The 72,089-nt window shown below is 47.2% G+C and overlaps 1 protein-coding gene across 2 annotated transcripts; it reads right to left on the reverse strand.

Annotated features, from left to right (window-relative positions):
• Positions 1 to 14,244: 14,244 nt before the first annotated feature.
• Positions 14,245 to 53,066, reverse strand: rrp9 (ribosomal RNA processing 9, U3 small nucleolar RNA binding protein). Of its 2 annotated transcripts, none has more exons than XM_041192530.1 (15): positions 52,914 to 53,066; positions 51,638 to 51,720; positions 45,035 to 45,141; positions 44,404 to 44,471; positions 40,430 to 40,471; positions 37,498 to 37,624; positions 37,212 to 37,336; positions 34,883 to 34,975; positions 32,214 to 32,314; positions 30,523 to 30,657; positions 23,423 to 23,485; positions 23,148 to 23,293; positions 22,257 to 22,336; positions 16,705 to 16,741; positions 14,245 to 14,442 (listed from the first exon to the last, which is right to left on the reverse strand). In XM_041192530.1, exons 1-15 carry the CDS (start codon positions 53,001 to 53,003, stop codon positions 14,438 to 14,440), a joined length of 1,302 nt encoding a protein of 433 aa, XP_041048464.1. In that variant the 5' UTR covers positions 53,004 to 53,066; the 3' UTR covers positions 14,245 to 14,437. The 2 variants fall into 2 exon arrangements, with proteins under 2 accessions (XP_041048464.1, XP_041048463.1); XM_041192529.1 differs by having other exon boundaries at positions 16,668 to 16,741; positions 52,914 to 53,065.
• Between the last annotated feature and the right edge of the window lie 19,023 nt (positions 53,067 to 72,089).

Below are 72,089 nucleotides of genomic sequence, written 5' to 3' on the forward strand. Positions count from 1 at the left end.
TGTTCCCACCTATCTGCTGCTCTTGTCCTTTAAGATGGTGGTGGTCATGAGTTTGGTAGGTGCTGTCTGAGGAGCCTTGATGAATTCTTGCAGTGCATCTTGCAGATGGTACACACTGCTACTACTGTTCAGCAGTGTTGGAGGGAGTGAATGTTGTGGATGTGGTGCCAATCAAGCGGGCTGCTTTGGCCAGGATGGTGTTGAGCATCTTGAGTATTTTTGGAGCTGCACTCATCCAGGCAAGTGGAGAGCATTCCATCACACTCCTGACTTGTGCCTTGAAGATGGTGGACAGGCTTTGGGGAGTCAGGAAGTGAGCTACTCGTCGAGGATTCCTAGCCTCTGACTTGCTTGTAGCCACAGTATTTATATGGCTAGTCCAGTTCACTTTCTGGTCAATGGTAACCCCCCCCAGGATGTTAATAGTGGGGGATTCAGTGATGGTAATGCCATTAAATATCAAGGGGTGATGGTTAGATTCTCTCTTGTTGGAGATGGTCATTGACTGGCACTTGGGTGGTGAGAATGTTACTTGCCACTTGTCAGCCCAAGCGCTAATATTGTCCAGGTCTTGTTGCATTTTTACATGGACTGCTTCCATATCTGAGGAGTAGTGAGTGGTGCTGAACATTGTGCAATCATCAGTGAATATCCCCACTTCTGAACTTATGATGGAAGGAAGATCATTAGTGAGGCAGCTGAAGATATTTGGGCTGAGGACACTACCTTGAAGAACTCCTGCAGTGATGTCCTGGAACTGTTGATCCTCTAGAGAGTGACAGTGTGGAGTTAATAGTAGATAATAAGGGAATAGTGGATAAAATGAACAAATATTTTGCTTCTGTCTTCTCTATAGTGGATACAAAAAATATTCCAGTAATAGCTGTAAATCAGGAAATGGAAGGGAGAATGGAACATGATGAAACTACAGTCAGTAGGGAAGCAGTACTGAGCAAACTGATGGAGCTGCAGCTGACAAGTCTCTGGGTCCTAATGGACTTCACCTTAGAGTTTTAAAAGAGGTGGCTAATGAGGTAGTAGATAGTGCTAATTTTCCAAATTTCCCTAGATTCTGGAAAGGTTCCATCAGGCTGGAAAGTAGCAAATGTAACCCCTATATTCAAAAAGGAAGGGAGGCAGAAAACAGGAAACTGTAGGCCAGTTAGCTTGATGTCTTTTGAGGTGTTAAAATTGATCATTAAGAGGCTGGGCACTTAGAGAAACTCAAGGTAATCAGGAAGAGTCAGCATGATTTTATGAAAGAAAAATCATGTTTAACCAATTTATTAGAGTTCTTTGAATGAGTAACATGTGCTGTGTATAAAGGGGAGCCTGTAGACGTACTGTACTTGGATTTCCAGAGGGCATTTGATAAGGGGCCACATCAGAGGACAGAGAAAGGATGTTTCCTCTTGCAGGTGAATCCAGAACTAGTGGGCACTGTTCTAAAATTAAGGGTCACCCTCTTAGGACAGGGATGAGGAGAATTTTTTTTCTCCCAGAGGGCTGTGTGACTTTGCAACTCTCTGCCTCAGAAGGTGGTGGAATATTTTTAAGGCAGAGATAGATTCTTGTTAGGCAAGAGAATCTAAGGCTATCAGAGACAGATGGGAATGTGGAATTCAAAACACAAGAAGATCGGCCATGACCTTATTGAATGGCAGATCAGGCTTGAGGGGCCGAATGTCCTACTTCTGTTCCTTTTTCATATGTTCGTATGTATGTTTATATGAGTCCTGTGGTTGGGGTGGAAGGTTGTCAGGGGTGGGGGGGGGGTGGAGTCCCATGGGGGGATAGTCAGTGGAGGGACAGTGAGTCCTGAGGGCTTGGGGTGTGGGGTAGGAGTCCCGGAGGAGGGGCGGGTGGTTGCCAGGTGTTGTGGGTGAGCCCTGTGATGGGAGGGGCTAGCCAGTGGCGGGGATAGGGGTAATCCTGCAAGGGTGTGGAGTCGCAGGGTGGTATTGGGGGTTCTGTGGGGTTGGGTGGAGTCCCCTGGGTGTTTAGGGTGTGGCGGCTGTCCCATGTTGGGCCGGTGTTGGTCTGTACCATAGCTATCCAGAAGCTAGAAGTGACTATAATTCTTCTAGCTTTTTCTAGGTAACTATTGATACAACACAGTCAGAACCATCTTAAGATTGCGATTTAAATTGCATTTTCAAATGGTTCCCAATGCAGGGGAATCGCCCAATGGAAGTTTACACCACCGGTCAATTAATTGCCATCCTTACCTGGGATTTTCCAGTGGTGGGGGAAGCAGGGAGCTGGGGAGAACGAGGTGGGTGGGCAGCAACGGCTTTGCAGTGCAACATTGGTTTACCCTCACAGTTACACTGTCCCAAACCCTCTATGTCATGCAATGAGTCAAGACACAGCAGTGAAGGAACTTAGACTCATATGGCAACTTTCACAATCTCAAAATTTCTCAAAGCGCTTTGCAGCCAATGAAGTATTTTTGAAATGTAGCTATTGTCATTATGTAGGAAATGTGGCAGTCAAATTGTACTCAGCAAATCCAGCATTGTACTAATTTTTAAAAAAATCATTCATGGGATGTGGGCTTCGCTGGCTGGGACAGCATTTATTGCCCCATTCCTAATTGTCCTTGAGAAGGTGGTGGTGAGCTGCCTTCTTGAACCACTGCAGTCCATGTGGTGTCAATATACCCACAGTGCTGTTAGGAAGGGAGTTCCAGGATTTTGACCCAGTGACAGTAAAGCGATGGTGATATATTTCCAAGTCAGGATGATGATTGGCTTGGAAGGGAACTTCCAAGGGTGATGTTCCCATGTGTCTGCTGCCCTTGTCCTTCCAGACGTTAGTGGTCGTGGGTTTGGAAGGTGCTTTCTGAGAAGCCTTGGTGAATTCCTGCAGTGCATCTTGTAGATAGTACACACTGCTGCTACTGTGCGTCAGTGGTGGAGGGAGTGAATGTTTGTGGGTGTGGTGCCAATCATGCCAGCTGTTTTGTCCAGGATGGTATCCAGCTTCTTGAGTGTTGTGGGAGCTGCATTCATCCAGACAAGTAGAGAGTATTCCACCACACTCCTGATTTGTGCCTTGTAGATGGTGGACAGGCTTTGGAGAGTCAGGAGGTGAGTTACTCATCACATAATTCCTAGCCTCTGACCTGCTCTTGTAACCGCAGTAGTTATATGGCTAGTCCAGTTCAGTTTCTGGTCAATGGTAACCCCCAGGATGTTGATAATGGGGGATTCGGTGGTGGTAACGCCATTGAACATCAAGGGGGGATGGTTAGATTCTCTCTTGTTGGAAATGGTCATTGCCTGGGTGGTGCAAATGTTACTTGCCACTTGTCAGCCCAAGCATAAATATTGTCCGGGTCTTGCTGCATTTGGACGTGGACTGCTTCAGTATCTGAGGAGTCACGAATGGTGTTGAACATTGTGCAATCATCAGTGAACATCTCCATTTCTGACCTTATGATGGAAGGAAGGTCATTGATGAAGCAGCTGAAGATGGTTGGGCCTAGGACACTACCCAGAGGAACTCCTGCAGTAATGTCCTGGAACTGAGATGACTGACCTCCAACAACCACAACCACCTTCCTTTGTGCTAAGTACGATTCCAATCAGTGGAGAGTTTTCCTCCTGATTCCCATTGACTCTAGTTTTGCTGGGCTCCTTGATGCTACATTCAGTCAAATGCTGCCTTGATCTCAAGGACAGTCACTCTCACCTCACCTCGGGAATTCAGCTCTTTTGTCCATGTTTGAACCGAGGCTGTACTGGACATCAGGTTTACAAGGCAAACTGGACATCAGTGAGCAGGCTATTGTTAAGCAAGTGCCGCTTGATAGCACTGTTGATGGCCCCTTCCATTACTTTACTGATGATGGAGAGTAGACTGATGGGGCAGTAATTGTCCGGGTTGGATTTGCCCTGCTTTTTGTGTACAGGACATACCTGGGCAATTTTCCACATAGCCAGATAGATGCCAGTGTTGTAGCTGTACCGGAACAGCTTGGCTAGGGGCACGGCAAATTCTGAGCACAAATCTTCAGTACTATTGCCGGAATATTGTCAGGCCCCATAGCCTTTGCCCTATCCAGTGCCTTCAGCTTTTTATTGATATTACGTTGAATCAAAATGGCTGAATACTGGCATCTGTGATGCTGGGGACCTCTGGAAGAGGCTGAGATGGATCATCCGCTTGGCACTTCTGGCTGAAGATTGTTGCAAATGCTTTGGCCTTATCTTTTGCACTGCTGTGCTGGGCTCATCCATCATTGAGGATGGGGATATTCGTGGAGCCTCCTCCTCCAGTGAGTTGTTTAATTGTCCACCACCATTCACAACTGGATGTGGCAGGACTGCAGATCTTAGATCTGATCTGTTGGTTGTGGGATCGCTTAGCTCTGTCTATCTCTTGCAGCTTATGCTGTTTGGCACGCAAGTAGTCCTGTGTTATAGCTCACCAGGTAGACACTTCAGTTTTAGGTATGCCTGGTGCTGCTCCTGGCATGTCCTTCTGCACTCTTCATTGAATCAGGGTTGATTATCTGGCTTGACGGTAGTGGTAGATTGGGGGATATGCCAGGCCATGAGGTTACAGATTGTGTTCGAGTACAATTCTGCTGCTGCTGATGGCCCACAGATAACCAGATAATCTGCTTTACTGATGGTCAAGGAATAAACACATGTATAGGTCGACGTAGAAATGCCATGCAACTCAAATACACAGTGGCACATCCGCCAATGGTAATCAGCCTTGTTTTGCTCAATAGATTAACCACAAGCAACATTGGGCCTCTAAGCAGAGATTAGTACAGTGAGACTCTGTCCACATGATTGGGACAGCAGGTGAACAATCCAGGAATTAACTGCAGTGTTGGCACAGTATGTTCAATGGCAGGACTGCACTCCCCTCTCATGACTTGCCTGGCTGACTGAGTCCCAGGATTGACTTTCTGTCTTTCTCACTCTGAAATGTCTTTTAGGAGATAGTTTGGTCACAATTTCTTCCTCACAGTTCAGGCTGGTGTTTTCTGTTCTGCCCATTAATGTTAGGCAAGTTAACAATTCAACAACTCAAAATCTAGTAAGCATTTGAAGAAGCTACCTCACCATTAGGATGCCTCTTAAAGAGGGTAGTTACCTCTAGTCATAACTCTGCTCATAACCTTGATAAACACAGGAATAATCCAGCTTAATTTCACAGAGCGGGGTTGGTGGCATGGGGGTGGGGCAGAGGGGATCAATTCGCATTCAACCCCAGAAACAAAGGTACAAAGACAAATACTCTTTCATGCCAAATAGGTTCAATTCTTTTCAACAACTCTTCAATCTGGTTTGCCTTGTTTCCCTTTACTTGTGTTGACTTCTGGCTTGATGAGCCATTTATTTTATGAGTGACTTGAAGGTCGTCAGTATTTTTTTTCTGGAAACTATTTATTTAGAATAACTTACATCCAAGATCCCAAGTTAAGTACATTATTCTCTGGGCACAAACTGTTCTGCATCTTGATCCCTTGGAGCTGCTTGGTCATTTGACCCTGATGTCATGTGTACATCATCATTATCTAATTAACATAACTATTAGCCCTTTACTCTACACACTCTTTATAAAGCCCAAGTTGATCAAGGAGTTAATACTGCTCCCAGATCATGCACTCTTGCACTTCTGAGGAGAACCCAGGAAGGACCTTCTTTTCTAGCAAATGATCAAGGCTTCACTACTCTAAGCTCTAAAACACTCTTTCTTGTTTCTCTGTTTTATTATTATTACTCCTCAGAACTTTACTCCTACATTTCTCCTAAGTTTCAAATGTTTAGTCCAACATGCTTTCTCTCCTCTTTCACCTCCACTGTCCTCAAACTTAAAAGATTTACCATAACTGGCCATTTAAACTTTGAAATCCCATACTGTGGCACTTAAGGGTCAAACAGATTCCTGTGGATTTACCTGTCACAAAATACAACTCAAGAGTTTCCAGCTCCATTAGATTGGCACAACATACCATGTGAAGGTGTAGGTACAAACCCTACACGGAAACTTACGGGTAATGAATGCAAACATTACTTCCTACAACTGGAGAACTTCTGCAGTCTCGATATTCGTTTGAGGAAGACAGTCGTGCACTTGTGGGCATGAAGCAAAGTTAGCATCATTATCACAACATGCATGCTAAACATTTCAAGCAATACACCCTGATGATACTGTGCAGATGAAATTCCCTGGTCAGTGTACTTGGAGCACTGACACGTTAATAAGTGTGGTGGATCTGAGAAACTACGCTAAACAAGTCAGACTCCTCAAACCGCAGGAATTGCTGTCAATTGATTTATGCTGACAAGCCATTTGTAAACAACATGCCTGGGGTTGAGGGCATTTCTGAAACTCAGGTTCCATGGTAACCCTTTGAATGCTCCACATTCTCCAAATCAAGAGGCAACATCAGAAACTCCAAGTTATCAATTGGAGATCTGGAAAACAGTGCGAGGCTCCAGCTCAATTAAAGATTGATGCATTTTTATATTTGTGGTTGTGTTTTGTTTTCAGATAAATTTTAGAGTCTCACTACGGATGCTTTACTTGAACCCTGAAATGGTTAGATAGCAAACCTTTTTCTGTGAAAGTTGTGATGTAGGCCACTTGTTTTCTGCATGGGTGTGTTGTCTGTGTTATGGTCATGTGTCATGTGGCTCTCTCCTGTAGGGTGCATGTACATATGGCATACGGCTCAGCACTAGCTCTTGCAATTCATGTATGTTTAACATGTTTAGCTAATTAATAAAATTGATACATTTTCTAACAACACATGGCTTTGACTACACTCTAAGGAGGGATCAACGGCTACCTTATGTAACCTCTAGCAGAAAATGCAGGATTTGTCATGGGGGATGAGGTGATGGGTGATGAGTAAATAAACAGGGAATTCAGAGCTAGATACTCAATTTGACATTGATAAATATAGCTGGATATGGGTTATGACAGTGAACAACAGCATCCTCAGGCAGCATTGCACGCTTAACATCAGCAATACTTTTAATAGTTGCCCCTGGAGATTGCTTCTGCAGCTGATGCTAAAGACTGGACTAGCTTTGAGAAAAATAACAATCACCATCCCTCAAGCTTCACTTCCTTCATATAGGATGATGAAAATCATTTCCTACATGCATTGTACAATGATTCCACCAAGCTGTCAACACCAATAAGATGGTAAGATTGATATTTATGATCAATGACAATTCCAGTTCCAGGCTCAACGCCCACTCCAGGGCTTAAGCACAAAAATCAAGACTGACACTCAATTGTAGTATTGGAGGTGCATTGCAGAGTTTGAAGTGCTGCCTTTCAGATGAGACATTAAGCCTTGGCCCTGTCTGCCTGCTTAGGTAGATGGACATATGAACATATGAACAAAAATAAAAATACCTGGAAAAACTCAGCAGGTCTGACAGCATCTGCGGAGAGGAACACAGTTAACGTTTCGAGTCCAAATGACTCTTCATCAGAACTAAGGAAAAATATAAAAGAGGTGGAATATAAGCAGGTTTAAGGGAGGAGTGGGACAGCTAGAGCTGGAGAGAGGGCCAGTGGAGGTTGCCAAAAGATGTCATAGACAAAAGGACAAAGAGGTATTGACGGTGGTGATATTAACGAAGAAATGTGCTAATGCGGACATTAAGGGTAGAAAGTAGGATGAGCAAGGGACAGATAGCCCTAGTGGGGGTGGGGTGGGGGATATTGAAAGGGGGTGGGGATGGAGGAGAGAGTTCATGATCTAAAGTTGTTGAACTCAACATTCAGTCCAGAAGGCTGTAAAGTACCGAGTCGGAAGATGAGGTGCTGCTCCTCCAGTTTGCACAGAGCTTCACTGGAACATTGCAGCAGGCCAAGGACGGATATATGGGCATGAGAGCAGGGTAGAGTGTTGAAATGGCAAGTGACAGGGAGGTCTCTCTCCAATGTAGAGGAAACTGCATTGGGAGCAGCGAATGCAATAGACTAAATTGAGGGAAGTGCAAGTGAAATAAGTGCAAGTGAAATGCTGCTTCACCTGAAAGGAGTGTTTGGGCCCTTGGATGGTGAGGAGGGGGGAAGTAAAGAGGCAGGTATTGTACCTTCTACGGTTGCATGGGAAGGTGCCAAGGGAGGGGGTTGAGCTGTAGAGGATGATGGAGGAGTGGACCAGGGTGTCCTGGAGGGAATGATCCCTGCAAAATGCCGCCAGGGGGATGAAAGAAAAACGTGTTTGGTGGTGGCATTATGCTAGAGTTGGCGGAGGATGATCCTTTGAATGCGGAGAATGGTGGGGTGATAAGTGAGGTCAAGGGGGACCCTATCATAGTTCTGGGCGGGAGAGGAACGTGTGAGGGCGGATGCGCAGATGGGCTGGACATGATTGAGGGCCCTGTCAACCACCGTGGGTGGAAAACTCGGTTAAGGAAGAAGGAAGCCATGCCAGAGGAACTGTTTTTGAAAGTGGCACCATCAGAACAGATGCAACGTAGGCGAAAGAACTGACAGAATGGGATGGAGTCCTTACAGGAAGCGGCGTGTGAGGAGCTGTAGTCAAGGTGGTGTGGGAGTTGATAGGCTTGTAATGGATATTGATGGACAGTCTATCACCAGAAATTGTGATAGAGAGGTCAAGGAAGGGAAGGGAAGTGTCAGTGATGGACCACGTGAAAATGATGGAAGTTGGAAACAAAATTAATAATTTTTTCCAGATCCAGCTGAGAGCACAAAGTGGAACCGAAGCAGTCATCGATGTACCAGAGAAAGAGTTGTGGGAGGAGGCCTGAGTAAGACTGGAACAAGGAATGTTCCACATACCCCATAAAGAGACAGGCATAACTGGGGCCCATGCAGGTACCCATAGCCACACCTTTTATTTGGAGGAAGTGAGATGACTTTAAGGAGAAATTGTTCAGTGAGAGAACAAGTTCAGCCAGACGGAGGAGAGTAGTAGTGGATGGGGATTGTTCGGGCCTCTGTTCAAGGAAGAAGCTGAGAGCCCTCAGACCATCCCGGAGGAGAGTGGAGATATAGAGGGATTGGATGTCCATGGTGAAGAGGAGGCGATTGGGGCCAGGGAACTGGAAATTGTTGATATGATGTAGGGCGTGAGAGGAATCACAGATGTAGGTGGGAAGAGACTGGACAAGGGGAGAGAGAATGGAGTCAAAATAGCGAGAAATGAGTTCCATAGGGCAGGAACAGGCTGACACAATCGGTCTGCCGAGACAGTCCTGTTTGTGGATTTTGGATAGGAGGTAGAAGCTGGCTGTCCGAGGTTGGGAGACTATCAGGTTGGAAGCTGTGGAGGGAAGATCTCCAGAGGAGATGAGGTCAGAGGCAGTGTTGGAAACAATGGCTTGATGTTCAGTGGTGGGGTCATGGTCCAGGGGGAGATAGGAGGAAGTATCTGCGAGTTGATGCTCAGCTTCTGCGAGGTAGAGGCCAGACAACAGCATCACCCTTTTCAGCAGATTTGATGACAAAGTCAGGGTTGGACCTGAGAAAACGGGGTGCGGGAAGTTCAGAAAGAAACAGGTTAGAGTGGGTGAGAGGAGCAGAGAAATTGAGACGACTGATGTCACGCCAACAGCTTTCAATGAAAAAATCCAAGAGCAGGTAAAAATCCAGAGGGAGGGGTGCAGGTGGAGGGAGAATATTGTAGGCAGGTAAAAGGATCTGTTGAACGGGGGGAGGACTCTTGCCCAAAGAAGTGAGCACGGAAACAAAAGCGATGGAGGAAGAGTTCAGCATTGTGCTGAGCCCGGAACTCATTGAGGTGAGGTAAATGTATGAAACTGAGTCCTTTGCTGAGCACTGAACGTTCAGCAGCAGAGAGGGGAAGGCCAGAGGGTATGGTGAATACACGGCCGGGGCAAGGATTGGAAGATGGAATGGGGACAGAGGGATGGGCAGGGGTGGAGTGTCCTGGATGGGCATTGGCGTCGATGAGTTGTTGGAGCTTGCCTTCCTTTGCATTTGAAAGACACAAAGTTTCTTGTTGAGGCGTCGGATGAGACAAAGAATAAAATGAAACTGGGGGGCAAGGACAGCTTAGAAATAGGGTGCGTCGGCGCTGCTGGAGGGAGAGGTCGAGTGTGTTTATATGGCGGCGCATGGCACTGAGTGTGGATCTCAGGATGCGACGAGAACAGCAGTCCAAAGGGTGTTGTATGTCCCAGAGATACATGTAATCCTAGGTGGTTTCGAAACATGAGGTGTGGAACTTCAGTTGGAATCCACGTGGAGTAAGTCGGAGACGGAGACAGTCACTGAGGAATGAAATATGGCTGTGAAAGCGAGTTTTAGTAAACACCTTGTCAAACACCAGGCGAGAAATGGAAAGCAATGAAGGTGAACAGGGTAAAAGAGATAGTCGGAAATCCTGTCGAAGAGAAAAGCAATACTTCTTCAAGGTAGGCATTCCTTGAAGAGAGGTGGCAGTCAAATTAAAAATAAGATAAAAGCAAAATACTGCAGATGCTGGAAATCTAGAACAAAAACAAAAATACCTGTAAAACTCAGCAGGTCTGACAGCATCTGCGTAGAGGGATACAGTTAACGTTTCGAGTCCGACTGACCCTACATCAGAACTAAGGAAAAATAGAAGAGGTGAAATATAAGCTGATTTAAGGAGGGTGGGGTGGGGGGGGGGAATGCAAGGGTGGGACAGGTAGAGTTGAATAGAGGGCCAGTGACAGGTGGAGATTGCCAAAAGATGTCATAGACAAAAGGACAAAGAGGTGTTGACGGTGGTGATATTAGCTAAGAAAAGTGCTAACGGGGACATTAAGGGTAGAAAGCAGAACGAGCAAGGGACAGATAGCCCTACTGGGGGTGGGGTGGGGGGGAATCCAAATAGGCTAAAAGATAGAGATATGAACATATGAGTTAGGAGCAAGAGTAGGCCAGTCAGCCTCTCAAGCCTGCTCTGCCATTCAATAAGATCATGGCCGATGTGATTGTAGCCTTAACTTCACCTTCCACTTACCCCCGATAACATTTGAGTCCCTTGTTAGTGAAGAATCTGTCTACCTCTGCTTTAAAAATATTCATTGACCCTGCCACCACCACTCCAAAGAAATACCCTCAAACAAAAAAAAATCTCATCTCCATCTTAAAGGGAAGACCCGTTATTTTTAAACTGTGTCCCCTAGTTCAAGTCTCTCTCACAAGGGTAAAACATCTTTTCAGCATCCACCCTGTCAAGTCTCCTCAGGATCTTATATTTTTCAATAAGGTCACCTCGTCTCAATCTTCTAAACTCCAATGTCCAACCTTCCCTCATAAGATAACCACACCCCCCCACCCCCCCCCCCCCCCCCCCGCCCCACCAAGCCCAGCTATCAGTCGAGTGAACCTTCTCTCAACTGCATTTATATCCTTCCTTAAGACCAAAACCGTATGCAGTACTCTAGCTGTGATCTCACCAAAGGAGCACTATTTTGAAGCACTATGCCTAGTGTCTGACAATATTTATCCCTCAATCAACATCACAAAACAGGTTTTCTGATAATTATCACCATTGTTTGTGGGGGGCTTGCTGTGCTGCCAAAGTTCCTGAAACAGTGACTACACTTCAAAACTAGGTTGACTGTAAAGCACTTTGAAAGGCACTACATAAACGCAAGTCTTACTTTTAATTCATAGATATTTTGTCTCAATTAAAGCTTGGAGTTCCACTACATTTCCTTTTCAACTCATATGGTAAGTATCTTGTTCTGAGGGGAAAGATGTACTGCAGGGCACACTCTCCTCTTGTGCATGTGTTGGGCTGCAGACAGGTAATTCAGTACTAGGATATTGCTGTGATATTGATAAAAATGGCTGGATATGGGTTGCTACAAGTAACAGCAGCATCCTCCGTCAGCGAATCACACTTAAAAATAAGCAACACTTTTTTTAAAAAACTGTGCCTGGAGATTGTTTTCTCAGCTAATGCTAGAGATTGGACTAACTTTGAAAAAAATAAGACTATCCCTTGGGCTTCACTTCCTTCAGCTTCATATCAGATGAAAATCATCTCCTACTTGTATTTTACAATGACACTGCCAAGTTGTCAATGCCGATAAGATGGCAGGATTGACATTTATAAGCCAACAATCTGCAGATGACAAACACTCAAGTACATAAGCTCAGCTTCTCCTGTGGCATTAGGTTAGGGTTAAAGCCTGCTTGTGCAACCAGTCAGTGACACGATGGGATGGCAATCGTCAGAAAGAATTAACAGCTTCAGGAGGATGAATCTCTGGCAGAGCAGAGTGGAAACCTGTGGAGGAAATGTCATCAAAAGCTGCTCGAGTCAATCCTTGAAACACTGAATGGTGTCCATGTCCTACAAACCACGAGACAGCTGCAGTACAGCAGGTAAATTAAACAATTGCATAGAGATCAAAATTAAAACACCAGTGTTCAGGACCCTCCCTTAAAGAGGTGTGGAGGGCTCACAAAGGTAATCCAACCATAGTTTGCCAATGAGGATGATCCTTTCCCTGAGGGGCATGTTGGCAAATGCATACCCCAGCATAGTGCCAAGACAACACCAACAGGATTCCTCAGGGTAGTAGCCTAGGCCAAACCATCTTCAGCTACCGTCCAACATAAGGGCAGAAGTTGGGCTGTTCACTAATGATTGCAGTGTTCAGTTCCATTCATAGCCCCTCAAATAATGAAGCAGTCCCATTCATGCATGCAAGACCTGAGCAACATTTGTTCAGCTGATCATTGGAAAGTAACAAATTGAGAAAATTGTGATAAATCTCTCAAATCCTTGCAAAAGGGTGAGCAACCCGCTCCCAGTAATGGCACTCTGGATCAAAACACACACTAAAATGGGACACTGTATCATTGTCCCCGTAGTGCAAGTCTCTAGTGCAAAGTGTAAAGGTAGGTGAAAAATTGACAAGATGGGTTGAATCTTCTGTGCAGTGGCATACACCGTTGGATTTCCACTCCACTCGTACCTTCTTACCTTAGCCCAAAGCTCCACATTTCTCACCTGGAGTTCCGACCCAGGCCTGCTGAGAAACGTAGAGTGTAGCTGCTCCTGGAGTCCTCCCCTTGTGGTGTAGGAGCATTGGGGGAAATGAAGCCATGTCCTTCCCCTCCCCCCAACCTTTACCAGAATATGACAGCTAGTACCTCAAGTTCAGATGGCTCAGCCACCTTAAGGAGAGAAGTGTGTAAGGTTAGTGGGTGAGGTGGTAGGTTGGGTTGGAGCAAGTCAGGTGGTCCAGTGGGGAGTCAGGAGTCAGTAGTGTATTTACCCAGATGTTAGAACTGCTTTTAATCCTTCAAACCTTTCCTTCTGCTAAATACGTCAGAACTATCCAAAGTCTCCAACTTTAACTCAGAGTATCGGAGGGTTGCAGACTCTGGGTAATTGCCCAATGAAACCTCCCGGGCAATTGCCATGCAGTCCTTGCTGAGAAGTCCTTGGGGATTTCTGAAGGGTTTTCCCCACCCTGACGCACCCTCTGGGGTACAACCCTTCACGAAAGGGAAGATCTGGGCTGCTATCTATAAAGTTGTGTACTCCAGCAAGCTAATTACAGATTACGCTCCGAATGTAGGCTGTTTCTGGAAGAAGCATTTGACTGTTCCACAGTAGATTGCAATAATGCTGGTTACAGATCACCGCTCCTTTGACACTGTGAACTCAAACACAAGTGAAGAATGGCAGATTCTCCAGTGGAACAGGTTTAACACTGGGTATAATTAGAAGTGATGAGCAAGTCAAGCTGAATTGAGAGCACCACACAAGGTGCATATCACACTTTAGAGAGCACTGCCTTTGCCAACACATTACATAAAGCCTTACTGCAGATTCGCCTGGTTTCAATATGCTGACCTGCACCTATCCACGCCAAGACTGGTGCTCACTTGTTGATGAACCAAAGTTTGATTTTTTTTTAAAGTTTCTCCATTTCAAAATGCCTTTGTTTAAATAAGGTATTCTCAAGATGCAGAATCTAGAAAAAAAACAAATCAAATATCAAAACATCAATACCAAAATAAGAATTCAGAAAGAATAGTTATCTTTGCCTGAAGTCCAAACTGCTCCTGCAGTCTCTTGCATTCTGGATTGCTCATCGAGTCCCAATTCCATGGGTGATCAGAACAATCTCTGATGAAAATGGTCGAGGCAAGTATAAAAAGCTGAGCCTGGACAAAGGTTTGTAGACAGTGTCAGGAGGAGAGAAAGCCACAATCTTTTCTGGAAGAGGATTAAATGTAGCAGCATGTACATCATGGCAAGTCAAGAAATTTCACCACAATTTTATTCACAAAGTATAGACTTTCAAAGTCACCAAGGTGGAGTGTGGAAGATCCAGCATAAACATAAGTTAATCACACCACAGCTATTTGCTGTCCCCGGATTGTTCTTTGGTCTGTGTCTTCTTCAGTGGGATAATACAGATTCCATTCTTAGCTGTTTTTAGTCTCCACCAGCGGCCTAACCTGCAATGAAAAGTAGAAATTTTATTCAATTGTACAGAATTTATTCCATTGTACAGAATTTAGGAACAGTTCAGATACAGCCAAAAAACATGAAAGCAAAGCTCCCAAGAATTGTCGACTTCATCTGAGAACTAAATTTAAACTCATGCCTATTTCTATATGTGGTTCCATAGTCACTGCTATTCCTCTGATACTTTACCAATTGGTTCACTCTTCACATGAGCCTGCATTGCTAGTGTCAGCAGATACGTTAGCCCCAGGAGCCAATCATACACAATCATTTGTCAGCAGGTCACCAGCTAGAATACTGGTTGACCAGTACTCCCAGAAACACTGGTGACACCTTCACAGTCCCAACTGCCAATCAGTCCAGAATGAGTTCATTGGATGAGGTTGTGAGAAGTGCCATAGAAATGCAAGTTCTTTCTTTATCCTTGACTAACAAATTAAGGAGCCAAGTACATCCCTTACTTATAGCATTCATTAAAATCAAGGTGCTTTATAAATGCAAGTTAACACAGAAAAATGCCCTAATGCACAGGTCTCAACACACCCTCTGGTAATGATGGCTGCAAGTAATCACATTCAGGCCAGAGAGAAATAATTATATTGACGGTGTAGAACAAACACTCCAAAAGATCAAAACCAAAGATTGTAACCAACAACATCCAGTAATAAAAGCTCAAAGAGGCAGCATCCTTATACCGAGGAGTCAGACAATCGTGTCAGCTTCGGAACATAATCTACTGCCATCTTATCAATGATTAGTCTCGGGGGATTTTTTTAAAAAGTATATTTACAGCTTATGTTGGAAGATCGCACAGGTGAAACTCTGCTGTGAACAAGTCACTTTGTATTACTGCACAGTAGTAAAGTTACACGAACTGACAAATAATTTAAAGCTCCTCTTTCTCTAAAGCCTTTTTTTAATGAAAGTCCCTTTTCCTTGTGCAAACACTTGTTTGCTGGCATACAGCTGTTAGGTAAAGCTATCACGATTTATGAAGAGAAGGAGTTGAGGTACAGATCAGCCCTGATCGAATAGAATGATGGTGCAGACTTGAGGGGAGGAAAGGTCTCATCCCTTGTGGGCAGCAGCTGCTTTTGACCAGCTCACCCAAATGACTGCTTCATACACACACCCAAGCCTGTGGAAAGGTGGCAGGCTATTCAACAGTGCAGCATCACAACCCAGCCGAGCCACCCGCCATGTACAAGCGCACTGGATAAAGATTAACAGTGGGAGCCCTGTCCAGCTCCTCCCTCCCTTATCATACGGCACTACAACCAACTCTCCCATCCTAAGCACACGAGTTTGAGGAATATACACACAGCAGTTGTGATGCTGGGTTTGGTTGGTTAGAAACACTGCAAGCCCATCAAATGCTCACCCTACTCAGTAGATGCCACGCCCTTGTGCGCCACTCTCATCTACAGCTAATAACGCTGGGGTAGGAAGAACATTGGGGTGGTGAGGTGGGTGCTGGAGGGGTGGCAGGTCCCTCAAAACCAACTGTTCATCAGACCTCCTAAAGGAGTGGCACACCTCAACGTCACATTGTTTTGCTGATAACAGCTCCACTCGCTTTCAGTCAATGATCAGTAACAAGCCAGGCTCTGCTCCACCTTTGTGTGGGTCCATCCAACACAAACATCTCATGCATAGCCTTTCCATAAACCTTCCATTACGCTCATCATCTGGCCTAACATTTGATACCAGTTGATCTTATGCTCTGGTGGATATATATTTTTAACAGGTTGTCTGTTTGGAAATGTTTCAAAGGCCACAAACAAAATCACAACCAAACAGCTAAGAGCCCCACCAATGAATAAGTAGCAACTGTTTCACAATTAGAATGCGTGGCTTTAAATTACACAATGCCACATGAGAGAATATTACATTTGTGCCTTGCATGGTGTAACCCTTCTGTTCTTATAGAGCATTTTATCATTGAAATGACCATTAGCAGGAAATACAGGAAATGGGTTAAACAATATCCAAAGCTTGCCAGCCCTGAATTTCAACAGGGCCAGAGTAACTCCTACTACAAGGTCAATGGGAGATTGACAGAACTTTGGAGAAATGATGTACACTGGATGTTTTTGTAGCCATTCACTCCATTTCTCCAGAGTTTCACCGATTTTCCACCAGAGATTCCCAAGGAAAATCCAAGTGGCTGACATCGACAGAGATCAAGATACGCTTCATGACCCATGCCCCTTACCTGTGCTCCTGCCCCATACCAGCCACCAAAAAGTCACCTGAATTGGAAAACTTCAAACAGTTCACAAAGCCGACCTATGAAAGAAGCAGACAGGAAGAGGCTGTTAGCTTTCACAGAATGGTTACAGCACAGGCGGAGGTCACTCAGCCTGTCATGTCTGTGCTGGTTCTCCAAAGGAGCAATTAGCTAGTGCCGCTCCCCTGCCTTCTCCCTGTAGATCTGCACATTCTTCCTTTTCAGGTCCCTCTTGAAAGCCTCGACTGAACCTGCCTCCACCACACTCTGAAGCACTGCATTCCAGAGCCTAACCACTCACTGTGTGAAAAAGTTTTTCCTCATGTTGCTGTTGCTCCTTATGCCAATTACCTTAAATCTGTGCCCTCTCAATCTCGATCCTTTCCTGAGAGGGAACAGTTTCTACTTATCTACTCTGTCCAGACCCCTCGTGATTTTGAATACCTCTATCAAATCTATTCTCAACTTTCTCCTCTCCAAGGAAATGATCAGCTCATCACAGATCTGGATTTCCCCATCGAAAGGGCCATGCCACCCTAATAAAAGGTTCTGCATTTGCTGCCACTACTCTCTGGTCAGTTAACTGTTCACAGCTGAGCAGTAGCAAAGGGGTTGGGAGCTGGAGATGGGAAGGGAACGGAGAGGGAGAGCTGGAGCTTCAAAACTCAACAAAAAAAATCAAGGAGTGAATCTTGGACAAGTGATTAGCTTTATTTTATTCATTCATGGGATGTGGGCTTCACTGGCTATTGCCCATCCTTAGTTGCCCTTGAGGAGGTGGTAGTGAGTTGCCTTCTTGAACCACTGCAGTCCACGTAATTTAGGTACACTCACAGTGCTGTTAGGGAGGGAATTCCAGGATTTTGACCGAGTGACAGTGAAGGAACGGCGATATACTTCCAAGTCAGGATGTGAAAGAGTTGGGAGGGGAACTTCCAGGTGGTGGTGTTCCCATCTATCTGCTGCCCTTGTCCTTCTAGATGGTAGTGGTCATGGGTTTGGAGGGTGCTGTCGAAGGAGCCTTGGTGAATTCTTACAGTGCATCTTATAGATGGAACACAATGCTGCTACTATGCGGCGGTGGTGGAGGGAGTTAATGTTTATGGATGGGGTGCCAATGAAGCGGGTTGCTTTGTCCTGGATGGTGTCCAGCTTCTTGAGTGTTTTGGGAGCTGTACTCATCCAGGAAAGTGGGGAGTATTCCATCACGCTCCTGACTTGTGCCTTGTAGATGGTGGACAGGCTTTGGGATGTCTGGAGGTGAGTTACTCGTTACAGGATTCCCAGCCTCTGACCTGCCCTTGTAGACACAGTATTTATATGGCTAGTCCAGTTCAGTTTCTGGTCAATGGTAACCCCAAGAATGTTGATAGTGGAGGATTCAATGATGGTGATGCCATTGAATGTCAAGAGGCGATGGTTAGATTCTCTCTTCTTGGAGATGGTCATTGCCTGGCACTTATGTGGTGTGAATGTTACTTGCCACTTGTCAGTCCAAGCCTGGATATTGTCCAGGTCTTGCTTTATTTGGACATAGACTGCTTCAGTAGCTGAAGAGTCGCAAATGGTGCTGAACATTGTGCAATCATCAGTGAACATCTCCACTTCTGACCTTATGATGGAAGGAGGTCATTGATGAAGCAGCTGAAGATGGTTGGGCCTAGGATACTACCCTGCAGTCCTGGAGCTGAGATGACTGGCCTCCAACAACCATGTCCATCTTCCTTTGAGCTAGGTATGACTCCAACCAGTGGTGAAATTTTCCTCTGATTCCCATTGACTCCAGTTTTGCTAGGGCTCCTTGATGCTACACTCTGTCAAATGCTGCCTTGGTGTCAAGGGCAGTCACTTTTATTTCACCTTGGGAGTTCAGCTCTTTTGTCCATGTTTGAACCAAGGTTGTAATGAGGTCAGGAGCTGAGTGGTCCTAGCAGAACCCAAACTGGGCATCAGTGAGCAGGTTATTGCTAAGCAAGCGCCGTTTGATAGCACTGTTGATGAACCCTTCCATTACTTTACTGATGATCGAGAGTAGACTGATGGGGCGGGAATTAGCCAGGTTGGATTTGTCCTGCTTTTTGTGTACAGGACACACTTGGGCAATTTTCCATATAGCCGGGTAGATGCCAGTGTTGTAGCTGTGCTGGAATAGCTTGGCTAGGAGTGTGGCAAATTCTGAAGCACAAGTCTTCAGTACTATTGCCGGAATATTGTCAAGGCCCATAGCCTTTGCAGTATCCAGTGCCTTCAGCTGTTTCTTGATATCATGTGAAGTGAATTGAATTGGCTGAAGACTGGCATCTGTGATGCTGGGGACCTCCGGAGGAGGCCGAGATGGATCATCCACTCGGCACTTCTGCCTCAAGATTGTAGCAAATGCTTCAGCCTTATCTTTTGCGCTGATGTTGATAAGTATTGCAATTTTATTTTTACTTTTTAAGCTAGGTGGTATGTCAAACTCAAAAGTAAGAATCTGTAATCTACTATTACTTCATTAGATTAATAAATTAGTTCAACTAATGATTAGAACTTGAGTAATCAATTAACATTAATTTTAAATAATTAAAGTAAGTAAACAATTTGGATTCACATGATAGAGCAGGTGTTCTGCTAAAGCTGCAGCATGTGGGAGCTGGAGTTTGTGGACAGCATTGCATTCTCAGACAACCACATCTGTAGCAAGTGTCTGAAGCTTGAGGAACTTTGGCAGAGTTGCAGACACCAAGGGCATCAGAGAGGGGGAAGGGTTATCTGGATACTATTCCAGGAGGCAATCACACACGTTAGGTTAAACAGAATTTTAGAAGTGGTCCATGGTCAGGGATAGGAAAGTGCAACTGAGAGTCAGGCAGGTATGGGGTGCAGGATCTAGTGACGATAGAGCCTTAGCCATGTGTTTGTCCAACAGGTATGAGGTACTTAAATAAAAGCAAAATACTGCAGACGCTGGAATGAAAATAGAAAGTGCTGGAAATACTCAGCAGGTCTGGTAGCATCCGTGGAGAGAGAAACAGAGTTAATGCTTCGAGTTCTGAAGAGTCATAAGAGAACAAGGACTGTAAGGAGGATGGGTAAACTGACCATGGCCCCATTCAGGTGGATGGAGTATAGAGGGACGTGGCAGTGATCATGGACATAATCATTATGGGAACAGATACTGTTTTCTGCAACCGTGACTGGGAATTCCAAAGGTTGCATTACCTGCCCAGTTGTCCAGGTTTGGAACATTTTCTCAGGGCTGGAGAAGAAACTTGCTTGGGAGGGTGCAGTTGTCGTGATCCACATAGGGGCCAATAACATAGGGAGAAATAAGATTGAGGATTTGTGGAAGGAGGTTGAGGAACCGGGTTCTAAATTAAGCAGAATCTCAAAAGTGATCATCTCTGGATTTATACCTGAGCACACTGGCATAGGGTCAAGCAGATTGCAGAATGAAATGCCTGGCTCAAAGCCGTGATGTAGGAAGGAGGGGTTTCAATTCATGGGATACTGGCATCAGTACTCGTGGCGTGGGATCAGTGTCCTGGAGAATTGTATAACCAGGGTTAGGGGTTGGGCTTCAAACTATATACTAAAGGAAGGGCGGGTCAGGTGAAAGGAATTTTAGAAACCTAAAGAGGACAGTTGAGGAATTAGTGTAGTGACCTGGGTTAAAAAAAAGATGGGACAGGGAGTAACAGAGTTTAATGACAATAGTGCATCAGTGAATAAAGTCCATGAAAAGGATGGTGATTTAAAAAAAAGGCTTTTTATCTGAATGCATGAAGCATTCCTAATGAGGTAGGCTAACTAGTGGCACAAACTTGATAAATGCATTTGAACTAATTGCCAATACTGAGACATGGTTGTGAGGTGACCAAGGGGACCAAAGAATATGGGGGTTTGGGTAGAAAAGGACTTAAGGCATAAGATTAGTTGCAATTGTATTGAGACAAAGCGGGCTCAAGGGGCTGTATGGTCTAAACCTGCTCCTAATTCTTAATACATTTTCAATCTTTGGGACTTCCAAACTGAATCTCTTGAGGTTCAGTCCTGTGTGCATTTTTATTTATTTATTAGGTTATCTAGTGTGGACCTGCACGTTTGTAAAGAAGCTGTTTGTAGCTCTGTTTGCCAGCATTAGCAGCAGATTATCATCTCACCCCATGGATCATGGCAGGGGAAGAGCTAGCCTGAGGGAGGTCAGAAAACAGGGGGCAAATCAGGGGACAAACACACCCATGCCACAAGTGTTGTGACCATTTTCACAAAAACAAATCTGGAGGTAACCTCCCCTTCAACATCATCCTTGTCGCCATTGCAAAAAGGCTACCTCTCCCCTTCCTTTCCACCCCATCCTACTCTCCAACTCCTCCTTATCTAAAATACATTTTCCCACCATAACTCATCACTAATTACTCTTCAACAAACAAACAGATTACACTCAACTAGGGGTGAAGTGGGGGCAGCGGTGAGGGTGGAGGAAAAAGAGCTGGATGATGTCTGCCCTTTATCAGGATGAGCTGAGAAATCTATTGTGCAGGTTTAAGTTTTAAGGAACTGCTGAGTTTAAGTGGCCTTACACAGCCACATTTCCTGATTCTGATGGAGGATTTAATTGCAAGGCCCGAGAGCAACTCAGTGACCCAAGAAACAAGATTTTAACAAGGGCAACCAGGCCATACTGGCCCCAGCTGAAAGCTAAGAAACCATAATGCGGTAGCAAACTTGGACAGTAACTGCTGCATTAATTAACTGAACTAATTAACTGTGCTGGCACTGTTATTTTAAGGTCAATTGACAGCAGGGTCTCTTCCAATATGAACTGAAGTCCTATGTTTGAGCAGTGCTCCACTGGGGAATAGGCACTGTGAATGTAATCAGTACCTGTTTCCAAATGGACCCGAATCCATCGTGAAATTGTGCAAGAGAAACAAGACACAAGAATACAGTCTTAAAGGGGAAGGGGAGTCCAGGAGCACTTTCTGTCCAGAGTACCACACTCTGCACAAAATGTGCAATGCTTAAAAATAAGTTCCATTAAAAAATTTCTTCAAATTCCAGCCCCCCTGCCACAATCAAAATAAAGAAGCTATCTGCAATGGTCACCATGGTGGAGTATTGCATCATTTTGATTAGGAACGGTTCCAAGTTAGATCCCTGGTCAGCACAGAGTTAGCTGACCTCAGGCAAAGTGGCAGTAGGGGCAGTGCATACAGCGCTTTACCACTCCCTCACTCCTCAATTTGGAAAAAGAAACCAGCTCAGGTTCACTGCTCCCAGTCACTATTATCGCCTCCCTAAGAGTAAGTGCACGGATATGAGTATGGTCAGGAAAAGTCTCAACAATCCCATTGCCCCTCGTTGAAAAGCCTGGTGATACTCTCACATAAGGCTCAGGTACAGAAGGGCTGCCATCTATTGCAGCACAGGTCACTTCAAGAGAGGTGCACACTAACTAGAGGGGTAAAGGAAAGCTCTCAGCTTATGGATCCCTGGGCTTAATCTGTTAACTCTGGTATATTGGAAGCTAGTGGCAGTAGTCAGAACAGTAACCCATTAGACACACAAGATCCTGTACAGTCTCTCTCTTACCATGGGAATGTCAAACAGCGGCTCTAGTGTCTTAAAACCTTCTCCACACTTCCAGAGTCTGATTTTAGAATCTTGTGAACCTGAAATCATCAAATTAAACTAGATTATTGCACGGCAATATTAACAGGCCAATTAATTACAGCAAAGAGCTGTGAAAAACACATGTGGCAGCTTGCTATGCATATAACGCCATATTCTCGGTTGTGCTGCAGCTGAGATTTGTAACTATCCATTAGCATCTGAAAGAGGAAGACAGGGGAATGTCATAAAAATAAAATGCTGCAGATGCTGGAAATCTAAAATAAAAACGGAAAATGCTGGAAAAACTCAGCAGATCTGACAGCATTTTTGGAGAGAGAAACAGAGTTAATGTTATAGTTCGGAACTGGGTAATGTCATTCAGTTTCTAGATAAAAATTGAAGCATCTTGTCAAAATGTGCACTTGCCAGTCTCTTCTAGGTGTTGAGTGACTGCTGTGTATTCCAGCTAGCCAACCTTTTAATACACTCATTGGCTCCTGGTCAGAGGGACCAAAACCAGACTCAAGACATGAAAAGTCTGAAATCAGGAAAATGATACATTCTGGTGATAATCGCTCTATCGCTGGTGATGCCCTGAAATCTGATGTCAACAACAACTTGCATTTATATAGAGCCTTTAACTTATTCAAATGCCCCATGGCACTTCACAAGAGCAGCATGTAGAACCACTTCGCTAGGAGAATGCTGTGACCAAAATGGAATGAGGAGGAACAAAGGGCAATTCTATATATTCTGAATGAAGCAGCCTGGTTGCTGAAATATCTGCACAACATGGGGTTAGTCACTTCTAGTAGATGAAAACTAAAAGACACAAGGAACATTAAAACAGTATCTCACAGCTTGAAGTACCTGAGACAACCAAATCACTGTTCAGCAATGCTGCCACAGAGGTAATCCAATTTGGCTGCTGTATCCCTGGGTCTCCATGGATACCATGAGCTTTCCTGACTGTCACCAGAGGCTTCTTCTTGGTAACTGTCCAAAGAGCCAAGGAGCTGGAACACAAAAAGGTCAACAGATATAAAACGTAATGGCCCTCAATGTAAGCAAAAGGATTTATTTCAAATATTTTTTTAAAAATTAAAAGCTGGATAGAAGTCCAGCACTTCAGGCAATAAACACACCCATCATCAGCTCCAGAAATCATGTATTCCTCATTTATCAGTTGTATGCAGTCAATGGAACTCCTGGGTAACAAACAGAGCAGTACAGTTAGCATGCTGATACAGAGAGTAAGAAATGATCAGAGGGAGAAGCCAGTTTCTAGAGACTTTCCCATCAATGTTGGACATTGGGACAGCAGCACTCAGCTGTAAACCTGTGTCTTTGAGGCAGCCATCGGGTGGGGAGGCTGCTGGGGGGGGGAGTGGGGGGGTGGGGGGGGGGGGGAGGAGCCTGTTGTTTCTTGCTGTTTAATGACCACCACTCTTCTGACTGAGAGGAGGCAGAGAAAAATAAAGTTAGGTCTTGGACTCTGCTGAAGGCGTGGAGCTCATCTCTTTTTATGCTGTCAGGTTCTTCAGGGTAAAGCAGTGGGAAAACTGCCCTCCTGCTGGCAAAAGCAAGTTAACAATATGAAGGTATATATTGTGCAAATTGCTTTAAATGGAAGTTGTCCTCTATTTCAGCTACCCAGGGCTCTGCAATGCACCTTGCATTATTAACATGGGAGGGGGGTTTGTAGAGAACTCAACAGAATTACTGTTAGAAAGTTCATACTGAACTAAGTTTAATCCTGCTGTAACGACAAACACATCTGAAGTTGCTCCATCAGAGCTGACTGACTGTCCACAGAAATGAGGGGCTTTAAATTACACTGCTCTCCTTTGTGCTGTATGTCAGCTACCCAAGACCTCAGGACCACCACCCCACACCACCCAAGTTAGTAATGCAATCCATTGGTACTGCATCTCCACAACGTACCCCACTGGCATGGACTGCTCCAACTTCCTTCCCCGAGACACCCTCAACCCACTGGCAATGCACCTCCTCCATTCACAATAAGTTGAAGCTACTGTATTTATATACGGCCTTTAATGTATTCAAATACTACACTGTAAAGTGAGGCAAGCCTGCCACTTTATGATTCATTAATCAGACCAAATTAGAGCACTGTGTCGTTTCAGTGGCCACATTACAAAAAAATACTGCAGTTATCAAGAGGAAACAGAATGATCGATGGACTGGATAACTACACCAGATATGGAGGACAGAAACAGACCATTCAACACAACCAGTCCATGACAATGTTAATGTTCCATCGAGCCTCTTTCCATCCCTCATCTAGCACAATCAGCACAACCTTCAACTCGTTTCTCCCTTGTATATTCACCTCACTTCTCCTTAAATGCATCTATACTATTCATCTCAAACTAGCCCCTGGGGTAGTACCCACCACTCTCTGAATAAAGCAGTTTCTTCTGAATTCCCCGTTCAATTTCTTGGTGACTACCTTTTATGGATTGCCTATAATTTTGATCTTGGGACCACTCTGCCTCTATCAAAGCCTTTCATCATTTTAAAGATTGTGAAGATCAATTGCACGGGCTGGGCAGTGCCTTCATTGGAGGAAAGGGACACAGGCTGGGCAGTGCCTTCACCGAAGGAGGGGAGGGACAAGGGCTGGGCAGTGCCTTCACTGAAGGAGAGGGACATGCACCGGGCAGTGCCTTCACTGGAGGAGAGGGACATGCACCGGGCAGTGCCTTCACTGGAGGAGAGGGACATGCACCGGGCAGTGCCTTCACTGGAGGAGAGGGACATGCACCGGGCAGTGCCTTCACTGGAGGAGAGGGACATGCACCGGGCAGTGCCTTCACTGGAGGAGAGGGACAAGGGCTGGGCAGTGCCTTCACTGGAGGAGAGGGACAAGGGCTGGGCAGTGCCTTCACTGGATGAGAAGGATATGGGCTGGGCAGTGGAGAGGGACATGGGCTGGGCAATGGAATAACTGGAGGAGAGGGACATGGGCTGGGCAGTTGAGTCACTGGACGAGAAGGATACGGGCTGGGCAGCGGAGTCACTGGACGAGAAGGATACGGGCTGGACAGCGGAGTCACTGGACGAGAAGGATATGGGCTGGGCAGTGGAGAGGGACATGGGCTGGGCAGTGGAATCACTGGAGGAGACGGACATGTGCTGAGCAGTGGAGTCACTGGAGGAGAGGGACATGTGCTGGGCAGTGGAGTCACTGGAGGAGAGGGACATGTGCTGGGCAGTGGAGTCACTGGAGGAGAGGGACATGTGCTGGGCAGTGGAGTCACTGGAGGAGAGGGACATGTGCTGGGCAGTGGAGTCACTGGAAGAGAGGGACATGTGCTGGGCGGTGGAGGCACTGGAAGAGAGGGACATGTGCTGGGTAGTGGAGTCACTGGAGGAGAGGGACATGTGCTGGGCAGTGGAGTCACTGGAAGAGAGGGACATGTGCTGGGCAGTGGAGTCACTGGAAGAGAGGGACATGTGCTGGGTAGTGGAGTCACTGGAGGAGAGGGACATGTGCTGGGCAGTGGAGTCACTGGAAGAGAGGGACATGTGCTGGGCAGTGGAGTCACTGGAAGAGAGGGACATGTGCTGGGTAGTGGAGTCACTGGAGGACAGGGACATGTGCTGGGCAGTGGAGTCACTGGAGGAGAGGGACATGTGCTGGGCAGTGGAGTCACTGGAGGAGAGGGACATGTGCTGGGCAGTGAAGTCACTGGAGGAGAGGGACATGTGCTGGGCAGTGGAGTCACTGGAGGAGAGGGACATGTGCTGGGCAGTGGAGTCACTGGAGGAGAGGGACATGTGCTGGGCAGTGGAGTCACTGGAGGAGAGGGACATGTGCTGGGCAGTGGAGTCACTGGAGGAGAGGGACATGTGCTGGGCAGTGGAGTCACTGGAGGAGAGGGACATGTGCTGGGCTGTGAAGTCACTGGAGGAGAGGGACATGTGCTGGGCAGTGGAGTCACTGGAGGAGAGGTGCATGTGCTGGGCACTGCCTTCACTGGAGGAGAGTGATGTGGTGATAACTGTTTTTGAAAATTCTGAAGGAACTAAAGAATGTAGACAATGGGCTGCAATTTTACCGTGCTCATAACACCAGAGCCAGAGAACATGGCCCGCACTTAAACAGCGCCAGTTTAAAACACATCTGCAGAAACATTTCAATGAGCAAGTCAGGCTCCCTTCGTTCAAATGCACATTAGATAGATTACTTTCAGAAAATATTATGGGTTGTAGTATATGACCAATTTGAAATGCTAAGTATTTTCAAGAGAAGTATGTTAGAGAGAAAATGATAACTGAACCTGTGAGTCCCAAAGTTTTCCACTGCTGATGTTTCCGTCACCTCATTCCTGGGTCAACTGCAGACTACCTGATAGAGTTTGACTGCAATGATTAGTGAATAACTCCATTCTCTCATGTATCATGCACCTACCAGGGTGGTAGAGGATGAACTAGATGGACCTTGCTCTTATTTTGGCCCTCAATTCCCATGTTCCTTGCCCATCAACTGGAAGTGATTTCAAAACTTGAGAAAAACAGCTGCAGCTCCAGTCGTTTAAAAGCAGTGTGCCACAATTTGTGCCTCTGGCAGCCAGACTCTCCCCTTTTAAACAACAATCCTCATTTTGGTTCTGTTTACAGTTAGATCCCCTGATTTCCTTTAGCCGCAGAATTCTCATGATAATAGCACTCGGGCTTGTACTAGGAGTGTGCTGCCTGAGTACTGCTTCTCCCTGTTACATTCAGATGGAGAGCGGGTCTGCTTTTAGACAGAGGCAAATGGAAGGCTAAGTTCAGGAGTCAGTGCTGCCCCACCCTTCCATCTTCATAATTAAAATCTTATTTTATTTTTCACCCAGTTGGTGGTTGGAGTCTGGAACACACTGCCTGAGGGGGTAGTAGAGACAGGAGCCCTCACAACATTTTAGCAGTATTTAGGTAAGCACTTGAAACACCATGGCATACAGGGCTATGGGCCAAGTGCTTGAAAATTGCTTAGAATAGATAGGTGCTTGATGGCCAGCATGGACACAATGGACCAAAGGGCTTGTTTCTGTGCTGCATGACTATGACTCTATGGCTCAACTGCAGCCTCACATTTTCAAGAGTCAACACTGCCCTCAGATGAGACGCAGCGAATTGTTTACAGTACAGATAGCGGCCACTGGAGGCAAACCACAAGTTATCTTGATGCGAAAGACATGCTAACAGGACACATCGAGCAAACTTGTCAGGCACCTCGCTTCAAGCTGCACGGCTTCTTTGAATGCAGTGTTTTAAGAATGTTGAATTAGTGATGTCCATGGTCAGGCTTGAATAGAGGGCAGGGAAAGCGGGTGAGCAAGCTGAGAAAATTACTTTTCTGTGAAGCACGGGTGAGATAAGCCAAAGTGATAACCAACTCAATCAGAGACGAGGATAGATTTCACAGCAAAAACACCAGCACCTTCATCTTTGGGCTTCTCTTCACTGTCTCTCCTTCACCGGCATTAGCCTTTCAAAAGATTTTCAACTAAGCTGTGGATATAATTAACCCATTCAGTACCAAAGGCCTGTTACAGCTTTATACCTACAGCATCAGCACTCTGACAGATATGAAGTTTAAATGAAGCATCTCCACAGACACTAGTATATTAAGTAACAACCTAAACAGTAATTCTGCTCACTTTCCTGCAAGCCCCTAGACAGAATGGTGGGGTGGAAAAAAGGATCCCTGCTCTTCATTGCCATTCAGCGGTCCCTGCTAGAAATGACATATCAAAGGAGGGCAGGACTTGACTTTGTTACGACACCTGCCAGGGTTAAGCAGCCAGCTGGCACTGATTCACCCGAGAAACCAGAGGTGGCCCAGGAAAATTCAACGCCTTGTGGGGAGAGTCAATCAGCAGGGTGGGGGCTGAAAGAAGGAAAATCAAGTGCCGATGACAGGATTGGCAACATCAAGTCGGCAAGGTTACAGAGTTCGACAGTGCTTCTGAATTAACACAGAATGTAGACACTGAAGCATCCAGAGGTTGATTGTGTTGATGCTAATTCAGATAATCACTGCTTAGCAACTGCATTAGGCTGTAACTGCAAATAATCTCCAGAGCACTTGCACTCAAGTAAAGCCACCAAATGATCACAGAATGAAGGCCGTTCAGCCCATCATGTCTGTGCTGGCTCACCGAAGGAGCTATTTACCTAGTGCCAATCCCCTGGCTCCTCTCCCCATAGACCATTCTTCCTTTTCAGATAACAATTCAATTCCCTCTTGAATTCCTCGATTGAACCTACCTCCATCACACTCTCAGGCGATGCATTCCAAGTCCTGACCACTCACTCAGTGAAGTAGTTTTTCATGTTGCCATTGCTTCTTTTGCCAATTACCTTAAATCCTGTGCCCTCTGTTTCTCAATCCTTCCACTAATGTGAACAGTTTCTCTACCTACTCAGTCTAGACAACTCATGATTTTCTATACTTCTATCAATCTCCCCTCAGCCTTCTCTACTTCATGGAAAACAGTCCCAACTTCTCCAATCTATGTAACTGGAGTTCGTCACCCCAGGAACCACTCGCATGAATCTTTTCTGCACTCTCTGTAATGCCTTCACATTCTCCCTAAACTGTTGTGTCCAGAAATGGACACAATACTCCAGTTGAGGCCAAACCAGTGCTTCTGTGCAAGGTTAAAATAGCTTCCTTACAGAAAACAGAAATAGAGGCTAAAAAGAGAACTTCTAGGGACTGTTCCACTTTAAAACAGGTTAAGGTGAAGTGCCACTGTTTGGACTCTGAAGTACCACATCAGTGTTTACTGGACAAAAGGAGACAAAATTGAATTGTCTGAAGGTCACAATTTTGTAATCAACCTCTGGACTTTCGCAAATAACTGGGCAATCAGAAAACCACAGCATTGGCCTCCAGAGCTCGGGATAAGGAGGAAGAATTGGCATGTTTATTTATCTGCCAGCAAGGTGGGAGCTGTCAGTGGAATGTGAATGCAGCATTAATCTTTAAATGACAGGTGCTAAGTAGAGAATTTTCACATTACACCAGAGTGCTCAGGGAGCCAGCAGGTGTGAAATTGATGAACATTCTATATCGAGATCAACAGTGAAAGACAACCACTTGTAAAGGTGAGAATGGAAGCCAAGGGAGTATGAACCAGAAAGCAAGATTATAATGAACATGAAACTGAATTAAATTAGTTAGAAAGTTAGCACTGGAATAAAACTTTGCACATTTAATCCTGCTGTAGAGAGATATATTTGAAATCTATCGACTGACTGGTTCTTGCTCAGGAGAAGTGATGTGCCTTTACATCACATTGTTCTCCTTTACAAGAGTAGTGCGGTAATATCAGTGAGGTGTTGGAACCAAGAACCAAATTCTCTCTGCTTTCAAGGAGCAAAGGTATCAGGCTGCTGCTTGCTCCCCTTTCATCCGGGTGCACTCAGGCCAAGCTCACGGCAGCCTATACCCAGTACAGGCAGAGCACCCTGTCCCCAGTTCTAATTCAGACCTGCTCAGTCACTCCAGTGCTGACCCAGTCAGCAGCCAGTCTCCAGCAAGTTCGTGGGAGAAGATTTACAGCCAAAAAATGATTCCAATTTGGAAAAACTATGGAAAAAGCTTGTTCTCCACAATATATACTAAGGTAAATATACTGCAGCTTGAACTGCTGAATCTGTACCATAACCAGTGCCTCCCATACACCTTTTAGTCTTTGTGAACTGCACATTGCCAGGTTTCACATTTTCAGTTCAATTGCAGGCAAGTGCAGTGCTTCAGAAACACTTCATTAAACCCTAATCTGCAACGTTTCATCTGTTTCTCTCTCCACACTTCTCTTCTGAATGTATTGATGCTGGTTTTTCATTAACCACTATCCTCCAGCACCTTACCCATGTAATCATTCCTCAGGTCTGAACCTAGTTGTCAACAACTTGCATTTATATAGCACCTTTAACATAGTAAAACATTCCAAAGCACTTCACAGGAACGTTATCAAACAGAACTTGACACTGGGCTACATAAGGACAAGCAAAAGCCTGGTCAAGGAGGTAGGTTTTAAGGAGTGTCTTAAAAGAAGAAAGTGGGCTAGAGAGGAGAGGTTTAGGGAAGGGGCTACAGAGTTGAGGGTTTAAGCATGGCCCCAGTGGTGGAGCAAATTAAAAACTGCGATGTGCAAGAGATGGTGCAGTGCTGCACATGCAAGCTCACAATTTACACGTGACCATGCATGCAACTACTCACTCATGACCATGAAATACAAGCTGTGCTTCTTCAACAATCTTCCAAACACGGATTGTCCGGTCTCTTCCCCCCGCTGTAACACAGCGTTCTCGACTAAGGCTGTCCAGTCCTGTGATGGCATCCTGGTGGCCAAACCTGTTTGAATTGGAAAAAAAGTAATCGAGGACAGCACCAAGCACTAACTGCGTTTCTGAGCGTCACTTCCACCCAAGCTCCAAATAAACCATCGTACTCACCTGAGTCAGAAAGTTGTGGGTTCAAAACTGAGACAGAGCACAAAATTAAGGCTGACACTTCAGTGTAGTACCAAGGGAATGCAGCACTGTTTGAGGTACCATCTTTGAATGAAAGGTTAAAACCAAGACCCATGTGAGCTCTCAGGTGAACAGTAAGATCCTCAGGTTCAATGAGCAGGAAGTTCACCACAAGTCCTGGTCAATATTTGTCCAAAACTGAAAACAGATGATCTTGTTGGTTGCTTCATTACCATTTGTGGGAGCTTGGTGCGCACATATTAGCTGCTATGTTTCCTTCATGACAACAATGACTGTACTTCACAAAGTGTCTCATTGTCTACAAAGCATTTTGGAATGTCCTGAGATTGCAAATGGCACTAATCTCTTTCTTTGCAGGAATTCCTCCATCCTGCATTCTCTGTGCATAAATCAAGACTTGGCAGACCATATTCTAACCTAACTCCTTTTCCAGGGCTTCAAAGGCAGGCAGTGTTTCACTGCAGCTGACTTAAGGTGTTTTTACTTTACAGTTGGTGGCCTGAAGATAAATGGCAGTAGGAAGGTATTGGGACTTACCCAGAAGAGGTACCACCAGAGGCAGCAACATCCGACATTGGTCCATATAACCCAAAAGTTGAAATACCCAGAAACAAAATCAAAACATTCAAACAACTGCACATAGGCAGGGGATGGCGGCCAGCCAGGCGCTGTGCCGGGTGTGGGGGCTGCTGCCTGGTTATGGTCTGTCTGCTCACAATTGCCTGTGAGAAAGAGAAAAACAGACCTGGAGGCTTCAGTGTCACCAGAACAATATATACATTCTCACTTGTGTAGTTTTTTATTGAAACCAAGGCAGAATGGCAGAAGAGATAAAACCTAAGAATGAGTAGATTAAATGGGTCTTTCTGAAATCCTTGACACAGGATAAAAATATTATCAAGCTAACAAACAAGAAATAGAAGTTTATTCCTTTAGTAATAAACAGGAAGGTAGTGCAGCAGAGGCTTGTATAATGAAATATTATTGACCCTTAGCGATAGTAGACAATGGGCAGGATATTAGTGAGGTCACAGCTCGAGAATTGTTTTTGCTCAGCAACCTCTCCTAAGGGTCATAAAACGTCCAGCAAGTTTAAATTTGACCCAAGGTCAAAAGCTGAAACTTGCTGACAACTGAATTGTAGACGTCTCAAGCATGAGCAATAAAATGGGTATAAAAAGGGGAAGAAGTTCTTGAAAAATGTCACTTCAGGAACAATATCCAAACCCAGCTGGGTGCCTCAAGTATGAGATGATGATTTGTAATAGAATAGGTCTGATGGGCTCTTTTTAATTGTCTATTAATGTAGTGTCTAATTAAGTTTGCATGGATTTTTAAACTATCAGGTTGAACTGACGTCTCAGCTGTCAATCAGAACTGGAACCTAACAATCCCAGCCTGATCATAGATACTCACAGGGTTTCAACATAGGCGTTCTGGTCGACATTCCATACCTTCACCGAGCGGTCATGAGAGGCACTATATAACTGATGTGTGCCTTTCCGAAAGGACAGGCCCTGAGGGGAAAATGGAGCATATGAAAGAGGCCTTGCAAGAGCTGGAAGTGCAAAAAGCTACTGGCGTGAAGCAACTTTAACCAATGAAGGCCTCCCTCTGCTTTTAAAAAAAAAACACAGGTTTTCAATTTTTTCTGAAGACCATTTCCTAAAAAATTCCAATGTAACCTCTCCTTTCCCCCTACGCTACCATGACAATGTCACTGACGTCGTATAAGTTTACTGCTTCTCCCAATGCCAGAACTGCTATCTGCAGGATAAGCGTCTTAGTTTGTTTATTCAGGAAGTGTTCCATGCATGGTAGTGTGCAGAGTTAATAATCATAAGATAGCACAATGTCAGTGGTAGTACCTCAACCATTATCAGAAACTCGCACAAAAGACACAGGCAACCCACAGGCCCAAGGTGTGTCTCTGATGCCCTTCTTGCAGTGTTCCTCCAAAGTTATAACTGCTCCCTACCACCAGGGGGCAACTGAACACCACATTGAGGCTCAAAATGTACGTGAAGAGATTTCCATTTCAATGTTGAGCAGCCCACCAGCCCGTGTAGCAGCTCTGATGGCTACCGCCATTATCAAACACACTCTTTGAAGCTTCTTTCCTGATCACAGCTGCCAATTTCATAAATTTGAAAATGAGACATGAAATCCTGATGCTTCCTTAAGCAGTCTCAACACCCAGCAACCCTCCTGCTACTCAATTCATGCGAGAATAAGCAGTTATAAAACTGGATACAAGAGTTTACTTTCCCCATTAGTACCCAGGCCAATAAACCTGGAGTATTTTCCTCTCTGTTTTTGGACTTGGGCAGACAGGGCATAATTTCAAAATTTGTATATGACGTCAAACTCAAATGTGGAAAACAATGAAGGCGATAGCAACAGATTTCAAGTGGCCATAAACTGACTGGTGAAGTGAGCAGATACATGGCAGATGAAATTTAACGGAGAAGTGTGAAATGATAAACTTTGGTAGGATAAATGAAGAGAGGCAAAAAAGCTAAAAAGTACAATTTTAATAAGGTTGTAGGAACAAAGAGACCTGCAGGTGTATGTACAATAATCTAGTCCACTTTGGCAGGAAGAATAGAAAAGCAGCATATTTAACTGGAGAGAGATTACAGAACTGAGGTACAGAGGGATCTGGGTGTCCTGGTACATGGATAACAAAAAGTTAGTAAGCAGGTACAGCAAGTGATTGGCAAATGGAACATTGTCATTTATTGTAAGGGGAATGGAATATAACTTGAAATGTTTTGCTACAGTTGTATAGGGTGTTTATGAAACCACATCTGGAATACCGTGTACAGTTTTGGTCCTCATTTAAGGAAGGATATAAATGCATTGGAAGCAGTTCTGAAAAGGTTTACTTGACTGATACTTGGGATGGGGGCGTTATCTTATGAGGAAAGGTTGGGCAGGCTGGGCCTGTATCCATGGAGTTTAGAAGATTGCGAAGTGATCTTATTGAAACATAAAAGATTCTGAAGGGACTTGACAGGATGGATGCTGAGAGGGTGTTTCCACTTATGGGAGAGGCTTAGAACAAGGGAACACAGTTTAAAAATAAGGGGTTTACCATTTAAAACAGAGATGAGGAGAAATATTTTCCTCTAAGGGCTGTGAGTCTTTGGAACTCTCTTCCCCCGACAGCGGTGGAGGCAGGGTCATTGAATATTTTTAAAGCAGAGGTAGATAGATTCTTAACTAACAAGGGAGTCAAAGATTATTAGGGAGAAGTGGAACATGGAGTTAAGGCTACAACCAGGTCAGCCGTGATATTATTGAATGGTGGAGCAGGCTTGAGGGGCTGAATGGCCTACTCCTACTCCTAATTCATATGTTCGTATGTATGTTCTTTGAAGATGCTAGGACAAGTAGAGAAGAATGGTAAAAAGGTACAGGGATTCTTGGATTGATAAACAGAGGAATAAAATTCAAAAGCAAGGAAGCTATGCTAAACCTTTGAAAATCACTGGTTCGGTCACTACTGAAGCATTCTGGGCATCACACTTTAGGAAGAACATCAAAGGCATTGGAGAGAGCAGAGGAGTTTTACTAGAACAGTACCAGGAACAGAGGGGCTTAGTTATATGGAGAGGCTGTAGAAGCTGGAGCTGTCCTGAGAGCAGAGAAGTTTATGAGGGAATTTCAGAGCTATTTAAAATCACAAAGAATCTGGATAAAAGAAACTGTTTCTAATGTCAGGGGAGTCGTTAGCCGGAGGACACAGACAAAACACAATTGCCAAAAGAACCAGAGGTGACATGAGGAATTTATTTTTAAAAAGCATACGAGTTGTTGTGATCTGGAAAGCACTACCTAAAAGGATGACGGACAATAAAAACTTTTTTTAAAGGGAATTGGATAAATATCTGAAGTGAAAAAACTTGCAGAGCTAAAAGGAATAAGCTGAACAGTGGGACTAATTGAGGTAACTCCTTCAAAGAGCATTGTTTTATGCTGCATCATTTTCTGATTCTTTTTAACTCCTTGAAAGGTCTAGTCTCTTCCATATGAAACAATTATCTCCCAATCACCACTCCTCACTAATACATTCCACTCACCGATACTGCATCTTTATGTCCTTTGAATGTGTAAAGATGTTGGCACGTGGCAGGGTCCCAGATCAAGATCAGCTTGTTTCTGTCTCCTGTAGCCTACAAGGAAAGACAAGTTAGATCTGGCATTTCACAGGGCACATACAGTACATTGTCACATGTACACTACCTACCAGATTACAGTATCAGTCACATATAGTGTCATATGCTTTAAACTCTATCACAGAACTGTTGAAATGGTGCAGCTGTATCTGGCAAGCCAGTGTTATGAAAACAAAAATAGCTGGAAAAACTCAGCAGGTCTGACAGCATCTGCAGAGAGGAATACAGTTAACGTTTCGAGTCCATATGACTCTTCATCAGAATAGGTTCTGATAAAGAGCCATACGGACTCGAAATGTTAATTCTGTCTTCCTCTCCGCAGATGCTGTCAGACCTGCTGAGTTTTTCAGCTATTTTTGTTTTTGTTTCAGATTTCCAGCATCCACAGTATTTTGCTTTTATCTTAGCTACTGTTATGGACAGAGGGCGGGGTGGTTTTAATTTAAACAGCCCTGATTTCTAGTCTCACCACCCGCCTGTTAAAGAAAGCTGTTTTGCTTTTGATTTCCCCTTTTATAAGTGGTGGGGTATTTTTCCCAACCCTTCAGTTTTGGTGTGACCCAATTTCTATCAACAACTGCACAGCAAACTTGAGATAGGGTAAAATCAGAGGGTTAATTCATTTGCACACATCCAAACGTGGGAGGCTGCGGGGGGCGCGTCGCTATGCAGCCCCCGGTATATTCATACAATAAGAGGGATAGAGACAGCAAGAGGTACAGGGCAAAGACCACAGAATAAATAATTATTGTTTCACAAGTCCAGAATCAAAAGTCTAATGGTGTATTCTTTCATAGAGTTAGCAGGTTGAACACTGATGCGGGAAAATTCATTTTTGTAGTAGAGGTGACTTCAACAACGGGCTAGGCATGTAGAGTTCCATTAGAAAGTGTAGATGGTGCCAGGCATTCACCTGGACCGAGCCCTTGTTCTAAGCTGTTGCTTGGTTGATAGAAGATGGCAGTCTAAGCTGTGCAGCTCCAAAAGGCAATATTACAGGTTCCAGCTCAGATGACTCCCACCTCCACTGTGGCTTGGACAAAGGATGTATATTTCCTAGCCTATAGTCCTGAGATTGGTAAGGTTTCAATCGTCAATAATTCCAAAAGGAATTTCACGGGGTCCTTTGTCCTATCAAACTGGTCGGCTCTGTTGGTCAGGCCTTGGCCTTAGAAATATAAATGGTCTTTGCACCATTCATTTGAATTTGATCTTTATAGTCACAGTGGTCATTCGTGTCTCTTAAGAGTTAACAAAGTGGCAGCTGGTTTGAATGCCAAGAAGATCCTTTTGAGTCCTTGCCAGCAATGGTGTCAGCCATTTTAAAGCCTTTGCCCAGTTTTTTAAAAAAATAATTAGCCATGATGATACAAATATAATGTTTATAAAAATATAGAGTAAGATCTTAGCTCTGGGACACTACAGCGGGACCGAGACAAATCAGATCCACTATGGTTTTATAACTCAATGGAAGTCACCTCATAGACGGATAATTTCCAGGAACTAACATTTCAGATCCATTGATAAAGTGAAATAACCATCTCAATCAATTTTAGTGGGTAAGAACTTGACAATTAAAGGCTACTTACAATGACTGCAGGATGATTGGAGTGGGTAACAGCAAATATCACACTCCTGCAGTAGGGGACACCCTTATTAATGAGAGGCTTAAAGCACACTGTTGGAACACAACAGAAGCTGCTTCACGCTGCGTCTAGCCTGTGCTGTACCTGATGGGGGATGTCACCCATGGCTGTGGTAGATGGGCATGGGTAGTCAGTCCCACTCCAGAAACTTGAGGACACATCCCAGGCTGACACACTACTGAAGTACTGAGGGTATGCTGCACTATTGGAGGTGTCACCCTTCAGATAAGATGTTAAACCTGTTCACCCTCTCGAGTGCACATAAAAATCATTTGACACTATTTTGAAGAGCAGGAGAATTCTATCCAATGTCCTCGACAATAATTATTCCTCATCTAACAGCAGATTATAAAATAGATTATCTTGCAATTTGCTGTTTCTAGGACTATTCTCTTGATAAAATTGTCTGTGCATTTCCTACATTACAACAGTGGCTACACTTCCACAAGTAGTTAATTGGCTGTAAAGTGCTTGGAATGTACTGAGATCACGAAAGATGCTACATTCAAGTGGAGGACCAAACTCTCAAAAAGACGAAGAGTTCAACAAAACCCTAACTGAGATGGTAAGGAGATGGAGCCACTCACCAGGTACTTGCCATCCGATGAGATTGCCATGGAGAGGATGTGCATTGTGTGCCCCATGTGTCGGTCTTCTGTGCCCTTGCGCCCTCCGTGGATCGTGTGAACTTTTTTCCCACAGGTAACATCCCCTAGAAACATAGGTGAGAAGCACCGTTCCTTAAACATGCAGCAACAAAACCCAGGGGAAACTGAGCACAAAGGGATGGTCAAATCCCAGCCTACCAGGCTTCCCTCAGCAGCCCACGATCAGCTGCTAACACAAGCCTATATCCAACCTGTAGAAACTTACACTTAATGATGGAACAATCTTTGGATGCTGAGAAAATGTATTTATCATCAGGGGACAGAACCAGACACGTGACTGGAAGCTGGTGACCTCGGAGCAGGCGAATCTCGGATACATCAGGAGGGAGGTACTGAAAGAAAATAAGTTATTGTCACTTTCAAAGTACGAGAGGGGTAACAGACAGACATACCCTGTTACAGAGAAGAAATGGCAAATGCTACACTGTTCCAGAAATCAGAGGGAAAAGAGGTTTTAAAATTTATTTTTAGGATGTGAGCGATTTTGACAAGGCCATATTTTGTACCCATTCTTAGTCACCCAGTGATGGGCCTTCTCCTCGATATCACTGTGAGGTAGCTTTGACACTCCCACAACGGTGTTAGGTAAGGAATTACAGGATATTCAAAGTCACAATGATGTACAGTTAAGGCAGGATGGTGTGCGAGTCGGAGGGGAAGTTCTAGGTAATGGGCTCCCAAGATATTGCTGCTCTTTTCCTGTATGGTAGAGACGACAGGAGTTGTTGCAGTGCACTCCGTAGTACGTAAATAGCATTGACAATGAAAATGGTGGGGGTGGTGAGTGCTGAGTGCTGAAATCAAGTGACATGGAACAGATCAGGTGTCTTGGATAGAGTTGAGCTTCTTACAGGTGCACCAGGTGGGTGGTGAATATTCTATCACAACCCTGACTTAAGCCTTGTAAAAGGTAGAACAGTTTTAAGGGGTCCATGGGGAGAGACATACAGGCAAACACGCCAGCTACAGGAAATGCCAGTAACTCTAAGGTAGCACTGAATGCATCTTTGCATCTCACTACAGTGGAGCTCAGCTGTTTACTACATTATTAGCCTTATGTTACTGTCACTCCCTTTGGAAGAGCCTGTCCATTCTGAACAAGCAAGATTGACATTATAACCAAGTGTCAAATGTGGTTTGACAAGTGTATGAATCAATGCCTTAATCCATGAAGCAAAATAGTCTATACTCCTGGGGATGGTGGAGGGGCAGGGATGGGGAAATACTCCCTGCATACCAACCATTGGTATTGGTGAGGGGAAAGGGTGAGCAGCTCACCACATAGCATGGATTGTCCTTATGTACAGGACCAGAACTGAAGCCTAGTGAGTCAGCACTTACACCAACAAAATGAAACACTGAAGAGAAACCCGCAGCTAGATATTCCTCCAATCAGTGTGATTGAAAATAGATTTTTTTTATCTTGCTACTTGCGCATATTACAATCTATACTCTTAGATAGCTAGAATCGAAAGCAGAGGATGCACCTTTGCTAAATACAAGAAACAGATCGGACTGTTGTTCACGAGTTAACAAATAAGGTTTCTTTTGAAGGCGAGCAGCCTGATTATATTAATACATGCAGCAGACAATTGTCACGTGGCAAAATAGCCTAGTGGAGACGCAAAAAACTAAACAAAAACACTACTATTATAAGACATCGTTCCATTGTGAAAATTTACTTTGTTAGGCCGATTTTTTGAAAGGAACTGCCAGAAGCAACTGGATAAACAATAAATTCAAGTCACCCCAGTTGCAGGAATTGCAACAATCAACTGTACTGTAAAGTATTTTCTTTAGATTTTTACTTCTGTGAAACATTTTATTTATAATAAATCTGATAGTAGTAGCTTAACCTGTACAAAACAGTTTAGCCATGTAAATTTTTTCTGCCATCCAAACTGGAAAGTGATGTAATGAGCATCCTGTTACAGATATGTAATTTCACGATTCATATGTTTTAGGAGTGTAATTTTTAGTTTGGGATTTGCAATTTTTCAACGCAAGATAAATGAAAACCTCTGGTTAAGTAATTGTAAATCAAAAGGGGCCCATGTTTATTTTGTAAAGTCATAGTAGGAAGTACTGGAAACAAACAATGGGCTACCTCTCTAAGCTTCTTGGCAGACACTGCAACTGCAGCTGTTTCAATAAGCAGTTTAAATTATTTACATGGCAGGTTTGAGAATTGAAGATAATTAGTAAATCTCTATCTGGGACACATTGCCGTGGGGATAGATTGCAGGGAGGCGCTATTTTTGTTTTTTTCACCTGGGTGATTGTACATAGAAACAGCTAGTCAGCCAGGAAGTAGCTTCGAGACAGCCAGAAAACCTGCCAGGAGCTGTAAAGCAGCTAGAACCAGTGGCAGAGAATTATCAGAAACCAAGGGTGTTTTGCTTTTGGAGTCACTAAGCAAGAATGCAGCGAGGCCCATACTCGAGTTGGGGAGTCCACAATTGTGGGTTGCTTTTGGAAAGTTCACCAAGCCGAATGCTAGTGGAAGGACCCCAAGAAATCTCATACTGCAGATAATAGTGGAAACAATGAAGGGAATCAAAGTGAATTTCTGAGAGTTGTGGCACACCTTGGTTTGGTCCCAGGAGAAGATGAAGGAACCCTCTAGATCCTGTAAAGTAGAGAGGAGTTCTTGGGTGGAAATAAAAGTAGAACTGGGCAGGTCGTGTTGAGATTTTCAGATTTAACGTATAAGCTTTAATGAAATATGGTGTTATGTTAGCATTACTCTGTTTAACTCCTGTATAATTTGTTTAAAATGTGAAATCTTGTGGCTTAATTCTTTCAGTTAATAACTGAGAGATAACTGGGAGTTTGAAGTTAACAATCTCTACTGGGATCATAACACTGCATTTGTCCAGTATGCAATTTTACACGATTATGCTCAACTGTTAGACCAGGATTATGTCCATTCATCATGGGAGAGTAAAAGATCCAAGTTTAAATTTGGAAGTGACACAATTTACTTGTAGAAACTGTTGTCATGGCATTTACATAAGAAAAAAATGTTGAAAAAGAATGAAGCGTAGAAGAGGTTTCGCTGCTTTATAGTCTTGCCTTTCTGCTCAGGTTAGTGATGGGAGGAAAATCGACTCAAAGGTCTTTAAACTTATACTCACATCTTTGGCAAGAAGTCGTTTAAGTTTTCCCTTCTGTTCGAGCTGCAAAGAGATAACAAAAATTAAAAACATTTGACATAACTGGAAACACTGCCAAGGCTACATTTTTACAGCGTAAAAACAATCTACCAATCAAATAGAAAACGGAAGGTTAACAATTAGTTGATGAACTTTAAGAGGTCCATAGGCTGCATACTCTCTCATCTCTCAGGCTCTGCCAACACAGATTGGATTAAAGTTTGTTCTTTAGCAGGAGAAGACCTAGAGAAATAAATCAGGAAATCTCCACCAGTAGCAAGTGAGGGGCAGCATAAAACTACATGCAAATCAGCACAAAGTGAGACTGAACTGGCCACTTCATCTAGAGGAGCCTTAGTAATGGTGGAAAAATTGTCATTCTTCAAATGGGAGGTACTGCTCTGAAGCCCTTTTTTAAAAAAAAGTCTTTAGCGATCACTGTACAATGCAGCATCACACTGTGCAGATCCATTCTGCACACACAATCTCCACCGCTCCTTATATAGTAAACACTAGTATTGTCGCTGCACTAGTAATCCAGAGGCCCAGGGTGAGGACCCAGGTTCAAATCCCACCACAACAGATGATGGAATTTGAATTCAATAAAAATCTGGAATTAAAAGTCTAATGATGACCATGGAACCATTGCCAATTGTTGTAAAAACCCATCTGGTTCACTAATGCCCTTCAAGGAAGGATATCTGTCTCTCTTACCTGGTCTGGCCTAAATGTGACTCCAGACCCACAGTAATGTGGTTGACTCTTAAATGCCTTCTAAAATGGCCCAGCAAGCCATTCAGTTGTAACAAACCACTACAAAGTCACAAAAAAGGAATGAAACTGGACGGACCACCCGGCATCGACCTAGACACCAGAAACGACAACAGCAAACTCAGCCCTATTGACACTGCAAAGTCCTCCTGACTAACATCTGGGAACTTGTGCCAAAATTGGGAGAGCTGTGTCACAGACCAGTCAAGCTACATCCTGACATAGCCATTCTCACGGAATCATAACTTACAGATAATGTCCCAGACACCACCATCACCATCCCTGGTTAAGTCCTATCCCACCAGCAGGACAGATCCAGCAGAGGTGGAAGCATAGTGGTATACAGTCAGGAGGGAGTTGCCCTGGGAGTCCTCAACATTGACTCCAGGCTTCATGAAGTCTCATGGCATCAGGTCAAACATGGGCAAAGAAACACCCTGCTGATTACCATGTACCACCCTCCTTCAGCTGATGAATCAGTGCTCCTCCATGTTGAACATCACTTGGAGGAAGCACTGAGGGTGGCAAGGGCACAGAATATACTCTGGGTAGGGGGCTTCAATGCCCATCACCAAGAGTGGCTCAGTAGCACCACTATTGGCCGAGCTGGCCGAGACCCAAATGACATAGCTGCTAGACTGGGTCTGCAAGAGGGAAAAACGCACTTGACCTCATCCTCACCAACCTGCCTGCCGCAGATGCATCTGTCCATGACAATATCAGTAGGAGTGACCGTCGCACAGTCATTGTGAAGACGAAGTCCCTCCATCATGTTGTGTGGCACCGTGCTAAATGGTATAGATTGCAAACAGATCTAGCATCTCAAGACTGGGCATCCATGAGGCGCTGTGGGCCATCAGCAACAACAGAATTATACTTGACCACAATCTGTAACCTCATGGCCTGGCATATCTTCCACTCTACCATTACCATCAAGCCAGGTGGTCAACACTGGTTCAATGAAGAGTGCACGAGGGCATACCTAAAAACGAGGTGTCAACCTGGTGAAGCTATAACACAGGACTACTTGCATGACAAACAGCATAACCAGCAAGTGACAGACAGAGCTAAGCGATCCCACAACCAACTGATCAGATCTTATTTCTGCAGTCGTGAATGGGTAGTGGACAATTAAACAACTCACTGGAGGAAGCTCCACAAATACCCCCATCCTTAATGATGAAGGAGCCTAGCACAGCAGTGCAAAAGATAAGGCTGAAGCATTTGCTACAATCTTCTGCCAGAATTGCTGAGTGGATGATCCATCTCGGCATCCTCTGGAGGTCCCCAGCATCTTAGATGACAGTCTTCAGCCAATTTGATTCACTCCACTTGATATCAAGAAAAAGCTGAAGGCACTGGATACTGCAAAGGCTATGGGCCCTGACAATATTCCAGCAATAGTACTAAAGACTTGTGCTCTAGAACTTGCTGTGCCCCTGGCCAAGCTGTTCCAGTACAGCTACAACACTGGCATCTACCCAGCAACGTGGAAAATTGCCCAGGTATGTCCTGTACACACAAAGCAGGACAAATCCAACCCGGACAATTACCGCCCCGTCAGTCTACTCTCGATCATCAGTGAAGTAATGGAAGTGGTCATTAACAGTGCTATCAAGCAGTGCTTAGCAATAACCTGCTCACTGATGCTGAGTTTGGGTTACGTCAGGGCCACTCAGCTCCTGACCTCATTATAGCCTTGGCTCAAACATGGACAAAAGAGCTGAATTCCCAAGGTGAGGTGAGAGTGACTGCCCTTCATATCAAGGCAGCATTTGATCAAGTGTGCATCAAGGAGCCCTAGCCAAACTGGAGTCAATGGGAATAAGGGAAAAACTCTCCGCTGGTTGGAGTCATACCTAGCACAAAGGAAGATAGTTGTGGTTGTTTGAGGTCAGTCATCTCAGCTCCAGGACATCACAGCAGGAGTTCCTCAGGGTAGTGTCCTCTGCCCAAATATCTTCAGCTGCTTCATCAATGACCTTCCTTCAATCATAAGATCAGAAGTGGGGATGTTTGCTGATGATTACACAATGTTCAACACTATTCGCAACTCCTCAGAAACTGAAGCAGTCCATGTCCAAATACAGCAAGACCTGCACAATGTCCAGGCTCGGGCTGACAACACACAAGTGTCAGGCAATTACCATCTCCTACAAGAGAGAATCCAACCATCGCCCCTTGATGTTCATGGCATCACCATCACTGAACCCCCCACCATCAACATCGTGGAGGTTACCATTGACCAGAAACAAACTGGACTAGCCATATAAATACTGTGGCTACAAGAGCAGGTCAGAGGCTAGGAATCGTGTGACGAGTAACACCTCCTGACTCCCCAAAGCCTGTCTACCATCTACAAGGCACAAGTCAAGAGTGTGATGGAATACTCTACATTTGCCTGGATGAGTGCAGCTCCCACAATGCCAAAAAAGCTGTGCAGGACAAAGTAGTCCGCTTGATTGGCACCACACCCACAAACATTCACTCCCTCCACCACCGACGCACAGTAGCAGCAGTGTGTACCATCTACAAGATGCACTGCAAGAATTCACCAAGGCTGCTTAGACAGCACCTTCCAAACCCACGACCGCTACCACCTAGAAGGACAAGGGCAGCAGATAGATGGGAATATCACCACCTGGAAGTTCCTCTCCAAGTCACTCACCATCCTGACTTGGAAATAAATCGCTGTTCCTTCACTGTCGCTGGGTCAAAATCCTGGAACTCTCTTCCTAACAGCACTGTGGGTGTACTTACATCACATGGACTGCAGCGGTTCAAGGACGTAGCTCATCACCACCTCCTCTAGGGCAACTAGGGATGGGCAATAATTGTTGGCTCAGCCAGCGAAACCCACATCCCAGAAATGAATAAAAAAAGAAACATACAGTATTGCTGGTTTAAATCAAGGGCCACAATTGCAACCAATGCTGGAGAGCAATGCCGCAACACTAATGTGACGTGGGTTCCTGTCTGTGATTCTACTGAAGAGTAAGCTCCTCATCCCAAATGGACAGCTGCCAAAGAAAGCAGATTCTTTCTTAAAGGAATAGGAAAAAATCCATACAAAAAGTAAAAACGCTGAGGTACCAAAACTGATTCTTTCCACTTGCTTTGTGGAAGCTAGGATGGAGTTACTTTCTGATACAATTCCTTTCTACCCCCTTAAGGACATTTCTTACCACTTCCTCCTCCAGTCTGCCTCCGATCAGGTCACTCTCAAACTGCTCCTCTTCTACTTTCTCCTCCTCTGCAAATAAAAATCAATCACAATTACGGCAGCTGATCCCTGGACTATTCAAAGGCAAGGAGACAATAACCCATCAGCTCCCCATGCCAAGACTATTTAAAAATATGTCGGCTTGCTCTGCAAGCAGGCGTACAGAGGGTCTCTGTGAATTGAGAGCGTCACGTAGATCCACTTCACAGCACTTATGTCTGCTTGAAGCAAGAACGGAGCTATTTTCTCTTTAGCTCCTCGGCACAAGGCACTGAGGGTAACTGTTGCAGTCCCAGTTCTGTCCAGATGTGTCCAGCCAGCTCAGTGCAGACCAAATGCCAGAGTGGTGTCTATGACTCTATACCAGGCCGGGCTGTGCATGTATATCCATCCTGGTGTTACAGCACCCAGTAAAGCATGGTCTGACGTGCTGAGGGCTTCAACACGTTGGTAATGGATGGGAAGAAGATTCTTTGGAAATTGGCACTTTCAGAATTAGCTGGCTGCACCCCGCCCCCCCCACCCGGTGAACTAGGGATTTGATCGCTGAACAGTAATCAGCTGCCACCTTCTTTGCAGCCCGTTATCCGTACCTTCCATCCGCAGTTGTTCCAGATAGAGTTTGGCGAGTCGCAGCTTCTTCTCTTGTGCAGTCTCTTCAATCTCCAACACTTCAGCATCTTTCTTATTGTGTCCAACACTGTCAGAGAGGAGGTGAAATAGTCTTTAGTTTTCAAGAGGTATGCAGTTGTGCAAAAAGTTTCTAATCTGTTTCCACTGCTTCTAGCTCAATGGGTCGTTTTAGGCTCCATCCTGCTGTGGGCTGAGTTAGTTGGTCTTTGCTCAGGCCAAGGGTTGGGGAGGGGAATGGGTTTACATTTGGGCTCAGTGCCTTCAAACTGAACATGGGGGTGGAGGGGAGGAAAAGTCAGGCAGAGTTTCCTGCTCCTGATCCAATCTATTGGTTCCTTGTTGGGAGAATGCCCGGTGTGGACAAAGTGAAGTTTGGAGGCCCTGGAGGATTCCTCTTCAAGGCTCACCATTACCGTTGGAAACTCAAGTGGGGCACTGAAGGCACAATAATCCTGCAGAAAAATGTCTTTCACCTGCATAAGTCAGCAACTATTGCACAGAACCAGGGGAAGGATAAGGCTTCAAATCTAACAATACATTACTGCTACGGTGCACATTTACAACATGACAAATTTTTAGAGAAGCTGTTTTAAAGGTTACTTTTTTTTTAAAAACAAAAACCTACCTTGGACTGAGTTTAGAGTTTCAAAATGACTCCGAGCTACCAGGCAGAATTGTGGCTTTCAGACTGGGTCTCCTCTTTCCAGAGTACAATAGACAATCCTTAATTTAATTAAGTTTCACTGTAGTCTCACCCAGGATACAATGAATCCATTCTTAATTAGCACATTCGTTTAGATAATATCACCAACTTCAACACCTCTGTGTTCTTTTGTTTGACATCTTTTGATGATCTGCTCCTATCACTGCTGCTTGTCCCTACAACCCCACCACCCCCCTCCACTTCTCTCTCTCTCCCCCCACCCAACACCCCACCCCGCCCCCCCCCCCCCCCCCCACCCCGCCTTAAACCAGCTTATATTTCACCCCTCTCCTTGGATTCACATAGTTCTGTTGAAGGGTCATGAGGACTCGAAACGTCAACTCTTCTTCTCCGCCGATGCTGCCAGACCTGCTGAGTTTTTCCAGGTAATTCTGTTTTTGTTCTGGATTTCCAGCATCTGCAGTTTTTTGTTTTTAGACAATGAAGTTTGTTGACACCTCATTATAAGAATGTAAACTGTGCCTTGGCTAAGACAAAAGCTGAGAACCACGGATGGGTGAAGGGCTTTTTGAAGTGTCGATGCTTTATTTGGGAGGTGACTTGGCATTTTGTACAGGTCCAGGATAATAGCGGCCATCTTGCCTTATTTGCGAAAAGCTTTGGAAAGGGCAGGAAGCTGGCAGATCCATAGAGAACCATCTTGAAGAAGCTTCAACTCAGGGAGAGACTGAGAAAGACATCTATTGGTCTGCTGTAAAGTAACTAGGCAGCTAAAAGTGCCATGCCTGCACTCGCTCTCCTCCCTGTAAACTCTGATTCCGCCTACTAAGCTCACCTCGGCAATGGAGCTGGGAGCCCATGGAAGCCATCGCAGCTGCAGAATCGGCTTCACAAAAACACCTTCCCTTCAGACAACACAATACCTCGACTTCAAACTTATTGACCTGCACCAAATATGGACTAATCTTGATTTACATTTATAAGTATTGTTTTTATCTTCCTCTGTAACTAATTTGTGTGTGTGAATGTGTTAGTGATTTTTCCAGAGCAACAAATTAACTTTTTCTTTTTTTAAGTAAAAAGTGCCACCAACACACTGTCCCCAGACGACTTTGGTGAAGCACCTCTTAAAATGCTCATGACAATCACAGCTGTTGTAATCTGCCCTACGGAAGAAGCCTACACATTATTTAATTTTACTTGCAAACTAATGAACAGAAAAATTCTTGTTTTAGTTAGTGTCTCTGAGCAAATCAGTCTATGACTGACATATGGGTTCTTCCCAGCTCAGGGCAAAAGCAGCCTCTTCATCCCCATCCACAGGATCCAAAGCAGGACTTCCATTCCCTGACAAATCACAAACACCAAACACTGCTGGCGGAGGAGGGGTGACAGACTGTCAGAAGCTATCACAGTGACTCCTTAATCTGAAACAGCCGACGGCCCTCCACCCAGTGGCTGGTCTTGCCTGAAGTGATATACACAGGCCGGGGATGCAGTCCAGCAGGGTCTGGGCATGGAGACATACCTGGTCTACACATGTTCAAAATGGAAACTCTGGCAGTGTAGCAGGAACACAGTGACACTGGGAACCTTATGCAATATTTCAGTTTATACGCATCAGGGTCATGGAGTTACAGAGTTATTTATGTCACAGAAGGAGGTCGTTCAACCTATTGAGTCCATGCTGGATCCCAGCAGAGCAATCCAGTCAGCCCCATTCCCCTGCACTATCCTTGTAGTCTTGCAAGTTTACTTCCTTCAAATGCCGATCCAATTTCCTTTTGAAAAATTTCCTCGCTGCCACTTCCACCACCCTCACGGACAGTGAGTTCCAGGTCATTACTTCTCGCTGTGTATAAAACTTCTTCCTCACATTCCTCTGGCAGCTCTTGCCCAAAACTTTAAATCTGTGTCCCCCCAGGCCTGGAACGATCAGCAAATGGGAAGTTTATCCAGACCTGTCATAATCCTGTACACCTCAATCTCCTTTGCTCCAAGGAGAACAACCCCAGCTTCTCCAACCTAACCTGATAAATAAAACCCCCATTCCTGAACCATTCTGGTAAATCTCCAATGTACCCTCCCAAGGACCTTCACATCCTTCCTAAAGTGTGGTGACCAGAACTGGACATAATACTCTAGTTGCAGCCCAACCAGAGGTTCACAAAGATTCAGCATAACTTGCCTGCTTTTGGACTCAATATATGTATTTATGAAGCCAAGATCCCACACGCTTTGCTAACCACGCTTTCATAATGTCCTGCCACCCACAAAGATCTAGGTAACCTCCAAGTACCTCTGTCCTCTATACTCTTTCAAACTGTGCCAGTAAGGCTATACTGCCTTTCCCTATATCTTCTGCCAAAAGCTTTCATAAGTTCTTTCCCAAAGTGAGGACTATCAGCTGCTGTGAGGCCTAAAACAAAGCCCATCTGGCAATCCCCTCAGCCTGGATTATCCTCTACATTCGAGGTGCAGCAAGTAAAGCAGAAGAGAAAATTTTCAAAAATAACATGCCACAGAGGTGTTGGAAGCTCCTGTCTCCGTTAACAGAGGTGGTTCCGTGAAGCTGCAGAAATGACAGGGATTAGCTCCTCACTGACAGGCCCGTGCTGGCTTGATTTATTCCTTTTATTCATTCATGGAATGTGGGCTTCACTGGCTAGACCAGCATTTATTGTCCATCCCTAAATGCCCTTGGGAAGGTGATGGTGAGCTGCCTCCTTGAACCGCTGCAATCCATATGGTGTAGGTACACCCACAGTGCTGTTAGGGAGGGAGTGCAAGGATTTTGACCCGGCGACACTGAAGGAACTGTGATATATTTTCAAGTCGGGATGGTGAGTGACTTGGAGGGGAACTTCCAGGTGGTGGTGTTCCCACCTATCTGCTGCCCTCGTCCTTCTAGATGGTAGCGGTTGAAGGTTTGGAAGAAGCTGTCTAAGGAGCCTGGGTGAGTTCCTGCCTTGCACCTTGTAGATGGTACACACTGCTGCTACTGTGTATTGGTGACAGAGGGGGTGAATGCTTGTGGACGGGATGCCAATCAAGCCAGCTGCTTTGTCCTGGATGGCGTCAAGCTTTTTTAGTGTTGTTGGAGCTGCCCTTGTGTGTCATGAATGTTACTTGCCACTTGTCAGCCCAAGCCTGGATATTGTCCAGGTCTTGTTGCATTTGGACATGGGCTGCTTCAGTATCGGGGGAGTCATGAATGGTGGACATTGTGCAATTATCAGCGAACATCTCCACTTCTGGCCTTATGATGGAAGGAAGGTCATTGATGAAGTAGCTGAAGATGGTTAGGCCAAGGACGGTACCCTGGGGAATGATCCTGCAGTGATGTCCTGGAACTGAGATGACTGACCTCCAACCTTTGTGCTAGGTATGATTCCAACCAGCGGAGACTTTTTCAAGGGCAGTCACTCTCACCTCATCTCAGGAGTTCAGCACTTTTGTCCATGTTTGAACCAAGGTTGTAATGAGGTCAGGAGCTGAGTGACCCTGGTGGAACCCAAACTGAATGTCAGTGAGCAGGTTATTGCTGAGCAAGTGCCACTTAATAGCACCATTGATGGCCCTTTCCATCACTTTACTGGTGATCGAAAGTAGACTAATGGATTATTGTCCGGGTTGGATTTGTCCTGCTTTTTGTGTACAGGACATACCTGAGCAATTTTCCACATAGCCTGGTAGATGCCAGTGTTGAAGTTGTAATGGAACAGCTTGGCCAGGGGTATAGCAAGTTCTGGAGCACAAGTCTTCAGTACTATTGCTGGAATATTGTCATAGCCCATAGATTTTGCAGGATCCAGTGCCTTCGGCCATTTCTTGATATCACGTGGAGTGAATCGAATTGGCTGAAGGCTGGCATCTGTGATGCTGGGAACCTCTGGAGGAGGCCAAGATGGATCATCCACTTGGCACTTCTGGCTAAAGATCGTTGCAAATGCTTCAGCTTTATCTTTTGCACTGATGTGCTGGACTCCTCCATCATTGAGGATGGGGATAATTGTGGAGCCTCCTCCTCTAGTGAGTTGTTTAACTGTCCACCAACATTCACTACTGGAAATGGCAGGACTGCAGAACTTGGATCTGATCCATTGGTTGTGAAATCGCTTAGCTCTATCACTTGCTGCTTATGCTGTTTGGCACACAAGTAGTCTTGTGTTGTAGCTTCACCAGGTTGACGTCTTATTTTAGGTATGCCTGGTGCTGCTCCTGGCATGCCCTCCTGCACTGTTCATTGAACCAGGGTTGATCCCCTGGCTTAGTAGTAATGGTAAAGTAGGGGATATGTCAGGCCATGAAGTTACAAGTTGTGGTTGAGTACAATTCTGCTGCTGCTGATGGCCCCACGGCGCATCATGGTTACCCAGATCTGTTCAAAATCTATCCCATTTAGCACAGTGGTAGTGCCAGACAACACAATGGAGGGTATCCTCAGTGCGAAGCTGGGACTTCGTCTCCACAACGACTGTGCAGTGGTCACTACCAATACCGTCATAGACAGATGCATCTGTAGGCAGGTTGGTGAAGATGAGATCAAGTATGTTTTTCCCTCTTGTTGGTTCCCTCACCACCTGCTGCAGGCCCAGTCTAGCAGCTATGTCCTTTAGGACTTGGCCAGCTCGGTCAGTAGTGGTGCTACTGAGCCATTCTTGATAATGGACATCGAAGTCCCCCACCCAGTGTACGTTCCGCGTTCTTGCCATCCTCAGTGCTTCCTCCAAGTGGTGTTCAACATGGAGAAGCAATGATTCATCAGCTGAGGAAGGACGGCACATGGTAATCAGAAGGAGATTACCCTGTCCATGTTTGACCTGATGCCATGAGACTGGGGTCCAGAGTCGATGTTGAGGACCCCCAATGCAACTCCCTCCCGAACGTATACCTGCTGGTGAGACAGGACATAGCCAGGGATGGTGATGGAGGAGTCTGGGACATTATCGGCAAGATATGGTTCCGTGAGTACAACTATGTTGCTCTATTAATCTGTGAGATAGCTCTCCCAATTTTGGCACTAGACCCCTGATGTTAGAAAGGAGGATTTTGCAGGATCGACAGGGCTGAGTTTGCCATTGTTGCTTCAGGTGGCTAGGTCGATGCCAGGTGGTCCGTCTGGTTTCATTCCTTTTTTTGAGACTATGTATACAACTTTTGAGGCTTGATACAAGTGAGCGGCTTGCTCAGCCATTTCAGAGGGTATTTAAGAGTCAACCACATTGCTGTGGGTCTGGAGTCACATGTAGGCCAGACCAGGTAAGGATGACAGATTTCCTTCCCTAAAGGGCATTAGTGAACTGGATGGGTTTTTACAACAATCGACAATGGTTTCATGGTCATCATTAGGCTTTTAATTCCAGATTTTTATTGAATTCAAACTCCATCATCTGCCGTGGTGGGATTTGAACCTTGGTCTCCATAGTATTACCCTGGGTCTCTGGATTGCTCTTCCAGTGACAATACCACCACCTCCCCAACAGAAAGGTTGGGCATATGCTTAAAAAACTGTGAGACCACCTCCAAGGGAAACCTCATTGTTGCCCTAATGAAAATGAGCTCAATGCCTTCAAACTACTTACAGGGGAAGGGGCAGTGGGAGGGAGCTGGAGGGAGAAGCAATGTAATGGGCAACAGCAGATGGATAGTGGGGCTGGGGATGACATAAAGGACAGGGAAAGCTGACAGCTGCATGGAACAGGGCTCTGCTCATACCTGCATCTGTAAGCAGCAGTGTGCAGATCGGAGTTTTCCCTGACGGAAAACCCATTTTGAAACTGCAATGTAACTTGGATCTGCAAGCCTTCTCTCAAAAGGCACTGGCTTTAAGTCCAGTAAGATAGGGTTATGCTCCAGTATTGAAAGATGTAGAATCATAGTGTGAATGCTCAGTTACCTTTCTGTCTCCGAGTCACTGGAAATCTCTTCATCCAGTTTCCGAGTGAGCTTCTTGTGGGCTTTATCTTCGTCACCTTCAGCCTGGGAAGAAATACCAAATTAGATTTCTATGCTGGACAGAGTGTGCAGGAGCTAGAGTCATAGAGGTCTACAGCACAGAAAAAAGCCCTTCGGCCCATCAAGTCTGCACCGGTCAAACAAGTACCTAAATATTCTAATTACATTTTCCAGCTCTAGGCCCATAGCCTTGTATGCCATGGCATCGCAAGTGCATATCCAAATACTTCTTAAATGTTATGAGGGTTTCTTTCTCTCTATTACCCTTTCAGGCAGTGAGTTCCAGATTCCCACCATCCTCTGGGTGAAAAAATTCTTCCTCACATCCCCACTAAACTTTCTGCCCCTTACCTTAAATCTATGCCCCATGGTTATTGATCCCTCCAATAAGAGGAAAAGTTCCTTCCCATCTACCCAATCTATGCCCCTCATAATTTTATACACCACAACCATGTCCCCCTCCCTCAATCTCCTCTGCTCCAGGGAAAATAACCCCAGCCTATCCAATCTCTCCACATAACTAAAACTCTCCAGCCCAGGCAACATTCTGGTAAATCTCCTCTGCACTCTCTCTAGTGTAAGCCAGATATGAAGTTAAACTAAGACCCTCTCAGGCAATGTAAAAGATCTCATGTCAGTATTTCAATAATGAGCAAGGGAGCTCTCCCTGGTGTCCCGGCCAATATTTATTCCTCAACTTATGTCACTAAAAGCAGATTGTCCAATCATTATTACATTGCTTTTTTTTTTGGGGGGGGGGGGTGAAAGCTAGTTGTGTGCAGTTTAGCTTCTGCATTTCCTACATTACAACAACTACATGACGACTTCAAAAGTGCTTGATTGTACAGCTTTTTGGGACATCCTCAGATTGTGAAAGGTGCCGTTTAAATGCAAGTTCAACACATGTCCACAAATTACTCCCACCAGTGAAATCTAAAGCAACCAGTACTTTGTAGGGATATTCTCTTCAGCTACTAACCACGTGGCACCAATGTCAACTTTGATCACTGTGATATTGAGTGGGAACATGGGGGTTGGCTGGCACAGACGGTCAGACAGACAGGCAGTCAGTGTGGAGTTAGTGAGAGCCCCGCTGAACCAGGCTGACTCCGGTTTCTGAGCTATTGCTCAGGTCTGGGATCAACATGACTCCCTCAGCCATACTGCATTAACTGGGGAAAGGCAGCCTCTCCCCCGCCAGCCCCGCGGACCCTCACCTTCCTTTTGCGGCCTCTCCCCTCGGCTGCTTTCTTTTTCCGGATGAGAAATGATCCACTCGTCGCCATCCCGCTCCCCCGAATCCACATGGTAACCGAGCCGTGCTGCGACCCAAACTGCTACCACCTCTCCGCCAATCAGCGGTCTCTGACCGCCCCTCTCCGCCAATTAGCGTTCGCTAACCGCCCCCCTCACCGCTAATCAGCGATCCCTGACTGCCGTTTCTCGCCAATCAGCGCTCTCTGCCAGCCTCCTCCCTGCCAATTGGCACTCTCTCCGCCAAGCAACGTTCACACCGCTGCCCTTCCGCTATCCGATTGGTCTAACCAGCTGCCAATCACAAGAATGCCCCCCCCCCCGTCCGTATGGCAGAAGTTGGTGTTACACCAGGTGCGGGTCCCTCTAGAAAGTAAAAGCCGAGACAATGGTACCGGTCTCTAGAACCGAACGTTTAAAAAATGCTGAGGAGGTGGAGTTTCTCCTACACTTTAATTGTGTTTGAATTAATTTTGACAAGTTTGTTTCAAAGGGTCTTCAAGGAAAAGGAGGCAGAGGATTTTGGTAAGAATAGTCTAATGAAAGGCAAAATCTACCAAAAACCCCTACCACATACCTTCAGGGTAAGAGAGAGAGTTAAGGACCCCAGAGACTGAGAAAAATAGTGGAAATCCATGAAGTCAGTTATTGGATTCATGCCTGGTGGAAGCATCATTGGTGCCACTTTTGTTTTGAAACAAGTGATGGAGAAATATTGGGAAGGCCATAATGCAACATGCACATCGATTTAAAATAATAATATAAAAACAAAAAAACTGCGGATGCTGGAAATCCAAAACAAAAACAGAATTACCTGGAAAAACTCAGCAGGTCTGACAGCATCGGTGGAGAAGAAAAGAGTTGGCGTTTCGAGTCCTCATGACCCTTCCACAGAAGGAACAACAAAAATATGTCTCAGTTTTCAAAGACGAACTTGGAAAGATTGAGGGGTTAAAACAAAAATTTGTGTAGATCCAGAGGCAACATCAAGATTCATGAAGGCAAGACTGGTACCTTATGCAATGCGGGAAAAGGTAGACACCAAACTGGACAGATTAGAAAAAATGGGAGTGATACAACCAGTACAATTTTCAGAGCGGGCAGCACCAGTTGTACCTGTTCTCAAACCTGACCGAAGCATTCGAATATGTGGGGAGCATAAAGTTAACAGTCAATCAAATGGCTAAGCTGGACAGACACCCCAAACTAAAAATTGAAGACTTGTATGCTAAACTGGCAGGTGGAACAGTCTACACGAAGTTAGATACGAGTAATACCTACCAACAATTGGAATTAGAGAAGGCATCCCGGAAATTTGTCATCATAAATACACAAGGGATTGTACCACTATACCCGTTTACCTTTTGGCATATCTTCAGTTTGTGCCATATTTCAAAGAACCATGGAAAGTTTACTACAGGGACTGCCCCATGTTGTAGTTTATTTGGATGATGCTCCTGTGACTGGACTCACTGAAAAGGAACAGTTGATGAACTTGGAAGAAGGTTTGAAACGTTTTTCGCAGGTTAGAGTGAGAATGAAAAAGAGGGGTGAAATATAAGCTGGTTTAAGGTAGGGGGGTGGTGGAGAAGTTGGGGGATGGTGTGGTTGTAGGGACAAGCAAGCAGTGATAGGAGCAGATAATCAAAAGATGTCACAGACAAAAGAACACAGAGGTGTTGAAGGTAGTGATATTATCTAAACGAATGTGCTAATTAAGAATGGATGGTAGGGCACTCAAGGTACAGGTCTAGTGGGGTGGGGTGGAAAGGCTAGCGGGGCATAAAAGATTTCAAAATAATGGAAATAGGTGGGAAAAGAAAAATCTATATAAATTATTGGAAAAAACAAAAGGAAGGGGGAAGAAATAGAAATGGGGTGGGGATGGAGGAGGGAGTTCAAGATCTAAAATTGTTGAATTCAATATTCAGTCCGGAAGGCTGTAAAGTGCCTAGTCGGAAGATGAGGTGCTGTTCCTCCAGTTTGCGTTGGGCTTCACTGGAACAATGCATCAAGCCAAGGACAGACATGTGGGCAAGAGAGCAGGGTGGAGTGTTAAAATGGATCATTATATTCAATATCTCAGCCTCCACTGCTCAGTGGGGAAGAGAATTCCAAAGACTGACGCACTTCTGAGAGAAGAAATCCCTCTTCATCTTCATTTTAAATGGGAGCTCCCTTATTTTTAAACAGTGTCCTCTAGTTCTAGATTCCTCCACAGGTGGAAACATCCTCTCAGCAATTACCCTGTCAAGCCCCCTCAGAATCTGATGTGTTTCAGTAAGATCTCCATTCATTCTTCTAAACTTCAAACCGTATAGGCCCAACCTTCTCAACTTATCCTCGTAAGACAGCCCCTTTCGTCCCAGGAATCAGCCAAGTGAACCTTTCCGAACTGCTTCCAATGCAAGTATATCCCTCCTTAAGCCAGGAGGGCAAAACTGTAAACAATACTTCAGATATCCTGTTGCAGCAAGACTTCCTTACTTCATCTCCTTTTCAGTAAAGGCCAACAGAGAGTTTTGAATCCTAAGTTGGATTCCGCCAATGATTGGCACCCCTTCCTCTCCTGGATTGTCAGGAATATTCTAACTGAGCAAGTGAAATGGGGAGTGCCATGGTTAATGATGTTTGCAGATGACACTGACAATGAGAACAGAGCATCTGGAGAACTTAAACACCAGAGGTGTAAAGATTATGCATGAAGACTTGGAGAAGGTGAATAGTTTCAAGTACCTGGATCAGTGGTGGCAAAAGATGGAAATATGGAAATGGAAATTAAACAAGGGATTATCTCTGGTTGGAGTAATTGGAAGAAGTGTAGTGGAGTGTTAGGTGATATACAAGTATCACAGAAAATGAAAGGCAGAAAGACAATTATGAGACCAGCTGTGTTATATAGTGCAGAAACTTGGGCAACACCAAGAAGAGAGGAACAACGACTGGATACTAATGAGATGCAGATGCTGTGATGGATGTGTGGAGTAATGACAAAGGAGAAAATCAGGAACCAGCACACCGGGGTGGGGGGGGCGGTCAGCGAATATTCTGGGAGCATCAAAGAAAGTGGCTGAGAAGAGATTGAGATGATATGGTCATTATTTTGGAGAAAGAGAAAGGGAAAGTGGTGAAGTGAGTGATGGAGATGGGAATGCCAGGAAGGAGAAGCTTAAGACCAGATGGAGAAATGCAGTGGTGAGAGACTTAAAGACAGCAGAATTGGAAGAGTGACTGACAGGTGGAGATGGAGAAGGGGCATCAACCAGCATTGTGGTGACCCCAAGTGAAATGGGAGAAGTTGAAAGAAGAAGAACCAGTTTGTCTTAAGTTCCCTTTTCAAGACAAAATTTATAGAATGGATCTTTTAGCTTCTTTCCTTTCATTGTCTGATTTCAGCAAATTTACAGGTCAAAATTTAAGATTTTAAGAGGCACCTGAGGCAATCTGCATAGAATCTGGTTATTGGCTGTTGCCCCTTATACCACTCAGTAATATGCCAGTCCCTTTGGAGAGAACGGGGCAGCTGAAACAACTTGGAATGTTCTAAAACCAAGTGACAAGATGGAAATGATAGGCCAAATGGTCTCCTTCTTTGCTGTAAAACTCAGTGGTTGTATATGAAGAAATAAAGAAGTAAAGCAGGATAATAGATGTTCATTTTCCTATTTAGAGAGAAAGGGTCGCTGCTTAGTGGAACCATTTCACATTCACTCAGACACAAAGTCCTTTAATAAATATGCCAGCCCCATGCAGTTTGTAACAAGGCAAAAGAAAATGGAGTATAGGAAAACATAAACTCCTTCATCAAATCATAAACATGGATAATAGCAACAAGCTGTCTCTGATAGCATGTTAACCGTAACTCTCTGGGTTCCATTCTCATCTCTGAGACAGAAGGTTGTGGGTGCTAGTTCCACTCTGGAGACATGAGCATATATAATTGAAGCTGATACTCTAGTGAGGTACTGAGGGAGGGCTGCACTGTTGAAGGTGACATCTTCCAGCTGAGACATTAAACCGATGCCTCATTTTCCCACTAAGATAGCATAAAAGATTCATGGAACTACCTAAAGAAGAGTAGGGGAGTTCTCGGTGCTACATTCAGTTCCGAGATCAGCTTCATTACCAGGGCAACTGAATTTTACCTTTGTAACATTGTCCAACTCTGACAACTCCATGTCTTTGATACCTCTAAACCTGACCATTTCAATGCCTTGCTGGCTGGCCTTCCATTTTCCATCTCACAGAAACTTGAACTTATCCAAAATTGGAGGGGATGGTGGTGCAGTGGTAATGTCACTAGGCTAGTAATGCTCTGGGGATATGAATTCAAATCCTATCATAGTAGCTGGTGGAATTTCAAATCAACTACATAAAGTCTAGAATTGGAAGCTAGTAACAATGTCCATGAAATCTTGTTCACTAATGCGTTTTAGAGAAGAAAATCTGTCCTTACCTGGTCTGGCCTTCATGTGACTCCAGATCAACAACAACATGGTTGGCTTTTAACTGCCCTCTGAAATGGCCGAGCAAGCCACTCAAATCAAGCACAATTAGAGATCAGCAATAAATTCTGGCCTCGTCAGCAATGCCCACATCCCATGAGAGAATAAAAAAAAAACTCTGCTGTTTGTGTCTGAACTCACTCCAAAACTTGTTACCCATTGGAAACTTATCTCAGGGTCAAACACAACGCCAAGAACTCCCCTATTCTTCTTCAAATACTGTCATGGAATCTTTTACATCCACCTGAGGGGGAAACTGGGTTTAATGTCTCAATTAAAAGGTGTCATGTTTGACAGTGCAGCAATCCTCCCATACTACACTGGAGTGTCAGCCTAGTACTCAACTCTCTGGGCTGGACTTAGACCCACAGCCTTGTGACTCAGGTAAGAGTGCTACCACTGAGCTTGAAGACTTACCATCTGGTCTGATAGCACCTTCAATTTAAAATTCTCGTCCTTGTTTTCAAATCCCTCTATGGCCTTACCCCCTCCCTATCTCTGTGACCTCCTCCAGTCCTACCAGCCCATGAGTTCTCTGCATTCCTACAAGTCTAGTCTCTTGTGAATTCCCCATTTCCATCGCTCCAGCATTGGTGGCCGTGCTTTCAGTTGCCAGGGCTCTCAGTTCTGGAATTCCCTCCCTAATGATTTCTGTCTCCTTACCTCTCTCTCTTCCTTTAAGGTGCTCCTTAAATTCTTTCATTGCTGTTTGTGGGATCTTGCTGTGCAAAAAATGGCTGATGCGTGTCCTACATCACAATAGTGACTGTGCTTAAAGAAATAAGTACTTCATTGTCTGTGAAGGACATTGAAGCCTCCTGGAGGCTGTGAAAGGTACCTCAGAAATGCATGTTCTTTCTTTTGAGTCAACCACCTGGGTCTGAGTTTGGTGCCCCGTTACTCAACTCTGAAACTGTCGTTTCTTTTCTCCAGCTCCTATGAGCACCCGAAGTCAGCTGTTGTGGTAACGGGACGAAACCTGCTGTGGGCAGCAATGAAAATCACAGCGCCTCAGGCATCATCGGTGGAGAAACAGGATGAAGCCAGGAGATGTTTCAGCTGAAAAATCCCACCTCAGAACTCAATAAAAAACTCCATGATTTCATCACTGCACAAATAGAGTCCATCTACATCCAGTATGAACTTGCTGATGATAGGTTTGTCTCTGCTGTTTTTTTGATTCAGGCTGGAAGTTGCCCTCCAGGAGAGGATCTCACCAGCTCATGGTTTAGTCCCGCGTATCACAACGAGTGGAAGTTTTTCAATGCATTATTGAAACAGTGGGGTCTTTAACCCAACAAGCACCCACACAAGCAGCAGGATCAGAACCCAGACAGGCAGCAGGATCAGCACCCACACAGGCAACAGAGTCGGATCAGGCAGCAGGGTCAGCACAGGCAGAGAGCCAGACCAACACAGAGAGCAAAACAAGCAGCTACACAGGCAACAGGGTCAGTACCCACATAGGCAGCAAGAACAACAACCACACAGGCAGCATAGTCAGCACTCACACAGACAGCAGACTCAGCACCCATACAGGCAACAGGGTCAGCACAGGCAGAGGGCCAGACCAACACAGGCAGCAAAACAAGCACCTACACAAGCAACAGGGACAGTACCCACATAGGCAGCAAGAACAGCAACCACACAGGCAGCATAGTCAGCACTCACACAGACAGCAGACTCAGCACCCATACAGGCAGCAGTGTCAGCACCCACACAGGCAGCAGGAGCAGCACCCATATAAGCTGCAGGATCATCAAAGGCAGCAGGGTTTGTACCCACACAGGCAGCAGGATCATCACCCACACAGATTGCAAGGTCAGCTCCCAAACAGGGAGCAGGATCATCACCAACACAGGCACCAGGAGCAGCACCCACACCATCAGCAGGATCAGCACCCACCCAGGCAGCAGGGCGATCAACCACTCAAGCAGTAGGGTCAGCATTCACAGAGGCAGCAGGGTCAAAACCCTCACAGGCAGCAGGATCAGAACCCACACAGGTAGCAAGGTCAGCTCCCACACAAGGAACAGGGTCATTACCCACACAGGCACAAAGAGCAGCACCCACACAGGCAGCAGGACTTGCTCTCACACAAGCAGCATGATCAGAACCAACAGAAGCAGCAGGGAGAACACCCACACAGGCAGCAGGATCAGCACCCACACAAGCATCAGGGTCAGCAAACACACAGGCATCAGGATCATCACCCACACAGATTGCAAGGTCAGCTCCCACACAGGGAGCAGGGTCATCACCGACACAGGCACCAGGAGCAGCAACCACACAGGCAGCAGGGTCAGCACCAACACAGGTAGGAGCTCAGCAAACAACCAGACAGCAGGGTCAGCACACAGACAGGCAGCAGGTTCAGCACACACACGAGCAGCAGGGCCAGCACCCATACAGGCTGCAGGGACATCATCCAAACATGTAGCAGGTTAGCACCCATCTAGGCAGCAGGGACAGCACCCAAACAAGCAGCAGGGTCATCACCCACAAAGGTAGCAAGGTCAGCTCCCACACCATCAGCAGGATCAGCACCCACCCAGGCAGCAGAGCGAGCACCCACTCAAGCAGTACGTTCAGCACTCACAGAGGCAGCAGGGTCAAAACCCTCACAGGCAGCAGGATCAGAACCCACACAGGTAGCAAGGTCAGCTCCCACACAGGGAACAGGGTCATTACCCACACAGGCACCAAGATCAGCACCCACACAGGCAGCAGGACCTGCTCCCACACAAGCAGCATGATCAGAAACAACAGAAGCAGCAGGGAGAACACCCACACAGGCAGCAGGATCAGCACCCACACAAGCATCAGGGTCAGCATCCACACAGGCAGCAGGGTCAGCACAAATATAGACAGAGGACTCAGATTCTTGCAGCAGGGTCAGCACCCCAGCATGCACACAGGCAGCAGACTGATCACTCACACAGGCAACAGGTTCAGCACTGACACAGGAACAGCATCAGCTCATAGTCAGGCAGCAGAGTCAGTACCCAAATAGGCAGCAGGAGCTGCACGAACACAGGCAGCCGTGTCAGCACCCACACAGGCAGCAGAGTCAGTACCCACACAGGCAGCAGGATCTGCACCCACACAAACACCAAAATCAGAACCAACAGAAGCAGCAGGAAGAATTCCCACACAGGCAGCAGGATCAGCACACACACAGCATCAGGATCAGCACCCACACAGGCAGTAGAATCAGCACAAATACAGGCACAGGATGAACATTCAGACTCTTGCAGCAGGATCAACACCCCAGCATACACATAGGCAGCAGACTGATCACTCACACATGCAACAGGTTCAGCAACGACACAGAAACAGCATCAGCACATAGGTAGCAGGATCAGCACCCACACAAGCAGCAGTGTCAGCAACAACACAAGCAGTAGGGTCAGCAATCAAACAGCAGCTGGGTCAGTCCCCAAACAGGCAGCAGCATCAGCAACCACACAGGTAGCAGGGATAGCACCCACACAGGTGCAATATCAGCACACACAGAGGCATTAAGGTCAAGACCCACACAGGCAGTAGGTTGAGCACCCACATAGGCAGAAGGATCTGTACCCAAACAGGGAGCAACATCAGCACCCACACAAGAAGCAGGGTCAGATCCCACACAGGCAGCAGCAACAGCAAGGTCAGCACCCACACATGCAGCAGGGTAAGCACCCCGGTAGGCAGCAGGATTGGCACCCACACAGGCAGGAGGGTCAGCACAGAAACAGACAGCAGGTCTCAGCACCCACACAGGCAGTAGATCAGCACCCACACAGGCAGCAGGCACAGCACCCACAAATGCAGTGGAGTCAGGACCCACACCAGAAGCAGGATCAGCACCCATACAGGCAGCAGGATCAGCACCCATATAGGCAGCAGGATCGGTACACATGCAGTCAGTAGGATCAGCACACACACAGACAGCAGGATCAGCACACACGAAGGCAGCAGGATCAGCACACACGCAGGCAGCAGGATCAGCACACACGCAGGCAGAAGGATCAGCAACCACACAGGCAGCAGGATCAGCACACACGCAGGCAGCAGGATCAGGACACAGACAGGCAGCAAGATCAGGACCCAAACAGGCAGCAGGACCAGCAACCACGCAGGCAGCAGGATCAGCACACAGACAGGCAGCAGGCTCAGCAACCACACAGGCAGAAGCATCAGCACCCACGCAAGCAGCAGGATCCGCACCCACACAAGCAGCAGGATACGCATCCACACAAGCAGCAGGATCCGCACCCACACAAGCACCGGGGGCTGCACCCACACAGGCGGCAGGTCCAGCAACCAAACAGGCAACAGGGACAGCACCCAAACAGGCAGAATGACCAGAAGCAACAGAAGTAGCACGGAGAACACCCACACAGACAGCAGGTTCAGCACCCACACAGGCAGCCGTGTCAGCACCCAGACAGGCAGCAGAGTCAGTACCCACACAGGCAGCAGGGACAGCACCCACACAAGCAGGAGGTCAGCACCCACACAGGCAGCAGGATCAGCATCCACACTGGCAGCAGGATCAGCACCCACACAAGGCAGCAGGATCAGCATCAACACAGCAGCAGGATCAGCATCGACAGAGGTAACAGGATCAGCACCCATACAGGTAGCAGGGTCGGCACACACACAGGGAGCAGATCAGCAACAAGACAGGCAGTAGGGTCAGCACAAACACAGGGAGCAGGATCAGCAACCACACAGGCAGTACGGTCAGCACTCACACAGGCAGCAGGATTGGCACCCACACAGGCAGAAATGCCAGCACAGAAACAGACAGCAAGTTCAGCACCACACAGGGAGCAGGATCAGCAACCACACAGGCAGCACAGTCTGCAACAACACAGGCAGCAGAATCAGGACACATACAGGCAGCAGCAACAGCAAAATCAGCAACAAGGTCAGCAAACAAACAGCCAGCAGGATAAGCATCCCTGGCAGGCATCATGATTGGCACCTGCACAGGCAGGAGGGTTAGCACAGAAACAGAGAGCAAGGTCAGCACCCACAGAAGCAGAAGGTCAGCACGCACACAGGCAGAAGGTTCAGCACCCACACAGGCAGCAGGATCAGCACCCACACAAGGCAGCAGGATCAGCACCCATACAAGGCAGCAGGATCAGCACCCACACAAGGCAGCAAGAACAGCACCCACACAAGCCAGAAGGTTCAGCACCCACACAGGCAGCAGGATCAGCACCAACACAGCAGCAGGATCAGCACCAACACAGCAGCAGGGCCAGCAACCACACAGGCAGCAGGGTCAGCACCCAAACAGGCAGCAGGGTCAGCAACCACACAGGCAGAAGGAGTAGCATTCACACAGGCAGCAGGATCATCACCCTCAGAGATTGCAAAGTCAGCTCCCACACAGGGAACAGGGTCATCACTGACACAGGCACCAGGAGCAGCAACCACACAGGCAGCAGGGTCAGCACCCACACAAGCATCAGGGTCAGCACACACACAGACAGCAGGGTCAGCACAAATATAGACAGAGGACGAGCACCCAGACACTTGCAGCAGGGTCAGCATCCCAGCATGCACACAGGCAGAGACTGATCACTCACACAGGCAACAGGTTCAGCAACGACACAGAAACAGCATCAGCACATAGGTAGCAGGATCAGCACCCACACAAGCAACAATGTCAGCAACAACACAGGCAGGAGGGTCAGCACAGAAACAGACAGCAGGGTTAGCAATCAAACAGAAGCTGGGTCAGTCCCCAAACAGGCAGCAGCATCAGCAACCACACCGGTAGAAGGGACAGCACCCACACAGGTGCAATATCAGCACACACAGAGGCATTAAGGTCAAGACCCACACAGGCAGTAGGTCGAGCACCCAAATAGGCAGAAGGATCTGTACCCAAACAGGGAGCATCATCAGCACCCACACAAGTAGCAGGGTCAGATCCCACACAGGCAGCAACAACAGCAAGGTCAGCAGCAGCAAGGTCAGCACCCACACAGGCAGCAGGGTAAGCACCCCGGTAGGCAGCAGGATTGGCACCCACACAGGCAGGAGGGTCAGCACAGAAACAGACAGCAGGGTCTCAGCACCCACACAGGCAGCAGGGACAGCACCCACAAAAGCAGTGGAGTCAGGACCCACACCAGAAGCAGGATCAGCACCCATACAGGCAGCAGGATTGGTACACATGCAGGCAGTAGGATCAGCACACACACAGACAGCAGGATCAGCACACACGCAGGCAGCAGGATCAGCACACATGCAGGCAGCAGGATCAGCACACACGCAGGCAGCAGGGACAGCACCCACAAATGCAGCAGAGTCAGGACACACACCAGAAGCAGGATCAGCACCCATACAGGCAGCAGGATCAGCACCCATACAGGCAGCAGGATCGGTACACATGCAGGCAGTAGGATCAGCACACACGCAAGCAGCAGGATCAGCACGCACGCAGGCAGCAGGATCAGCACACACGCAGGCAGCAGGATCAGCAACCACACAGACAGCAGGATCAGCACACATGCAGGCAGCAGGATCAGCACCCACACAAGCAACAGGATCCGCACCTACACAAGCACCGGGGGCTGCACCCACACAGGTGTCAGGGTCAGCAACCAAACAGGCAACAGGGACAGCACACAAACAGGCAGCATGACCAGAAGCAACAGAAGCAGCAGGGAGAACACCTACACAGACAGCAGGTTCAGCACCCAAACAGGCAGCATGATCAGCGCCCACACAGGCAGCCAGTTCAGCACCCAGACAGGCAGCAGAGTCAGCACCCACACAGGCAGCAGGATCAGCACCCACACAGGCAGCAGGATCAGAACACACACAGCCAGCAATACCAGCAGCCACACAGCAATCAGTATCAGCACCCTCACAAGCAGCAGTTTCAGCACTCACAGTGGCAGCAGCAGCAGCTCCCAGAGAACCAGCAGGATCAGAATGCACACAGGCAGCCAGGAAGCACGCATATATGCAGCAATATCAGCACCCACACAAGCAGCAGGAATAGCACGCACGCAGGCAGCAAGGTAAGCTCCCACACAGGCAGCAGAGCCAGTACTCACACAGTCAGCAGGATTAGCATGCACTGAAGTAGCAGGGTCAGCACCCGCAAGTCATTAGGGTCAGCATGCACAGAGGCAGCAAGTTCAGCACACACACTAGCAACAGGATGAGCAGTCACATAGGCACTAGGAGCAGCAACCACACAGGCAGCTGGATCAGCACATATGCAGGCAGCAGGATCAGTACACACACAGGCAGCAAGATCAGCACCCACACAGGCAGCAGGATCAGCACCCACTCAGGCAGCAGGGTCAGCACCCACACAGGCAGCAGGCTCAGCACCCACACAGGCAGCAGGGACAGCACCCACTCAGGCAGCAGGCTCAGCACCCACACAGGCAGCAGGGACAGCACCCACTCAGGCAGCAGGGTCAGCAACCACACAGGCAGAAGGAGTAGCATTCACACAGGCAGCAGGATCATCACCCTCAGAGATTGCAAGGTCAGCTCCCACACAGGGAACAGGGTCATCACTGACACAGGCACCAGGAGCAGCAACCACACAGGCAGCAGGGTCAGCACCCACACAAGCATCAGGGTCAGCACACACACAGACAGCAGGGACAGCACAAATGTAGACAGAGGACGAGCACTCAGACACTTGCAGCAGGGTCAGCATCCCAGCATGCACACAGGCAGAGACTGATCACTCACACAGGCAACAGGTTCAGCAACGACACAGAAACAGCACCAGCACATAGGTAGCAGGATCAGCACCCACACAAGCAACAATGTCAGCAACAACACAGGCAGGAGGGTCAGCACAGAAACAGACAGCAGGGTTAGCAATCAAACAGAAGCTGGGTCAGTCCCCAAACAGGCAGCAGCATCAGCAACCACACCGGTAGCAGGGACAGCACCCACACAGGTGCAATATCAGCACACACAGAGGCATTAAGGTCAAGACCCACACAGGCAGTAGGTCGAGCACCCACATAGGCAGAAGGATCTGTACCCAAACAGGGAGCATCATCAGCACCCACACAAGTAGCAGGGTCAGATCCCACACAGGCAGCAACAACAGCAAGGTCAGCAGCAGCAAGGTCAGCACCCACACAGGCAGCAGGGTAAGCACCCCGGTAGGCAGCAGGATTGGCACCCACACAGGCAGGAGGGTCAGCACAGAAACAGACAGCAGGGTCTCAGCACCCACACAGGCAGCAGGGACAGCACCCACAAAAGCAGTGGAGTCAGGACCCACACCAGAAGCAGGATCAGCACCCATACAGGCAGCAGGATTGGTACACATGCAGGCAGTAGGATCAGCACACACACAGACAGCAGGATCAGCACACATGCAGGCAGCAGGATCAGCACACATGCAGGCAGCAGGATCAGCACACACGCAGGCAGCAGGGACAGCACCCACAAATGCAGCAGAGTCAGGACACACACCAGAAGCAGGATCAGCACCCATACAGGCAGCAGGATCAGCACCCATACAGGCAGCAGGATCGGTACACATGCAGGCAGTAGGATCAGCACACACGCAAGCAGCAGGATCAGCACGCACGCAGGCAGCAGGATCAGCACACACGCAGGCAGCAGGATCAGCAACCACACAGACAGCAGGATCAGCACACATGCAGGCAGCAGGATCAGCACCCACACAAGCAGCAGGATCCGCACCCACACAAGCAGCAGGATCCGCACCCACACAAGCAACAGGATCCGCACCTACACAAGCACCGGGGGCTGCACCCACACAGGTGTCAGGGTCAGCAACCAAACAGGCAACAGGGACAGCACACAAACAGGCAGCATGACCAGAAGCAACAGAAGCAGCAGGGAGAACACCTACACAGACAGCAGGTTCAGCACCCAAACAGGCAGCATGATCTGCGCCCACACAGGCAGCCAGTTCAGCACCCAGACAGGCAGCAGAGTCAGCACCCACACAGGCAGCAGGATCAGCACCCACACAGGCAGCAGGATCAGAACACACACAGCCAGCAATACCAGCAGCCACACAGCAATCAGTATCAGCACCCTCACAAGCAGCAGTTTCAGCACTCACAGTGGCAGCAGCAGCAGCTCCCAGAGAACCAGCAGGATCAGAATGCACACAGGCAGCCAGGAAGCACGCATATATGCAGCAATATCAGCACCCACACAAGCAGCAGGAATAGCACGCACGCAGGCAGCAAGGTAAGCTCCCACACAGGCAGCAGAGCCAGTACTCACACAGTCAGCAGGATTAGCATGCACTGAAGTAGCAGGGTCAGCACCCGCAAGTCATTAGGGTCAGCATGCACAGAGGCAGCAAGTTCAGCACACACACTAGCAACAGGATGAGCAGTCACATGGCACTAGGAGCAGCAACCACACAGGCAGCTGGATCAGCACATATGCAGGCAGCAGGATCAGTACACACACAGGCAGCAAGATCAGCACCCACACAGGCAGCAGGATCAGCACCCACTCAGGCAGCAGGGTCAGCACCCACACAGGCAGCAGGCTCAGCACCCACACAGGCAGCAGGGACAGCACCCACTCAGGCAGCAGGGTCAGCACCCACACAGGCAGCAGGCTCAGCACCCACACAGCCAGCAGGGACAGCAGCCACACAAGCAGGAAGTCAGCAGCCACACAGGCAGCAGGATCAGCACCCACACAAGGCAGAAGTAGTAGCATTCACACAGGCAGCAGGATCACTAACCACAGAGGCAGCAGGATCAGCACATATGCAGGCAGCAAGATCAGTACACACACAGGCAGCAAGATCAGCAACCACACAGGCAGCTGGATCAGCACATATGCAGGCAGCAGGATCAGTACACACACAGGCAGCAAGATCAGCACCCACTCAGGCAGCAGGGTCAGCAGCCACACAGGCAGCAGGCTCAGCACCCACACAGGCAGCAGGCTCAGCACCCACACAGGCAGCATGTTCAGCACCAACACAGGCAGCAGGTTCAGCACCCACACAGACAGCAGGGTTAGCACCCACACTGGCAGCAGGGTCAGCACCCACACAGGCAGCAGGGTCAGCACCCACACTGGCAGCAGGGTCAGCACCCACACTGGCAGCAGGGTCAGCACCCACACAGGCAGGAGGGTCAGCACCCATACAGGCAGCAGGATCAGCACACCTGCAGTCAGCAGGATTGTCACCTGCATAGGCCGCAGGGTCAGCACACACACAGGGAGCAGGATCAGCAACCACAAAGGCAGCACCGTCAGCACCCACACAGGCAGCAGGATCAGCACCCACACAGGCAGCAGGGTCGGCACACACACAGGGAGCAGATCAGCAACAAGACAGGCAGTAGGGTCAGCACAAACACAGGGAGCAGGATCAGCAACCACACAGGCAGTACGGTCAGCACTCACACAGGCAGCAGGATTGGCACCCACACAGGCAGAAATGCCAGCACAGAAACAGACAGCAAGTTCAGCACCACACAGGGAGCAGGATCAGCAACCACACAGGCAGCACAGTCTGCAACAACACAGGCAGCAGAATCAGGACACATACAGGCAGCAGCAACAGCAAAATCAGCAACAAGGTCAGCAAACAAACAGCCAGCAGGATAAGCACCCCTGGCAGGCATCATGATTGGCACCTGCACAGGCAGGAGGGTCAGCACAGAAACAGAGAGCAAGGTCAGCACCCACAGAAGCAGAAGGTCAGCACGCACACAGGCAGAAGGTTCAGCACCCACACAGGCAGCAGGATCAGCACCCATACAAGGCAGCAGGATCAGCACCCACACAAGGCAGCAAGAACAGCACCCACACAAGCCAGAAGGTTCAGCACCCACACAGGCAGCAGGATCAGCACCAACACAGCAGCAGGATCAGCACCAACACAGCAGCAGGGCCAGCAACCACACAGGCAGCAGGGTCAGCACCCAAACAGGCAGCAGGGTCAGCAACCACACAGGCAGAAGGAGTAGCATTCACACAGGCAGCAGGATCATCACCCTCAGAGATTGCAAGGTCAGCTCCCACACAGGGAACAGGGTCATCACTGACACAGGCACCAGGAGCAGCAACCACACAGGCAGCAGGGTCAGCACCCACACAAGCATCAGGGTCAGCACACACACAGACAGCAGGGTCAGCACAAATATAGACAGAGGACGAGCACTCAGACACTTGCAGCAGGGTCAGCATCCCAGCATGCACACAGGCAGAGACTGATCACTCACACAGGCAACAGGTTCAGCAACGACACAGAAACAGCATCAGCACATAGGTAGCAGGATCAGCACCCACACAAGCAACAATGTCAGCAACAACACAGGCAGGAGGGTCAGCACAGAAACAGACAGCAGGGTTAGCAATCAAACAGAAGCTGGGTCAGTCCCCAAACAGGCAGCAGCATCAGCAACCACACCGGTAGCAGGGACAGCACCCACACAGGTGCAATATCAGCACACACAGAGGCATTAAGGTCAAGACCCACACAGGCAGTAGGTCGAGCACCCAAATAGGCAGAAGGATCTGTACCCAAACAGGGAGCATCATCAGCACCCACACAAGTAGCAGGGTCAGATCCCACACAGGCAGCAACAACAGCAAGGTCAGCAGCAGCAAGGTCAGCACCCACACAGGCAGCAGGGTAAGCACCCCGGTAGGCAGCAGGATTGGCACCCACACAGGCAGGAGGGTCAGCACAGAAACAGACAGCAGGGTCTCAGCACCCACACAGGCAGCAGGGACAGCACCCACAAAAGCAGTGGAGTCAGGACCCACACCAGAAGCAGGATCAGCACCCATACAGGCAGCAGGATTGGTACACATGCAGGCAGTAGGATCAGCACACACACAGACAGCAGGATCAGCACACACGCAGGCAGCAGGATCAGCACACATGCAGGCAGCAGGATCAGCACACACGCAGGCAGCAGGTACAGCACCCACAAATGCAGCAGAGTCAGGACACACACCAGAAGCAGGATCAGCACCCATACAGGCAGCAGGATCAGCACCCATACAGGCAGCAGGATCGGTACACATGCAGGCAGTAGGATCAGCACACACGCAAGCAGCAGGATCAGCACGCACGCAGGCAGCAGGATCAGCACACACGCAGGCAGCAGGATCAGCAACCACACAGACAGCAGGATCAGCACACATGCAGGCAGCAGGATCAGCACCCACACAAGCAGCAGGATCCGCACCCACACAAGCAGCAGGATCCGCACCCACACAAGCAACAGGATCCGCACCTACACAAGCACCGGGGGCTGCACCCACACAGGTGTCAGGGTCAGCAACCAAACAGGCAACAGGGACAGCACACAAACAGGCAGCATGACCAGAAGCAACAGAAGCAGCAGGGAGAACACCTACACAGACAGCAGGTTCAGCACCCAAACAGGCAGCATGATCAGCGCCCACACAGGCAGCCAGTTCAGCACCCAGACAGGCAGCAGAGTCAGCACCCACACAGGCAGCAGGATCAGCACCCACACAGGCAGCAGGATCAGAACACACACAGCCAGCAATACCAGCAGCCACACAGCAATCAGTATCAGCACCCTCACAAGCAGCAGTTTCAGCACTCACAGTGGCAGCAGCAGCAGCTCCCAGAGAACCAGCAGGATCAGAATGCACACAGGCAGCCAGGAAGCACGCATATATGCAGCAATATCAGCACCCACACAAGCAGCAGGAATAGCACGCACGCAGGCAGCAAGGTAAGCTCCCACACAGGCAGCAGAGCCAGTACTCACACAGTCAGCAGGATTAGCATGCACTGAAGTAGCAGGGTCAGCACCCGCAAGTCATTAGGGTCAGCATGCACAGAGGCAGCAAGTTCAGCACACACACTAGCAACAGGATGAGCAGTCACATAGGCACTAGGAGCAGCAACCAGACAGGAAGCTGCATCAGCATCCACCCAGGCAGCAGGGTGAGCATCCGCTCAAGCTGTAGGGTCAGCACTCACAGAGGCAGCAGGGTTCAAAACCCTCACAGGCTGCAGGATCAGAACCCACATGGGCAGACATGTCAGCACCCACACAGGCAGCAGAGTCAGTGTCCACACAGGCAGCAGGATCATCACCCTCAGAGATTGCAAGGTCAACTCCCACACAGGGAGCAGGGTCATCACCGACACAGGCACCAGGAGCAGCAACCACACAGGCAGCAGGGTCGGCACACACACAGGTAGCAGGGTCAGCACCCACACAGGTAGGAGCTCAGCAAACAACCAGGCAGGAGGGTCAGCACATCCACAGGCAGCAGGATCAGCACCCACACAAGCATCAGGGTCAGCATCCACACAGGCAGCAGGGTCAGCACAAATATAGACAGAGGATGAGCACTCAGACACTTGCAGTAGGGTCAGCACCCCAGCATGCACACAGGCAGCAGACTGATCACTCACACAGGCAACAGGTTCAGTACCGACACAGGAACAGCATCAGCACATAGTCAGGCAGCAGAGTCAGTACCCAAACAGGCAGCAGGAACTGCACCAACACAGGTAGCCGTGTCAGCACCCACACAGGTAGCAGAGTCAGTACCCACACAGGTGGCAGGAACAGCATCCACGAAGGCAGCAAGGTCAGCTCCCACACAGGCAGCAGAGTCAGTACCCACACAGTCAGCAGGATTAGCACGCACAGAAGTAGCAGGGTCAGCACCCACAAGGCATTAGGGTCAGCATGCACAGAGGCAGCAGTTTCAGCACACACACAGGCAGCAGGGTGAGCACCCACATAGGCACTAGGAGCAGCACCCAGACAGGTAGCTGGATCAGCTCCCACCCAGGCAGCAGGGTAAGCATCCGCTCAAGCAGTAGGGTCAGCACTCACAGAGGCAGCAGTGTCAAAACTCTCACAGGCTGCAGGATCAGAACCCACACGGGCAGCCATAACAGCACCCACACAGGCAGCAGGATCATCACCCACACAGATTGCAAGGTCAGCTCCTACACAGGGAGCAGGGTCATCACCGACACAGGCACCAGGAACAGCAACCACACAGCTAGCAGGGTCAGCACACACACGAGCAGCAGGGCCAGCATCCATACAGGCTGCAGGGACATCATCCAAACATGCAGCAGGTTAGCACCCATCCAGGCACCAGGAGCAGCTCCCACCCAGGCAGCAGGGTGAGCACCCACTCAAGCAATAGGGTCAGCACTCACAGAGGCAGCATGGTCAAAACCCTAACAGGCAGCAGGATCAGAACCCACACAAGTAGCAAGGTCAGCTCCCACACAGGGAACAGGGTCATTACCCACACAGGCACCAAGAGCAGCACCCACACAGGCCGCAGGGTCAGCACCCACAGAGGCAGGATCGGAAAACAACCAGGCAGCAGGATCAGCACCCATGCAGGCAGCAGGATCTGTACTCCTGCAGGCAGCAGGATCAGCACCCCTGCAGGCAGCAGGACTGGCACCCGCACAGGCAGCAGGATCAGCACCAACACAGCAGCAGGATCTGCAACAATACTGGCAGCAGGATCAGCACCCACACAGTCAGCAGGATCAGCACCCACTCAGGCAGCAGGGTCAGCACCCACACAGGCAGAAAGGCTCAGCACCCACACAGGCAGCAGGGACAGCACCCACACAAGCAGGAGGTCAGCACCCACACA

Source organism: Carcharodon carcharias, chromosome 7, assembly GCF_017639515.1.
Source record: "Carcharodon carcharias isolate sCarCar2 chromosome 7, sCarCar2.pri, whole genome shotgun sequence".
Classification (NCBI taxonomy): Eukaryota; Metazoa; Chordata; class Chondrichthyes; order Lamniformes; family Lamnidae; genus Carcharodon; species Carcharodon carcharias.

What these genes read in the sequence shown, in the direction of transcription:
- rrp9 (XM_041192529.1), bottom strand. Translation starts at nt 53,003, where the DNA reads ATGTGGATTCGGGGGAGCGGGATGGCGACGAGTGGATCATTTCTCATC. An exon ending in AGATTGTTCCATCATTAAGT is followed by an intron (nt 37,337 to 37,497) that starts GTAAGTTTCTAC and finishes CTATGTTTCTAG; the next exon opens with GGGATGTTACCTGTGGGAAA. An exon ending in CGCTGTTTGACATTCCCATG is followed by an intron (nt 16,742 to 22,256) that starts GTAAGAGAGAGA and finishes CTTCTTTCATAG; the next exon opens with GTCGGCTTTGTGAACTGTTT.